At 40.8% G+C, this 51,171-nt stretch overlaps 1 protein-coding gene and 1 long non-coding RNA gene across 2 annotated transcripts; both read right to left on the reverse strand.

Annotated features, from left to right (window-relative positions):
* Positions 1–3,527: 3,527 nt before the first annotated feature.
* Positions 3,528–6,309, reverse strand: LOC110896279. Its single transcript, XR_002567801.2, has 3 exons — positions 6,181–6,309; positions 5,225–5,315; positions 3,528–3,898 (listed from the first exon to the last, which is right to left on the reverse strand). It is a non-coding gene; the product is annotated as an uncharacterized LOC110896279 (long non-coding RNA).
* A 12,974-nt stretch (positions 6,310–19,283) lies between these two features.
* Positions 19,284–20,942, reverse strand: LOC110896231. Its single transcript, XM_035981041.1, has 3 exons — positions 20,707–20,942; positions 20,010–20,625; positions 19,284–19,925 (listed from the first exon to the last, which is right to left on the reverse strand). The coding sequence occupies exons 1-3, from the start codon at positions 20,940–20,942 to the stop codon at positions 19,284–19,286; spliced, it is 1,494 nt and encodes a 497-aa protein (XP_035836934.1).
* Between the last annotated feature and the right edge of the window lie 30,229 nt (positions 20,943–51,171).

Genomic DNA, 51,171 nt, shown 5'->3' on the forward strand with positions numbered 1-51,171 from the left:
ATATGGTAGCTCAATGTATACATGATGTCATTAATTGGTTAATTGATAATGTCTTGTTCAAGTGGGTTCTCAATTCGAATAACTACACCATCCATTCTGTCACTAGTGAGCCCCTATAAGGGGACTAGGGGTGGAATCACTAGTGATGGATTCCATCACTCCCACTATCCAATCAACTAATGCCATGTCATCAATCCAATTTCCATCACTAGTGATAGAAATGGACTAGGGGTGGAATCACTAGTGATGGGGATTCCAATATACAAGTATTAATGCACAATGTACAAGTCATACCCTATAAAACTCAAAAGTTTAACGCGTGCTGGGTTTAACGCGTTTAAAATTCCACGCGTTATGAAAAGAGAGGCGGCGGTGTTGCGTTGTGGTTTAACGCGTTAAACTTGCTGATCACGGGGGTGCCCCGAGTCCTCTAAGTTAACGTTTAATTATGGTTATTCAGTATAGTTAGATTATTTTATTATACATATATATCAAAAAAATAAACTTTTATACAAGTTATATTCTCCAAAAGATCATTTTGTCAACACCCTTAAAATCCTATAAGTTAACGTTTAATTATGGTTATTCAGTATAGTTAGATTATTTTATTATACATATATATCAAAAAAATAAATTTTTATACAAGTTATATTCTCCAAAAGATCATTTTGTCAACACCCTTAAAATAAATCTATCCATCAGTTGTGGTTTAATGGTTGAAAAGACTTGAGTTTTCCTTAGAGACCCAAGTTCAATCTCCACTAGTGCCATATTTGATAGATAAAGGCAATGAAGGCTAGTTCTCCCAGACCCTAGGTTAAGAGTTCGAGCTCGAGCCACCCCGGGTTTTAGTCCACCATGTGTTACACCAAAGAGATTCTCTCTTGTGGCGGCGCAAGCCCCTGCCACTGGCAGTGGGTGGTATGGTTTCCCGGGGAACGCCGTTAACCAAACTCTGACGCCAGCGTGGACCCGATTAAGACAACATAGTCTGGCCAGAGTAGGGTTAGGGCCCTCCGTTTAGGAGGGTGTGAGATCTCTCTCACAACAAGTTAAAGATTCTCACCGTTCAAAAAATAATAATAATAAATCCTTAAAATAAATCTTTAAATTGTATACTAACACTCTAATAACATCAACTTTGAATGTTGCTAAAGCTAAAACCAATTTCTAAGTTGCCCAATACCGCTTGGGTGACCAATGTTTGAAAGTTTTAAGTCGACCTTGTGCACTAAGATGACAACACATATGTAGATTTGTCAAATTTGGTTCTTCATCAAACTTCATAATCAACAAACTTCCACTTGGATTTCATAAACAAGGCATTTGTTATTCAAGACTCATAGGTTCTAGTAAATCTCTAAATATTATTCTCCCTGGTTGGATATTTTAATGTAATCAGGATTGATTTGATGACCAAAGTGAATTGTAATCACATCAAGCAAGTTAGGAGGTCCGAGAGTAAACGTTTGTTTGAGTTGTTATAGTTCTAAGTGTTCGGGTGAAATCCCTAATCAATGGAGGTTCCAAGGGGCAACGCCCCTTGGAGCAGGGTCTAAGGGGTGGCAACCCCTGGCGGGGTCCTAGGGCAGTTACCAGGAGTTTTATCCCTAATTCGAAATTGTTCTTGGTCACATGGATTCTGGTTCATGAACTTTTACACAAAATCGCATACTGGTTCTTGTTCTCAATCTGAGTTGTATTCGATTGAATTTTTCGGAAAAATCACCGAAATACTTTGATCTAAAAGTGACTCTGAAATAATTCGACCTGAAAGTGACTACACACCTCTCAAATCATCCGTTCCAAAACGCTATTTCCCCAACATCTCTTTGGGTCAACGCATAGTTTTCTAAAATTACTTGACGAAGCTATGCAAAACTGGAACTTCTTGGTTGTACGTTAGTAAACATGTATGCATATTTCTTTATACCAATGAATTTTTAAGGACAACGTATCGTCATTTGTCAATTATGTGATGGAATGATATCTTACCCTTAAGTATTTTGGCCTGTTGTGAAACACACATTCTTTGAAAGATGAATTGCACTCTCAAATTGGTTCCTTTTTTTTTTTGGTAAAAGGTTACCCCGATGATTTTATATCATATCAACAAAAAAAATACAAGTAGAAGGGTAAAACCACCCTCTAGTTCTCTCTAATGGCATACCACTAAAGAGTAAACAAGATTACAACCATAGAAAACTGCCAACAAACAAGTAAAACAAAGAAAACAAAGATGGCAGGTTCTTGCAAGGCCGTCTCAGAGAGCTCGAGGGCTCTTAGAGACCTTATGCGAATGGAAAAAAAAAAGAGCCCTTGTATTTTTAAGTAATTACGTGTTGATTTCAATAACAAACAATAAGAATTAATATAAGTAAAACAAGTAAAACTAATAAAAAAGGAATCAAATAAAAAAATTACAAATGAATATGAATAAAGAAGAGAAAAATGTCTGGATAGTCCCTGTGGTTTCCTCTATTGTCACCTATAGTCCCTACACTTCTAAAAACTAACCTCCATCCTCTTCAGGGACTATCCGAGAACGAATGTGCAAAAGTTGGGGATTACAGTTGTAATTTTAGAAGTGTAGGGACTATAGGTGAAAAAGGAGCAAACCACAGGGACAATCCGGGCATTTTTCTCAATAAAGAAAAAAAAAAAGAGAAAATAGAATGTTGTCAGTCTCGAACCAAGGACCAGTAAATTGACAAAAAAGCGCAAAGTCATTATAGCCACAACAATATTAATGTTTCATCTGAGACTTACTACTACTACTATGTTATGTTAGCTCTCACTACAGAGGGTGTCCACCATTGTATTAGTGGGCGTGAGAAAGTGCAAAGTGGGGCCCATGTGCGAATAAACCAATCACAAATTTTCTTGTTTAAATTAAAATAAAATTAATGATCAAGCAATCATGAGATGGGTTTTATGGGTTTTATCCCGTTGCATGGTAGTTAAGGGCGAGAGCTTATAGCTCCCATGTCTTGGTGGCGTTGATGCACCATACTAAAGCCCCTAAGAACTTCAATCCACTATCACACCATACCATGTAGTCTTACTAGGAGGTCTAAGGTTTAGGTTCAATACCTGGGCATAAAGTAATTTTTTAAGATATCTGAAATAATATAGGAGTAGTGTAGATTTAAAGTTGTAACACTTCGCTATTCCAAAACCTGGTATTACTTTTTTCGTATTTTCATTTAAAATAAACTCTAAACTTTAAATAACTAAGAGAAGAAAAGAATAATTTTTTTTTTGAAAGGCAAATTTCATTAAGCACCAAAGGTCGGGTAATCTCCAAGGCAGAGAACCCCACAAAACCAAACGATTACATTACATTAAAAAAGAAAGACTTCCAACCCTTCCAATCCACTACACCAAATCTACCCCTATTACATAACCACAAATACGTCAACGATTTGACATTTGCCACAATGTCTATGTTACGCCCTAACACGTTTAACCTTAAAAATGACGCAGCGGAAAAAGAGCTTTAAAATTTCTTTCCTTATTAACGACATTACTTTCACGAAGGTTCCAAATTCTAAAAATGTTAAACGTTCTATAAAAGAATTCACAACATTCATACTAAAATTTAGATTTCTAGACATTAAATTCTTCAACTATGTGACCGATCTATCCGTACAATCCTTGCTCTTGACTCGATCTACGTCCGCTTCACTTTCCTTAGCAGCAGAAGAAGTCCGTGTAGTACCTGTGGGCATCACATACAACTTAGCCATTAGTCGATGACAACATCATATAACATTAATCCCAAATAATTAAAGATTGAATAACGTTCGATAATGTAACTTGATCCATTCGAATAACCCTTCTCCTTCTCTTGTTCCGGATTCGGCTTAATTTTCATAAGAATCCGATGTACTCATTCCTGCATTACATACCGACCTCAAACGCATAATTAGTAACGTTAAAATTCTAACATATCAATTCATGCATACATACGTACTTACATACAAACATACATACACATCTGCATACATACCTACCTTCCTACATCTCTACATACATACGTACATGCATCCTTCTTACATCTCTACATACGCACATATACACATACATATCTTCACATATACATAAATACATGAATACATATGTACACACACTCTTACGTACATAATACGTGGTTGAAAACCGGTACTCGTAATCATGTGACTTTATGTGCTTATATGAGTTTTAAATCTTGAATGGCCTACTCTTATTTAGATTTGTATTTATGCGGGTTTAACGAAGTTAAGGAGCTTTTCGGGAGCTTTACGGGTCACCGAGTTGAAAACCGGAGCACCAGGATGCGTTACGGGTCAACCGGGAATGCAAGACGCGAATAAACGGAGATCTCACAACGAGAGCCCGTCGCCGACGGGTCCTAAGCCGTCGGCGACGGCTTCTGAATAAGCCCGTAAGCACATAAGGCCGTAACCAGGAACATAAGGCGTCGGCCCGTTTGCATTTTTGGGAGCCCGTCGGCGACGGGCATATACCCGTCGGCGACGCCCTCTAGAAAGTTCATTTCTCTGCAGCTCCGTTTCGTCGTCCGTACGCACTAAAACGCGCATAACTTTTGAACCGTTTACCCCTTTAACCTCCCGTTTCTTCCTACATGCTTGTAAATTGGTCCTCTACCTTATGAACTCAAAATCCCACATCCGAATTAAGGAAATTCTTAACTTATACGCTATCGGCTTATTATTCATTTACGGTTATTCGACCCGTTCATGAGTTCATCAAACAACATTTCCATTTTTGCCCAAAACTTACATGACCATTATAGCATATTACTTTCTACACTATCCGGAGTTTCGTACCCGGGTTTACGCGCCCGATACCCGTTGTGTGTTAATTCATTCATTTTAAACGATTATACTAAATTAATCTTCGCTAGCCCAAGTTCCATTCATGAAATCGTTTACCCATTAGTCATAAATCATAATCAAGTCCTTCGACTACTTATCCACACTCCCGCTTATCGTTAGTGTACTTTTGTGTAATTCCACCCGTTTACCCGGTTATCATACCGTAGCCTTTTCTTCCTCTCCCTTCCGTCATATCATCAACACTACATTTGACCTATTACATCTACTTAACGAAAATCATTGGTTTCATACAACACATCCTTATTGGTCCCCAATTAACGTACTTAACTAACTAGCACATAACTTTACATAAACAACTAAGAAGCAATTAATGAATCACTTACCTTAAGCGTTAGTGTTCATGCTTGCTTCCTCACCTCCGCTTGACCCGTTAGCTTTCCATACTTGAGTCCATGTCAATTTGGGATTCCTATCCTTTCAAGTCATTATGCCCATATCATAGTTAGTCCGCATGTTCATTCATATCACATCCATTTCCAACTTTTAACTACATAGACTCTTAATAGTCGAACTTTATCATAGATAAACATGAACTAACAACCACATTGTTCAACATTCACTTAATCAAAGTTATTATCTTACATACGTTCACGACATAACTCCAACATTATCGTTTACCAATAAGCTATTCATTTCACACTCATACGCATTCACTTTTAATTATCATAAATCTAGCGCATCAAATACATGGCGAGCATCACACCATTGAAGCATAAGGTACAAGTTCCTAATGCATAATTTTACCAAACCATACATTTAATCCGAATTCTCATATGGACACCATCGTAAGCACACTTAACATATTATTTTGCTAACGACTATAAACACTTTCTATACATACTTACCCACAACTTTCATATAATTTCACAATTTGTTCTCTTAGGCATTTCATCGAACACTTGGCGGGTTTCGCATTTGTAACACATTATGTACAAGCTTTTAAAGCGTGATTCCTACTAATTCTTCACATAGCTTATTAACAATCAATCAAGTTCATAACAATATTTCATACTAACTATGAACATATGGTTGTGACATCAATTATTCATAACAAGATCATCAACAACAACCAAATTAACATGTAGAAACCTCAAAATTTCTAACCATTCCTTGACATGCAAGTGGGTTTTGCCTAATCCATGTTCATATTCAAAATTAAACATATCTTGATGTCTACACAGCCATAGCAACCATCATTCATACTAGATTTAGCATTACATTCACGAATTACACTAAACCCACTAAATCAAACATCACCAATATGCAAAATTCGACTTACTTGGTGTCAAGAGCGCTTGAGTGATCATAAATCTTGGTTCATGCATTCAATTAACCCTCAAATCCTTTTTCAATTTGATGATTTTATGTGGGTTAGGGTTTACACCCCTTCCCCTTTTCTCCTGCTCGATCACACGCACACCTTGTGTGGGTGTGTGTGTGATTTTTGTTTTAATAAATTAAACTTCCAAGTTTGGCACTCTAAGTCCCTCAAGTTTAACTTACTATCATAAATGCCACAAGTTTCACCATTTAGCTTATCTAATAGGCATTTAACTAGGTTTATTAACTTAGTTATTGTATCTCATTTTATTAAACATGGCAACCTGCTAACGAATTTAATAATTCGAATTTTGGGGTGTTACAGTCTACCACAGTCATGTTCGTCTGATTGAAAACCTTTTCATTCCTAGCTTTCCATATCCGCCAGCAAACCACCATGAAGATGCCGTATAAGATTTCTTTCTTACTGTTCGACCATCCCGAATTTGTTACGACCTCAACAATATCTTTGACCGTGAATAAGAAGATAGGTGGTAAATGAACCCTATTCGCTATCCCATTCCAAACTCCGTTCGCTACCCTACAAACAGTAAAAATATGGTCCACGCTTTCTTCAACCTCATTACAAAACTCACAAAGGCAATCCCCATGAATGATATTTCTTCTCCGCAACGCCACTTTAGTAGGAATTCTATCTAACAGAACCCTCCACATAAAAACATTACACTTTATCGGAACCCACTTACACCAAACAAAGTCAATATCACTTTGAGGATCAACCGGTCGATCACCTTGCAGCCATTTTTTAGCCTCCTGGACCGTAAACTCAGTCGGCCCAGCAACATCCCAAACCCATTTATCTCTATTGTCTACCAATCGCTGATCTGCAATAAGCCAATGACAAGTTAGCAGTTCGCTGACTTCTTGATCTGAAGAGGGATAACTTTTCCAGCTCCACCTGATCGCTCCAGCCAAATTATTAGACCCAATTTTATCCGCAACCACGCACCACTTATCTTGCTCTAGCCGAAACAAAGCAGGAAACATCATTTTTAACGGGACTCGAGTAACCCACGGATCTAACCAAAACTTTATATCCGAACCATTCCCGAGTTGATCCCTTATCAAATTTGACCCGTACATATCACCAAAAGAAAAGAATAAATAGATTTGTTATTTCCCCTTATTTTCACATGTCATACTCACACAAACAAACTGAAATACAACTAGGGGAATTGTTTTCAAAATAAGATTTATTCCATATATTTAACCGACTTAATTATATAAATAAAAAGACGAAAAAAGAGAATTTGACATACCAAGTTATCATGAGACTCAATTATTTTTGTGTGACATAATGTCGGACGTTGAAAACACATATTCTAAATAATATATTCTAATGTGGCTTAGTGGAATTAGTTGTTAAAAAAGTAATCTAACACTCGAGGAAATTGCTAGAGCCGGCGGGAAGGAGACAAGTCCAACAAATTCACTATTTGAGGGCACTATTTGAGTGGAAAATCTATTAAAGTAAGTAAATAAATAAATTACAAAAGTCGTCTTTTTTTTAGTTTTTTCTTCATGTATCACCCTTTAACTTATACTCACAATCCTATTTTAAGGTTTAGTCACAAATTTAGTATTCGATCGACCAAACCATTCAATTTTGAACCTTCTCTCGAATCTTAATTAATTTTTAAATTTAAAAAATCTAAAAAGGTTGGTTGTTTTTTATATACAAAAAGAATTAAAATTAGAATTATCTACTTGTTGGTTTGTAGTATACAAATATATGATCTGATTGCTGAAGAAGACAATAAACACATGCATTTTTAGTAAAATAGTCTCAAGTTCAAGGTCAATCGATGAAATATGGTGGTGTCTTTTAACATGACCTGGTTCATAACAATTATAGTTGTATTTCCATCCCTTCTTACTTCATTCAACTTCAGACATTGAGCTTTAACATGGCCCGGTTCATAACAATTATAGCACAACCTTTTGGGGCTAGGGCATCTGTAAAACGGGTGTCCCACTTGACCACAATTATAACATGCCTTCAGTCCTGACAGACATTCCCCCGTTTGATGTTTTCCACAAGTCTTTCGTCTTTCAACGGGAAACCCCACTCTTCGAACCTTCTTTCTTGCTATGATCATTAAACTTTGGTTTCTAGGAAGGGTTTGGATTTGAACTTCTTTCCAGTGTCCTTTTCTCCCCACGTTCTTGACGCTTCAATTCAATTTCCCTATCTCGTGCCTAATTAATCAATTCAAGCAAAACTTCACACTTCGAGAGGGTGATAAACTCCCGAAATTCAGCTCGTAACATATCATGGTATCGATAGACCTTCATTCTTTCTGTCTTAGCTAAAATCTGACAGAATTTCATCTTGTCAAGGAAGATGCTAGTGATTTCATCAATCGTGTCTCCCTTCTGTCTAAGGCGTAAGTAGTCTTCTTGAATTGTATCTATAGCTGATTGTGGACAATGATACTTCAAAAGGGGCTTCTTAAGTTTCTTCCATGTTAGTGTCTTGATCTTATCTTCACCTAACTCCTTACTATAGGCATCCCACCAGTCTTTAGCACAGAGCCTTAATTGACCCGTAGCAAAAATGACCTCATCCTCCTTTTCGCAACGACTTCGAATAAACACGCCTTCCATATTAGAAATCCACCCTTGACATTCTATGGGATCAATCTCTCCATCGTATGGTAGTGGGTTGCATGCCATGAAGTCCTTGTATGCAATGTTTTAAAAACCGGTTTTTAAATCATATAAGGATGGGCTAAAAATGGTTCAACCGGTAGAACCGAATTATAACAGATGGTTCAACCAGGTGAACTAGTTAACTCTAAAATTTCATAGAGATACATACATACATACATACATACATACATACATACATACATACATACATACATACATACATACATACATACATACATACATACATACATACATACATACATACATACATACATACATACATACATACATACATACATACATACATACATACATACATACATACATACATACATACATACATACATACATACATACATACATACATACATACATACATACATACATACATGAATTATAATGACAAACTCACCGGTTTTAATTTTTTCACGCTGACATAAATTATAATATAACTATTATAATGTACTCTTTCGCTTTCAAGTTTCAAAATACAATATTTCACAGAACATTACTTTATCCATATAGACATACATACATACATACATATGGAGGGAGAGATATATATACATCAAGTTGCTTCAAGTCTGTCACTTTTTGACCCACTTGTGGATCTATTTACACCCAATTTTTTTTATTGAAATAAGTAAACTGAAATTCCCCCGTTTGATGTTTTCCACAAGTCTTTCGTCTTTCAACGGGGAATCCCACTCTTCGAACCTTCTTTCTTGCTATGATCATTAAACTTTGGTTTCTAGGAAGGGTTTGGGTTTAAACTTCTTTCCAGTGTCCTTTTCTCCCCACGTTCTTCTTGACGCTTCAATTCAATTTCCCTATCTCATGCCTAATTAATCAATTCAAGCAAAACTTCACACTTCGAGAGGGTGATAAACTCCCGAAATTCAGCTCGTAACATATCATGGTATCGATAGACCTTCATTCTTTCTGTCTTAGCTAAAATCTGACAGAATTTCATCTTGTCAAGGAAGATGCTAGTGATTTCATCAATCGTGTCTCCCTTCTGTCTAAGACGTAAGTAGTCTTCTTGAATTGTATCTATAGCTGATTGTGGACAATGATACTTCAAAAGGGGGTTCTTAAATTTCTTCCATGTTAGTGTCTTGATCTTATCTTCACCTAACTCCTTACTATAGGCATCCCACCAGTCTTTAGCACAGAGCCTTAATTGACCCGTAGCAAAAATGACCTCATCCTCCTTTTCGCAACGACTTCGAATAAACACACCTTCCATATTAGAAATCCACCCTTGACATTCTATGGGATCAATCTCTCCATCGTATGGTAGTGGGTTGCATGCCATGAAGTCCTTGTATGCAATGTTTTAAAAACCGGTTTTTAAATCATATACGGATGGGCTAAAAATGGTTCAACCGGTAGAACCGAATTATGACGGATGGTTCAACCAGGTGAACTAGTTAACTCTAAAATTTCATAGAGATACATACATACATACATACATACATACATACATACATACATACATACATACATACATACATACATACATACATACATACATACATACATACATACATACATACATACATACATACATACATACATACATACATACATACATACATACATACATACATACATACATACATACATACATACATACATACATACATACATACATACATACATACATACATACATACATACATACATACATACATACATACATACATACATACATACATACATACATACATACATACATACATACATACATGAATTATAATGACAAACTCACCGGTTTTAATTTTTTCACACTGACATAAATTATAATATAACTATTATAATGTACTCTTTCGCTTTCAAGTTTCAAAATACAATATTTCACAGAACATTACTTTATCCATATAGACATACATACATACATATGGAGGGAGATATATATATACATCAAGTTGCTTCAAGTCTGTCACTTTTTGACCCACTTGTGGATCTATTTACACCCAAATTTTTTTTTATTGAAATAAGTAAACTGCCGACGAAGATGGAACTGGATGCATGATGAAGATGGAGTTGAATATTGTGATGAAGTGATGAGCCGTAAGTGATGATGGTTTTGAATGTTGATTGATGGTATATGTATGTGATGGAACTCCGGAATACTAAAAACCCAAATTAAAATAACCATGGGCCAGTATCGGTATTACGGTTTACACTGGTATACCAGATTTTACCACCAGTATGAATCTTATGCCGTTTCACTTATTTACCAGGAGGTTTTGTACCGGATTTGCATCCGGCACAGTATAACCGGCTAGTATTTACCGGTTTTTAAAACATTGCTTGTACGTGCGGCGTACATCCTTCCTTGACCAAGATTGTACTTCTTCAATTAACTCCTTCAATTAGTCAAGCTTGCTCGTCATCATAGTTTCTACTATCCCAATTAACATTATTTTCGACTGCTTGTACTATGTGGGGAATATTGGCTTGTAGGGCCTTCCCCATTTCTTCTGCAACTATCTTGCACAACTCTTCTTGGCGTACTTATTCACTTGCATTAGTATCCCCTTCGTCCGCCATCTAATCTAATCTGAAATAAACCTACATTAACATCACGTCCTGCAAGTTTTATATACATCTTGCAATTACCGTTCAACTTTTTACATTCCATTCTCACAATTTATTGCATTCCATTCATTTCATACATAAATACATAAAGAGATACAAAACCTTTAAAGGATTACAAATTCATGCATTATTCGTTACCATTCATGTTTATGTAATACTTGCGAACGCGTGTTCGTTTTATGTTTATAATGGCTTCATGGGTTTTGGAATGATATCATTAGGGGGTACACGGGGTTGGGACATGCATGGGATAACCCAGATACAAACATCAAAGAAAAACATGAAAAACTAGCTGTTGTAACCAATTCAAATAAAAGAAGCCTCAAACGGCCGTCTCCAGATTTAACACGGCCGATTCAACCTGATATAACCAATTATGATAAAAGAAGCTTCAAATGGCAGTTCAAATTCAACACGAATTGAGATAACATTATCCAGTAGTATGATGTTAATAGTGTATAAAGAGTGGTAATATGTCTGAAAGGGAGTGTTATAAAACATTGAATACCCATTTGCCCCTTTTGCGTAAATCACACAGCTTTCCTCTTGAATCTGAAGATTTTCCGGTAAAAAATAAAAAAAATCTTGGAGTTGTTAGACTTTTATTTATGTAGGCATTATACCTCCACTTAATATTCAGTTTTAAGATAATTAAACATCAAATTCAACATTGTTTCGGTTTCAACTTGTATGTATAATATATTATGTGGATGGATGAAGATTGATAGATGAATTATATGGTTTCAACTTGTATGTACTATGTGGATGGATGAAGAATGATAGATGAATCATACATTTTCCTCTTTATTTTCTCTCTTGTTTATTTCAGTTTTATTGGTATTTGTGTTTGCAATTGATTCTTTGTATACACAGTACAAGTTAAGTGAAAATGTGTAATTTGTGTTTGCAATTGATTCTTTGTGTATACAAAATAAAAGTTAATTGAAAGTGTAATTTTTGTTTGTAATTGATTCTTTGTATATAAAATAAAAGTTAAATGAAAATATGTAAAATGATCTTAAGGGTAACACGTGTGATAAGTAATTTTTTAATGATTATTGGGATGTGTTGCAACTAGAATGTAATCTTCTATAAGACCATGTGTAGTCGTTAGCCAAATAATGCCCCCATTCTGGGACGTTTTTTGTCATATGAAAGTCTAGTTAGGATGGAGGCATTATTGGACGTTATTGCAAAAATACTGTAGTGGGAATAATGCCCAATAACGCCCATGCAATCATTACACAATTATTTTTTTTTTAAATTTAAAACTAAAAATACTTCACTAATTTAAAAAAAAATTACACTACTAGAAATAAAAAAAAACATAATAAAAAAACGGAAATAAAAAAAATAAAGTTAAAAAAAAAAGATGATGATATAGAGTCCGTATTTTTCCCGAATTTTTTGGCGATGCATTTGCGCAAGGATTAACGCATCGTCTTGAAGGTGGTCGATCGGTTTGGACAAAAACTCAATGTCCTTTTCCATTTGCCTCGCCTCTTGCATCTCGTTAAATTTTTTGGTTTCGGCGACGCATTCTTTCATAGTCTCCAAACGTTGGTGGCCGAGGTCTCGAATGTCTTGGAGACGACGGTTCATCTTCTCGAAATCTTCCTTTAAATCGAGATCAGAAGACGACTCCACCGGTTTTTTCCCGGTTCGCTTATCTTTTCTTCTACTGGGCGGTCGGGCCAACTCTTCTTCAAATTGCTCGTCAACGTCCACAACAACATTTAGATCGACATTGCGGGCATCGAAAGTCGGTGTTTCAGGGTCAACGGAGGATGATGTTTTTGACCGGTTAGCTCGATGTCTACTACTCGACGTCATGGTCACTACGCCCGCCCACTTTGGACTTTTTCGTAGTAGTTCCCAACACTTATAGTACGGGAAAACGTTTTTCGTTCTCTCGTACTCTTCCATAGCCCTCCTTAAAACCCCAACGTTACCTTCTCCGCTCGGGCGATTATCGTAGTTACGTTGATACACTTCTTGGAATGAGTGACACTTGTTGTTGATGTCGGTCCATTTGCTAGAAATGGAATCTTTGTCATTATTGTTCGCCCTTACCCCACGTGTTATAAAAGAGTGCATGAATCCTATTCCAAAAATCGAGGCCCGTTTGAAAGTTTGTTACAAATTGAAATATAAAGTTGTACGTCAAAAATAAAATAAAATAGACGTGTACGAAAAAATAAGTAAAAAAAATATAAAAGTTACCAATATCGGAGTCCTCCGAAACATCGACCCACGCCCGAACCAACATGTATTCCTCCTCCTTCGCCCAACTAACGTAAGAATGCTTCCGTGAGGTTGCATTTCCGGCACGATATCCACATCGGTTTCGGCTTATTGTTGTGAAGGTTGCGAGCCGCCGGCTTGACCAAAGCTGAAAGTCGGTTGCACGAATGGAGTAGCGACACTCAAGAAAGCCGCGTACGATAACATGTTCGGGTCCATGTCTTGAAGGTTAAAGGGTTGTTGCGGTTGGGTTGTGTTCGGGTTCCCGGGTCTTGAGGGGACACCAAATGGGGGTCGGAATGGGTTCATATTTTTATAAATTGTAGAAGTAGTAGAGAGAAAGTTTGATGGTGTGTGAGTTTTTTTTATAAAAAAAGTGTATGAACAAGTGGGTATTTTATAGTGTGTTTATATTGGATTTAAAAAAAATAAAACAAAATAAAGAAAGTGACCGTTGCCAACGGTCAACTCGTTACCCCAAGCAAATTTTAGGCGTATTTTAAAAACGCCGGTGGCCCATTTTTCTCGAATACCGCCCAATAACGTCCAAGGGGGCGGAGGCCGGGCGTTTTCCGGCGTGTTTGATGAAAATTAAAAAAAAAAAACGCCCCATTACAAGCGTTCTAAAAAAATTCTTTTAGCAATTTTCTATGATAAAAATCCTTCTGCTTAAAGCCGCCACTATTGTATGCATAATTGCATATTATATTCCGTTTTTGGTTCCCTTCATCAGTTAGGAGTTAAAAATTTCGTAACTAAATTAGTTTTATATATGGTTGTTGTTGTTGATGCAACAAATAATAGATCAAGGATAGTAGCTGAACTGGTTAGGCAAAAGGGTTGAAGGGTTCAACTTTGCTTAACGCAGGTCGTGGGGTCCGCCCACGTTTGCCAGATGTGGAGAGAAGTTCACTAGTTTAATTTTGTTGTTTGCTCGAGATCCTCCACTGAAATGTGTTCAGTTTCGAATGTGTGAGCAAAGGGAATGTGTGTGTTGAATGTGAAAGAAAGTGACTTGCATGAAGCAAACTCTCAAGAACAATGACCAGAGATTCGCCAGGAATCAGAGCTGATCTCGGAATGTCTTTTACACTTAATGAAGTGTCACATTTATCGGGAAAGCCATTGCTCAAACAGAAAGCTATTTGACTAGTGAACATGTTTGTAGTGGGGTTTTGCCCTTTTTGGGGTTGAAGCCTTTTGACCTGCGGATAAAAGGCTGCACTCTGTGGACTCGTGTTGCTTTTGCGGCTGGAGAGTTTGGTGAAGCAATCAGAGATGTGACTTCCTACTGTTCACGTACTGTTTTATCTAAACTCCCGGATTTCCAACATTTGAACCTTTCAACCTTTTAAGCTTTGATGTGTTCAAGTCATTTTATTTGGTCTTGGGCTACCCCCGTCATCAGCCCCCTAAGTCAGAGGTTTTTGGGAGTGAGCTCAAAGACTTCTGACTTTTACACCTTTGTTTTTATTGCTTAAGGGCTTGAAGGCTTGGAGTCAGTTGAGAATTTTTTGAATTTTAAAAACTGACAAATGATTTGATTGATGTGTGGCAGTTTATAGGTAGGCGGTTTTTGCAGAGGATAGGTTAATAACTGTTATGCAATCATAATTTCTATTTGGGTTTTATTTTCATTTATCATTCAAGGCAAACAAGTAACCTTTCATTTTCTCTCAAGTTTCCTCCACATTTCCTTTCCATTTTTCAGGTTAGTTCCGGTTTCCTTTTTTTTTGCTTTACTTATTCTTTATTTTGATCATGGGTGCCCGGAAGTATCTTTCCGTTAGTTTTTCACGCCTCACTCAAGAGGAAATGGAGAACTTTTGTATTGATTGGGTCATTGGCCTTAAATTCAATCCGGTTGCACCGGCTTGTGATAAATCGGTTGATCAATGTCCCCCTGGTTCGATTGCTCTGTATTGCCGACATTTTGAGTTTTCCAACCTTCGTCATCCTTTTTCGCTCTTTGTATTGAATGTTTTGGAGTTTACCGTGTTTCCTTTGGCCAAATTCATCCGAAAGGCATGGCTAGGGTTTTACACTTCGAGGTTTTGTGTCGTGCCCTTGGTTATGATCCTTCATTGTTGCTTTTTCATCGGTTCTTCCGTTTGGCAAAAAACGGTGACTGGTTCACCTTTGAAACATCCAAGGTTGATACTTGTCTCATTTCTTCTATGGTTACCACACTTGGTACTTGGAAAGATCGTTTTTTCTGGGTCTCTGATTCTATTATCCCCTTCAAAATGGTGTGGAGGCACCCGGATGCTGTTCTCAATGAACCAGAAACTTCCGAATCCGATTTAAATGATGCTTTTCTTAAAGCCATCCGAGAGTCCCCTTCAAGGGTTCGTCCCTTCCCTAAACATTTTCTAGTTCTGTTAGGGGTTAGTAAATTGTGGCAAAAGGCCAATCGGGATCCGGTTCTTATGAGGAATGGCCAGGGTATGCTTTTTCCTTATTCTGTCTTTTGGGAACATCTTTATTTGGCAACTTATTTGTTTTTTGTTTTTGAAACATTTTGCAGTCATGTCTGCTTTGGACTTTATCAAGAGTGATAATACATCTGACGTTGCTTTTACGGATGCCCAAGCCGCTGAAGGAGATGATTCTGTTGCTAGGGGTATAGAACAAAGGTTTGAGGATGCTGAGTATGTTAGTGTCTCCAATGTTAAGGGTTTTTCTAAGCCTGCTGCTCCCAAGGCTTCAACCCGTCGATCTACTCGCCTCTTGTTGAAGGGTGCTCCTCAATCCACTTCTTCTGAACCGGTGGTATTGAGTGATGACATTGAGGTTTCTGAAGATCAAGGTGTTGATGTGGATGTTGAGAAGGAAAAGAAATTGGTGGTTCATGGCAAGAAGAAGACTCCGGCCAAGAAGGTTATGGCTACTCCTGTTCATGTTTCTTCGAGCAGGGACGTTGAAGGGTTGAATGAGGATGAGGTTTATGTGCCTGATTGGTCTGTGAAGGTTGATGATAGTTTTAAGGATGCTGCTGTTTGTGAAGATGTGTAGAGCCATATTGCTCCTCCTTCAGTTCAGAGTACCATTGCTGAGATGGATAATGACATGATGCTGTCTCGTATGATTTTAAGTACTTGCAACCTTGCTGCCATGCTTCCTCAAGGAGTTGCTCGTTTTCGTAAGAGGATGCATGAGTATGAAGAATTTTCTAAAAACAAGGAGAAAATGAAATCTTCGATGGCTGCAATGAAGAAAGCGATTAGTGGGTTTGCTGAGAAGGAAGAAGCCTGGGTCAAAAAGGTTGGTGAATTGACTAGAAGGCATGAAATTGAGATAGGTGTTCTTAAGAAAAGCTTCGAAGCTGATCGGTTGAAGCTAAAGGCTGATAGGGAAGCTTTGTCTGTTCAACAGAAAGCTTTTGATGAAGAGAAGGAAGGCCTGAAGGCTTTGGTTGCTCAAGTCACCAGTGATAACCAATGGCTAATTGAGCAAGGTTTCCAGCAAGTTGTTACTTACCTTCTTCATTCCAAGGAGTTCAATTCCGCTCTTGGTGAAGTTTACACTAAACTGCTCAACTTGGGGAAACATCAAGGTCTCATTGCTGGTTACAAGCTTCATGAGTCTGGCCATTCTTTAGAAAAGTCTCCCTTATATCGTCCTGAAGCTTCTGAGGTTTTCAAGGGTTCTGTTGAACATATGGAGAGGCTGACCTACCCGTATGTTAATCAAGTTTCTACTTGTTTTGGTAAGCCTCTTACTGTCTTGCAGGAGCTAAAGCCGAATGGTCTTATTGAAAAAGTTTGTGATGAAGTCCTTGGTTCCCTTTCAAGAAAGCGATCTTATTCGGGAGATAGTGATGATACCCTTTCAGGAGGACCTGCTGCTTCAAAGGATGCAAGCTTGGAAGCTTCAGCAGTGGGTGGTGATGGTGGCTTGAAAGCTAAGAAGTCAAAGAAAGCAAAGAAGGTTAAGAGTGATGGTTCTAGGGCTTCCAAGCCTCATGCTGATGCGTGATGGACATTTGTAGCTTTCTTAGCACCCTTGAAAACAATTTGTGGTTTGTAATGTTAACTTAAACAATTTTAGGTTTCACAGGAACCCTTAAGGTTCTTGTTATGTGGTTGTGGTTAGGCTTGTATGGCCATTTGAACAATTTCTAAGCTTACAAGTCGTTAGGGTTTGTTTTAACTTTGTTTGGATGTTTGGAAATCTTTAAGGCTTCCTTTATTATGCTACTAAGCTTAACTATTTTCTTTGTTTTATGTTTTTTATGTTTGTGCCTTTTTTGTTAAGGCAGCTTGGTTGACTTCAAGCCTTCAAGGCTTCTGGCTGTCATGCATGTAGGTTGAAGCCTTTGAGGCTTCTGGTTGTCATGCATGTAAGTTGAAGCCTTTGAGGCTTCTGGTTGTCATGCATGTAGGTTGAAGCCTTCAAGGATCCTTTTTACTACTTTGGTTTCGTGACTTGGTTTGTATCTTTGAGTTTTGTAACCTTTTTGTTCATGTTGTTGTATTGTTCCTTAGATTATTTCTTTTCCTTGTAGCTTTGTCTTTGTTGGGTTTGTGTTGTCTTTATGTTTTTCATACCTTAAAGGGTTCAGTGCTGCAGTCACTTAGCCTTGGTATTTTTAACAAGAAGACATAGCACCTATCCTATTCGTTACTTTTTTATTTTCATTTGATTTCGTAAGCCTATTTGTTGATTATTTTTCTAAGGCTTGAGGAACATTTGGTGTAGGCTGTTCAAACCCGTCTATGAGACAACTTTGTTTTCAATAATGAGTCTCATGGAGTTGTATTGATTTAGGAACTCACCCCTTATATAAGTCCATTCAACCCTTGAACCTATTGAGCGATGTGGCCTGGGAGCCCATCCCCTTACATGGCCCTTGCCATGGAGTTTTTTGCTAGGTTCTCAATCTGATTTTAGGATAGAAAGACAAATTTGATAAAACAACTTCATTCATTCAAGAGACATCATGTTTACAAAAGGTGATCATAACTCTTGAAATACAACTTTGTAAAATACAAACCAATCTTTCTTAATTAGACATGGAACCTTTTCAAGGTTTTTCCATTCCAGTGTCTTGGAAGCTTTTTACCCTCTGAGTCTGCTAGCTTGTAAGATCCACCCTTATGTGCTTCAAGGATGGTATACGGGCCTTCCCATTTGGGGCCGAGCTTTACTTGGTTCTTTTTTACTAGCTTCATTGTTTCTAAGCACCAGGTTCCCTTGCTTGAAACGTTCATTCTTGACTCTTTTGTTATAGTAAGCTTCCGTTCGTTGCTTGTACTTGGCTTCTTAAATTGCAGCTTGGTCTCGTGCTTCCTCTAGGAGTTGTAAGTTCAACATGGTCTCTTTTTGGTTTGTTTCGGGATCCATGTTGACAGTTCGTTGTGTTAAAACTCCTACTTTAGCTGGAATCACGGCTTCAGACCCAAATACCAAGCTATAGGGTGTTCTTTTGTGGCTTGTTTTTTCGGTTGTTCTTATGGCCCATAGAACGCTTGGCAATTCTTCAAGCCAATTGCTTTCATATCTTCCCAATCTGGATTTGATTACTTCAACTATGCTTCAATTCATCCTCTCAACTTGACCGTTTGACTTTGGATATGCCACTGAGTAAAAAACCTGAGCAATTCTGAATTCTTTGCACCAAACGTTGAAAGGCTTCTCAGCAAATTGCTTTCCATTGTCGGTGACAAGTACTCCCGGTAATCTATAACGGCAAATGATGTTTTCCCAAACGAAGTCAATGACCTGTTTGCCCGTGATTTTTGCAAGTGGTTTAACCTCAGACCACTTGATGAAGTAGTCTATGGCTACCAAAAAGAATTTTACTCCGCCTTTGGCTGGTGGGAATGGACCAACAATGTTCATCCCCCATTTATAAAATGGCCATGCTGAGGTTATCGGGACAAGATCACGCTTGGGACTCTTCGGGACTGGTGCATAAATTTGGCAGGCATCACACTTCCTTAGTTGCTCAGTGGTATCTCGGTGCATTAAGGGCCAAAAGTACCCGAGGTTCATTAGTTTGGCAACCACCAATCTAGCTCCAAAATGAGCTCCGCATATACCTTCATGAACCTCGTTGACCAAATACTGGCTTTGCTCGGGACCAACACATCTTAGCAAGGGTGGAAGGTAACCCTTCTTGTAGAGGATTTCACCTTGCAATATGTACTGCCTTGCCTTGATCTTAACCCTTTCAGCCTCTATTTGATCAATAGGCAATTCACCATTTTTAAGGAATTTCTTGATTGGAGTCGTTCAATTTGGATCTTTTTCGGTGATTACGTCTTGAACTTCCAACTTATCAATGGACGGAGCTTTTAATACTTCTACCAATACCTTTTTGGTAAGGTGGGAAAAAGTGAGAGACGCGAGTTTACTAAAGGCATCCTCTTTTTTGTTTTGAGACCTGGGAATTTGCTTGATGGTACATGTTTGGAAGGTGTTCATCAATTCTTTGGATTTTTCTTTGTACCTCTTCATGTTGGGCTCCTTTGCAATGTAGCTATCATTCACTTGGCTTGATACCAGCAACGAGTCTGTGAACACTTCAAGCTTCTGGACCTTCATTTCTTTAGCCAGTCTTAAGCCGGCTATCAGTGCTTCGTATTCAGCTTCGTTATTGGTGGTCTGAAAATCAAAGCGAAGAGCATACGTGAATTCTAACCCTTCTGGGTTGATTAGAATGAGCCCAGCCCCTGACCCTTCAATGCTCGAAGCCCCATCGATAAAAAGCTTCCAGGCTTCAAGGTCTGAGTGTTCAGTGGTAGCTGTGTTTACTTCAGTGATCGTTTGCTTTGGGACTTCTACAATGAAATCAGCCAAGACTTGGGCTTTGATGGCTTTTCTTGGGACATAGGTGATGTTATGTTCACCTAGTTCCACTGCCCACTTAGCTAATCTTCCCGAGTTTTCCGGTTTTTCAAGCACACTCTTAATAGGTTGGTCAGTGACCACTTGTATAGGGTGTGCTTGGAAATACCTTCGAAGCCTTCTAGCCTTTTGAACTAGGGCTAGAACAAGTTTTTCCAGGGGAGGATATTTGATTTCAGCCAATTTTAGAGTTTTGCTAAAGAAATAAACGGGTACCTGAACTTTGTCTCGTTCGATGGTGAGGACCGCACTTATTGCTTTTTCAGCAACTGAAAGGTAAACCAAGGTCAATTCTCCCGTTTCTGGAGCTGCAATGTCAGGTAGGGAAGCTAGGTGTTGTTTCATCTGGTTGAAGGCTTATTCAGCCTCCTCAGTCCATTTGAAGTCCTTCTTGTCGGAGCAACCATTGAGCGTTTTGAAAAAAGGTAAAGATCTTTCAGCCAATTTTGAGGTAAAACGCTTCAAGGATGCAAGCTTCCCGTTTAAGCTTTCAACCTCCGTTTTGCTTCGTGGTGGTTTGGTTTTAAGAACAGCTTTCACCTTGTTTGGATTATCCTTAATGCTTTGTTTTCCCACAATATGCCATAGGAACTTACCTTACTCAAACCCAAATAAGCATTTCTCAGGGTTAAGTTTCATGTTGACCTTCCTTAGGTTCTTGAAGGTTTCTTGGATATCATCGGGAATTTGATATTCCGTTTTGCTTTTGATCACCAAGTCGTCGACATATGCCTCCATGTTTCTGCCAATTTAACTTGCAAAGGCCTTGTCAACTAGGCATTGGTAGGTTGCTCCAGTGTTTTTGAGGCCAAAAGGCATCTTTTGGTAACAAAAGATCCCTTTGTCTGTGTGGAAGGCGGTCTTCTCTTCATCTTCTTCCTTCATGAGGATTTGATGGTAACCCTTGTAAGCATCAAGAAAACACTTGAACGGGTAACCGGTGAGGGAGTCGACCTTGAGATCAATTTCTGGCAACGGGTAACAATATTTGGGACAAGCCTTGTTAAGATCTTTGAAGTCTATGCACATTCTCCAAGAGTTGTACGGCTTTCGAACCATGACCGGGTTTGCAACCCAGGATTGATACTTGACTTCTCGGAGAATGCCGGCTAACACAAGCTTTTCAACCTCTTGGCATGCAGCCAAGCTTCTTTCGGGTGCTAAACTTCGTTTTTTGGACAATAGGCTTGAAGGGTTGCGATTCCCCTCTAGGTAGGAAATTTGGCAGTGCCATATCCAACAGACACAGCCATGTAAAATGCACACTGCCCCGGCCTTCCAATGATCACATCATAATTTGACGGTATGTTGATGACTACAAAAGTGAGAGGTTGGACTCTCTTCTTCTGACCTTCGCTGAAACAGACATTAAGGGTCAGCTGCCCTAAAGGCTTGAAAAGTATGTCAGCAATACCTTTTATCGAGGTCCCGGAGGGTTGAAGCCTTGAACGCTCTTCATTGCTCAAACGGTTGAAGAACTTCTCAAACATGATTTCGGTGGCAGCCCCAATGTCTATGTATGCTCGGCTAGTTTGTAACGTTCCCACAGTAGCCTCAACCACAAGAGGGTTTGAAAGAGGGTATTTTTCTGTTAGAGGAAAACAAACACACTGAAGCTCCCAAGCTTCCAACCGTTGCCTTTTGTGTGGAACCTTTCCATCAAAATCCACCATGTTGACTTCCTTGCCCTTTCCTTCGGCCATTTTGTCCCTTACTCCCTTCACCAAGTGAGTAAGTTCCCCGGACTTAACGGCTTATTCAATCCTTTTCTTAAGCTGGAAGCAATCATTGGTGTGGTGCCTCTTTTCTTCATGAAATTCACAGTATTGGGTGGAATTCTCGTTCTTCCTGCTTTTGGGGAGAGGTCTAGGAGGCCGAAAGTTTTGCTTAAGTTCTTCTGTTGCAAGGATTTCTTGAGTGGTCTTGGTAAGGGGTGTGAAACTTATGCCTTTCTCCCTGTTGGAAGGGTTCCGGCCTTCAGACCTTCGTTGCTCTAAACCCTTTTGGCGTCTGTCATAAGAGTTAAAGTTTCCCCTTTTTCTAGCTGGGCTGTTGCCTCGCCAGCTCGATCCCCTTTTCTTTTGTTATTTAATGTCTACTGCCTCCTCTCCCTGAATGTGGGCTTCAGCCCTTTCGAGAGCTTCTTCCAAGGTCTTGGGCAGAGATTTGTTGAAATCTCTTGTGAGATATTTGGATGTAATGGCGTTCATAAAAACCGGCCACTCTCATCTTTTCGTCTGCCCCTACATATGTTAGAGCTTCCTTCTTGTATCTTTCTATAAATTCTCGAAGGCTTTCATCATCCCTTTGTTTTATCTGAAAGATTACTGTATCATCTTTAACGTATCGTTTCTGCTGAGAGAAATTGGCCAGAAACCCCTTGCTGAGGTCATCAAAGCTTCGAACGCTTCGAGCAGGTAAATCATTGAACCAGATTCTGGCTAATTCGACAAGGGTTTGCATGAACATTAAACAACATTCAGAATTTGACCATTTCTCGATTCTAGCAACACCAGTAAAGATCTGAAGATGGTCTTCAGGATCTTCAGTCCCATCATATGTCTTGATGTGGGACGGCATTTTAATCTTCGTCTGAAAATCATAATCGGCTATTTGTTGTGAGAAGCATGAGAGGTTACTCGGCTGTAAGGTATAGCCAAATCTTCTTCAACCCTTGCACCCGTGTTGTTTTTGTTATTGTTGTTCCCTTGAGTGGCCAGCACCTGATTAATAAAGTGCTGCCACGGGAAGCTGGCCATCATTTGGGGCATAAGGTTGAAGCCTTGAAGGCTTCCGGGTGCCACTGGGCAACTAACTCCCATAGGAGTGCTCATAATGGCACTTCGCGCCAAAGGGAGTGCGGACAAAGCTTGTTCCCATGAAGTTGTTGTTGAGGGTGGAAGACTTGTCACTGGAGACTGTAGCAGCTGGTCAAGGGTCAGCTCATGGCCCAAAGGGGCACCGTTTGTAGCTGGTTGGGACGAAAAGAGAGGAAATGTTGTAGGATTCGACCTTGCAGACAGATACGAGTTAGGGTTTGGAGAAGGATTACTGGGACTAGCCTCATCCCTAGACACTAAAGGTTGTGTGTTTGCAAAAGGAGGGATGGGGGGTCCAGGAGATAGTGTTGGCTCCGGCTCGTCATAGTCTAAACGAATCCTCACTCCCTTGTCCCTCTCCCTACTCACATATTGGTTGAGGAGAGAACTCAACTCAAGGAAATTGTTGGCGACCCCCTCAGGGGTAAGTTCAACATGCGATGGGGTGCCTAAGACACCGACATTAGGGGAAGGGACCCCTGATCTGGATGGAGTTGGAGTATTGAAAGTGAGAAACTCGGGAGTGTTCCCCGGTGTCGAGAAAGACGTTGGTATAGCCACATGGGCGTGGCCAGTGCTTGGGGTGGAGCTATTTGGAGCCTGATTCACCTCCCTCGGAGATCCACTTTCTGACATGGTAATTTCGATAGAATGGAGCTACACTACTAGGTCTTTTTGAAGAAAAATAGTGGTGTAGCCCCACGGTGGGCGCCAACTTGTTGATGCAACAAATAATAGACCAAGGATAGTAGCTGGGCTGGTTAGGCAAAAAGGTTGAAGGGTTCAACTTTGCCTAACGCAGGTCGTGGGCTCCCCCCACGTTTGCCAGACGTGGAGAAAGGTTCACTAGTTTAATTTTGTTGTTTGCTCGAGATCCTCCACTGAAATGTGTTCAGTTTCGGATGTGGGAGCAAAGGAAATGTGTGTGTTGAATGTGAAAGAAAGTGACTTGCATGAAGCAAACTCTCAAGAATAATGACCAGAGATTCGCCAGGAATCAGAACTCATCTCGGAATGTCTTTTACACTTAATGAAGTGTCACATTTATAGGGAAAGCCATTGCTCAAAGAGGAATCTATTTGACTAGTGAACATGCTTGCAGTTGGGGTTTTGCCCTTTTTGGGGTTGAAGCCTTTTGACCTGTGGATAAAAGGCTGCATTATGTGGACTCGTGTTGCTTTTGTGGCTGCACAGTTTTGTGAAGCAATCAGAGATGTGACTTCCTACTGTTCACGTACTGTTTTATCTAAACTCCCGGATTTCCAACATTTAAACCTTTCAACCTTTTAAGCTTTGATGTGTTCAAGTCATTTTATTTGGTCTTGGGCTACCCCGTCATCAGTTGTGATGGATAAAAGAGAAAAAAAACTACCATTATTAGTTTTTACATTTCACCTGTGTTTTTAAACGTTCATAATTTATATAAACAATATTATTATTTTGTAATTAAATGAGTATTATATATGGTTGTAATGGATAAAGGAGAGAAAAAAAAAACTACCATTATTGGTTTTTACATTTCACCATGTTTTTAAACGTTCATAATTTATATTAACTTTATTAATATTTAGATTTTTAATGTTATATCTTTAAATTAAGAATTTTTTTCCTATTTAATTCAAGTATAGGATTGATAGATTTTCTTAGCAAAAAAACATTTAAAAAACATTTTGAATTAAGCACGTACAACAATAAATCAAAATATTTACAGGGTGTGTACATGATGTTTCATTTATACGATACGTTTAACTTTAGCACTCACCCAATACATGATGTGTCAATCATATCTGCCTTTCGTTAGACACATTTACATCTTCCTTTTATACACGTGACATCGTATATTTGTTTATGCCTCTTAGGCTGCTCGGTATGGTTCCTGTCTCCAACCCGACGCCGCCACGTCACCACCGTCCTCCCACGCCGCCCCCCCCTCCGTCCCGTCCTCCCCGTCCAAGTTGTGCCGTTTGCGACGGACCAAACAGGTGGGCCTCCCCCCGGCGACGCCAGTCCTCCCACGCCGCCCCCTCCGTCTTCATCCCGTCGCCGGCTTCCCTCCGTCTGCATACCGTGTAGCCTTATTGTATCTCATGATTTTAAGAATTATATTATATTATATTATATTATATTATATTATATTATATTATATTATATTATATTATATTATATTATATTATATTATATTATATTATATTATATTATATTATATTATATATATATTGTTAACGAACAACCATAAATAGTAATTTTATTTTTAAAATAATATATAGCTTTTTAAATTATTTATTATTTTAATATTATAATACATGATTATTATATTTTCATTTCACTCTTTTTACATATATTTTTTTTTCTTTTCTTAAACCATATTTCCTCTATCATTTATTTTCTATTTTTAATAATTATTTTTTTTTCATTTTTAAATCATATTTCCTGTTTAGTTAATTTGATATTTTTAATAACTTATATTCGTTATTTTTTTTCTCTTTACATTTCCGTATAAGTTTTGTTAAAAATAAAGATGTATTCAAAATAGAGTATTTATTTGTTATCATAAAACAATACGATAATGAACTGAATCGATTCTGACGGTTAGGCTTTCTAAAAAACATGCTTCTTTTTCAAATAACATTTGTTTTACCTCATCATTTGCTCCGTTTCATGGCAACGCACGACGTCAACAAATCTAGTTTATATTATAATATAACAAAACTTATATTATTTATGTATATCAAGTCAACATTATTTATCAAGTCAAGAGACAGGTGTGTCAACTATCTTTGTCTACTTTGAAATTGATCAAATTATGGTAGACTCTCTCTTTTGTGTTGGTGTATCAGCTTCTCCATTCTTATGAATAGTTTTGTTATTTGTGAGATTTACTGGGTACAATTGATAAAGGGGTTATTGAATTTAGAGGTGTACAAATCGTTTTGTTTTCAAAAATCGGTTTCGGTTATTAACCGAATCAGTTTTTTTCACCCAAAATGAAAACCGGTTTTTTTATAACCGGTTTCGGTTACTAACCGGTTTTTCAAGTCCAAAACAATAACCTGTGTAACCGGTTGGGACCGGTTTTTGCCAAAAAAAAACCGGTTTTTACCCATTTTTTTAAAACCGGTTTCGGTTATTAACCGGTTTTTCAGCTCAAGATTAATAACCGGTCACAAACCGGCGGTTCGGTTATAAAACCGAACCGGTTATAAAAAAACCGGTTAAAAAAAACCGATTTCGGTTCTAAAACCGGTTATTTTGTACACCTCTAATTGGATTTTGATAATTCTAAGTTTCACCAGTTGGCAGATAATAATCACAACTTTAAAAATTCCCTCCAATAATCCCAACTTGTAAAAGTTTGGCCGCCATTGATCCTTTTCTAACATAGGTGCACTTAAATCAATTAAGGAGTCTCTAGGTGTAATTGAATCTATTGAGCAGACCAAATTCTTATATGTTTGAAAAGGATCAATGGCGGCAAACTTTTACAAGTTGGGATTATTGAAGGAATTTTTAAAGTTAGGATTATTATCGGCCAACTGGTGAAACTTAGGATTATTAAAATCCAATAACCCATTGATAAGCAATGAAATTAATAACAAATCGATAATCTATAGAAGTAATATTGCACCAAACTACCAAGAAATCGATAATCTATAGAAGTAATATTGCACCAAACTACCAACTACAGTTTCTAGAAACGATAAAATAAACACACCCGATTGTTTGGGTCGGTTTAACTGGCCAATTTTACCAGTTTGACGGTTAACCGTTTGTTCCAACTTTTTCTTCTCAAAATCGTTAGTTTGTATTAAAAAATTAGAGTAATAAAATTGTTTCATGATTATAGAACATATCCGTATTCAAAACGAAAAAAAAATCCAGATAATTAATGTTAAATGACCGGTTTTAACAAAACCCTTTGGATCTCAAATCGGCCAACCAAGAAAACATAATCGTTTAGACCTCAAACCAAGAAAATAGATTCTTTTAAATCTCAAACTAACCAAATTTTTTCCACTTAAAAAGGATTTTATAGGTTTCTAACCATTTTAAACTTCAACAACAATAGAGAACAAAAAGCTATGGTTTACATTTGTTTATAGTAGGCTATGTGTTGTGGTGAAATAAAAAAATATTAGAGGTGGTTTCATCTTGTGTTATGAGATGAAAAATGTGGTAGAGCGAGTAATAAAAAATAAAAAAAAAATAAATGGTTTGGCAGAGCTAAATAATTGGATTTTATATTAATTAATGATTAATAAGAAGTTAAACGAAACTTGACCACACATCTTTGACTTTGAGGCTATGACAGGGCTGTCCAACTATTTGGAGTATGAAAAGGCCCATTCTATACACACTTCCCCTTCTTCCTGATTACACCCCACTTGTGAGAGGAAAACTGTCGGTCCCACGCAGGCCCCACCTGTAAATATGTGAGAGGAGGGGGGTGAAAAAAGTAAATAGGGGGGGTGTAGAAAGTAGCACCCTATACCCTATGAAAACACTACCGTGTTTATCCTTTATAGCAATTTGTTTCTTTCATTCCATTAAACATTGCTCCACGGTAGAGTTAGAGTAGCGTTGTCACTACCTTTATACTATTAACTTCTTTTAAAAAAAATATTTACTACCTATTTGCAACCATTGTTTATTGAGTAAATTACGTTTTTTACCCATATGGTTATATCATTTTTACTATATTAGTTTAAAATAAGATTTTTTAACAGATGTGCCCTCATTGTCTCTATAACTAACTAGTTTGCCCCCTGAGTCTAACCAAACCCCAAACTCCGGTTAGTTATTATTCACATGACAGGCACATGATGGCTAATATTGTAATTCTCCTCCCCTTTTATGATTGTTAATACATTTAATGCACAAATCATCTTTCTTCATTGGCAAGCTATCATCCCTCGAATTCTCACTCCTAAAAAACATAACGATGTCGTCTTCAACCTGCCAACTACACCGCAATAATAATCTTCTAGAGTCAACACGACAAATTCCCTGCCCTAATTGTCGTCCTGAAGTCCGCCAGAGTCGGCGAATGCTGGCACAAGCACAAAAGCTTCCTCCCCAGTCGTACGCCTCTTCCGCTCCGCCTACTCTAAATCCTACGTCAACCTCGCCATCTTCGATCTTTCCTCCGGCCACCACGAAACTAAACGGTTAATGCACTTGTTCTGCGTCGTGCCACGTCAGTAGCTTATTCACCTGATGAAACAATGGTTAACCGGGCAGGGTTAACACACTGGTCTCGTCAAGAAGGGTTAATCCCTTCCTCTCGAGGATCGCTGGCTGGATCACCGGTGGTTGATCTCCTGCACAAGGAAACAAGCCGTGACTCGTAACAAGGAGGATGGGGTGGGGGGGTGCTCCTTGTTACCACTCTCCGGCGTGAGAATCAGTAGTTTGCTTGGGAAGCAAAGTAAGATAGTAGTAGTAGTGAGAGAGTTGTGAAGAGATACCTCAAACCTGGTTTGGGGTTGGTATTTATAGCCGAGGAGTGAAGGAGGAGGATGATGGATGGACTGACGACGTGCTGCACCTTTGCAGGTGTGTCAGGCTTGTCGGTTGTGGAGGTTACGCCACGTCAGTCCATTGCTTACGTAGCTCTGACAGGTAACTGCCATTGGTGCCACTTGCACTGTGGTGTCAGTCCCACTTGTTGAGTGCATAGGATGCGGTGCAAGCCGCATCGCTGCATGCGGTAACGTCTGAGGTTACCGCGTCTCCTACTTGTGACCAAGAAATACGCGAGATGCGGTGCTGGCCGCATCGTCGTCCGCAGAGACTATTTGCCTGCATCCCTTGTCGTGACGAAAATGCCCATATGGTGCGGTGCCAGCCGCACCGTTATGTTCATCTTCCTCTATGCCTAAGGTAAGGCTTCCTTGTATTGATAGAAGTGTTCACTGGACGCGGTGCGAGGCCGCATCGCTGTGAATACTTCCGTTTTCATACACCAGATGTGATGCTATGTCGCATCACTCTACCGTTCTCATGTTCCATGTAAGTCCTCCTTCGTTACTAGATAGATTGGATTCAACCCTTGTGCCGACGCGTTCTCGCATGGGCACAAGTAGGTTGTTAGCTGGTGGGGGTTTTGATAAGGGTAATGGTCACTCGCGGTCGATGCTGACGCGAGATCTGGGACTATACCCCTTCAAGTCCCCCCAGTCTAGTGTTGCTGCCACATACAAGTTGTATGTGGGAGGAGTACTGGACTATGGTGTTTGGAAGGTAGTTTGGAGTCTGGAGAAGATCCTAGACCATGTGGATGGTCTTTTCTGTATGTAATTCAAGCTGGAGGTCTGGAAGGGTCATCTGACGCCTCTTCCGTATCGGTGAAGGAATTTCGTCGGATGCGAAATTCTCAGCCGTTTTATGTCACCAGGTGGGTTGCCACCTGTTGTTGTGCCGAAGGTCTCTTGGAGACTTTGTTAGTAATACTGCACAAACTTCGAACCAACCTCTGAGATGGTGGTTTGAAGGTATGCACAGGCTTTCAACCTCTGAGAGGTGGTCTTGTCTTCAAACCAATTGTTGAAGTGGTGCATGAAGAAGAAAAGAAACTTTGGATCAATCTCTGAGATCGGGATCAAAAGTAGTTGATGCTTGTAAGTGCTTTGCTCAAGCTCTATGTTCAGCATCTAGTCATGAGATGACGATCCCTTTTTTGTTGGGTTTTCGTGTTCGTCGTCATAGCTCTCTAGTAACCGCACGTCCTTTGCGGTTACCTCATTGCGTCATTGTTGGCCATGTTTGGTCGAACAATGTAGATTTGTACTATGGGTAAATAAACATGGTCATAGGCAAGGGTATGCCCACCATTGTTTATTCTATGCGGCCCATAGGCGGGCAAACAAAGTCATAAGCAGACTTGTTACCGCTGTTCGGACGCTTGCTGTTCGACAAGGGCTTGTTTAGAGCGCTTATCTGCGTTCTTTCTGGAGCCACTTACCTTCGCGCTCCAATACCGAGTTTGCCTTGAAGTAGCTTCGCTTGGTGATGTGGAGTGAGCTTGGTTCTTCCGTAGCAACCAGTCTGCGGAAGCTATGGTTATGTCCGTAGCTACTCGTGAGTGTCTGCAGTTTTGCATTCCCATATTCGCTCGAAGCGGGTGTGTTGCTCGGATGTAGCTCTTGAAAGTTCAGGAGTCAGGGTTGCTGATGTGCGCGCACGTACATTCCCTTCCTTCTTTATGTTAAAGAAGGTGTTCATGTACCCTCTGCGGTTGTGAACCGGACAGGAGGGATTTGAAGCTTGAAGAGAATGAAGGCGATGCGGTTTACCTGTGTCCGAGATGCGGTTCAGTCCAAAGAACAACGCTGGTTCTGAGCATCTGACACACCTGAACGGGCTCGTGTGTGTCATGTCCGCATATTCTACGTGTGCTCGTGGGTAGTGCGGATAGGTATTATACCCCCTTATAGTATAGAGATATATATTTTTACCTATTTTTAGGGGTATGTTAAAAAACGACATGCGGTATGGGTTATGGTGCGGTATACCAGAGAAACCGCATGCCGCTTATTGTTGGATAATGTAGTCGCTTTTTCTTGCCTACGTGGCTGATCTCTCGTGTGAGTTGGTGGAAGTTGGTGAGATCTTTCTGGCATGTGCTGAAATGAAAGGACATTTGCACTGCCCGAGGCATTAAATGCACTGTAGCAAGGAGTGTAAACGTCTCCTATGTCAGGCGCGTGGGCGGTCACGCGCGCGTGGTAACCGTCAGCGAAAACGGCGCTTGACACGTGGTGTCGCGCAATTCGCTCTTTTTGAACGTGATGATTCGTTTTCTCCCTCCGCATTAATTGCGATGGGTATATAAGGGGAAACCGTTCGTGGTTTCCCCTCACTTGTTCGAAATTTCAAAAAATTTGCCCGTGAGAGAAAAGAAGTTACTTGTCTTCTCCGATCATTTGTTTGAAGTTTCCTGTCACACCCCAACCAATGGCGGAAACATCGGGATGAGACGAAGTGTGAAGATTGCTAGAGACATCATAACGCTATTTGTGACAATATTTAAAAATTCCAAATTTCATTTCATTTCATAACTTCAAATAGTCAAAATTACAAGAAATTCAAATACAACAAGTTTAACATAACAACATGATAACATAACAAAATTTGATACAACATATTAAACCCTAACGTCTATATGTGTATCTAGGCATCAACGCTACTTCTTTTCTTAGCATCGTCCTCATCAACCTGTAACATGTTTAAAATAATTCAATGCAAAAGCAAAGGCGAGTATACAAGTTTGGTACATACATAGCATAAGATAAAAGTGTGAACAATTCCTCATAGCAAGCATGCGATTCAAGATAAACATTAAATATGGCATGTGTCTAACATATCAAACCAAGAAAACGCAACTTGCTCATGACATAACCAAAGTTTCAGTAGAGGCGGGTCGTCAATCCTATAGCGCTACATATGTCAAGGTTTGGCTCGTACGAAGTTAATGATAAGTTCAACACATAAGAATCACCCAAATTTAAAGTATCAAGCCATCACATATACAAGCATTGTTATAGGAATGTTCGTGTGTTTAGACAAAAGTTCATGTGTAAGTTTCAATAGGTAAACATGTTACACCCCAAAAGTGGTAAAAGTAAAAGGGGAAAAGTACGAGTATACTCACAAAGTTTGCATATGTTTTCCGATTATCCAATTGTTGACGAGTTGATGAGGTTAGAAGGTTGAATGTGTAGGGTTAAAGTTCATGTATGCTTAGAGTCGAGATTCGGTATTTAAAAACAACATAAAAGTAAGATATGAGAATAGCATGTGAAAGTAATCATCTTCAACCCATAACACTTGTATGACACTTGGTAACCACAAGGGTTATGATAATATTTTCATGAGTTGAACACCCATAAGAATCACAACAAGGTTTAGGTCTTAGGTGATGTTCTACTACTTTAACATATAAACATGAGTTCAACATTAAAGGTTCGAATGAGTGTATATATATATCTAGGTTAAGTACTACATATTATTTAGTCCAATAATTCAAGTAGGAGGTAGAAGATTAGAATCTTCATTTAGGCACCTCGTGTTATCATAGATGTCATGTATGGGGTAGGAAGGACATGCTTCCATTTAGGAACCCCTTGAATGTTCACCACTTCACTTGGTGTAACAACAACCAAGGAGGGTCACGAACTAGGATTTGCACAATAACATAAACAACCTAACTATTGAGAAATCATCAAATCATGTGAGGATTGTATGTAGGACAACCCAAGTTGTTCCATAATCACTCATGTATCAAAGGCTATGTTTGACATGATTTGTGGGTTGAAACCCTAAACAAAACACCAAGTTTATGAGGTTTAATCCTCTGATTTTAAATGTCTCAACCTTGTTTTTAAGCTTAACCAACCATGGGATAAGTTGTAAGCATTAGGACATAGGTATGAGATGTGTTGAACACAAGTTACATAGGTTTAAACAAGTTTTTGATGAACATAAAAACAAACAGAAAGTTTATGGACGATTTCGGGGCATTTCCAGGTCTGATTTCTCCAAGGAGAAGTTTAGGAATCGAACCCCATGATTATACAAGCAAGTAGGAAAAAGAATCGAGTGAATCGGATAAGAATTGAGTGAGTTATGCTCATTTTCGTGAAGGGGTGTCAATCTACTCGAACCCTTGCTTTCAGCTACGGTTTGGTGGATGTTTTATGAGTTTTTAGGGTTGCAAAAGTGGTAGGGAGGCTGGTTATAAGTGGTATTTATAGGGGGAAGGATTAGGGTTTCAATGGGTTGGGCTTTGGAAGTGTTTAGAAGGGGTTACACCTTGAAACTAGCCCACAAAACCCAACTATATGGGCTGAATTTTGCTGAATTGGGGCTGCCATATTTCTTTATTTTTTTATTTTTTTAAAACATTATAATGAGTAATTTTGTTAGTTAAGTTGTGTAATAATGTGCAACAATGTTTCCCCTAACTTGTAACAAGGTGAAATATGAAATAAAACATGATTTAACTAGGTAAAGAGTGTAATGTACAAGTTTTATTTACGAAGCAAGTTCCGTATTTTACAACGATTATGATGAAAGAATGGTTATAAGAACACAAGATTTCCAAAGATAGAATTTCATGTAAGGTTTCTAAATGTAGGAAGTTTGAAAACGCAGGGCGTTACAGTTCCGGTGAGGTTTTTAGTGTTTCTACTCACGTTCTTGCATTTCTTCGACATTTTCTGATGGCTGAACCATCAAATCCACACAATGTGGAGGGTGAAAACCCAGAGCCTTCCTCGCCGGTGGCGGCAGAGGAGGAGGAGGGAGGAAACGCCGGTGGTGGTTGCCCGGTGTTAAAGTGGACCAAGAAGAGCTTTGATCGCCTGATTCTTGATGTCCAAATGCCCCCTGAATATGGGGCCTGTTACCCATCGGAGGGTGACACTGGTGCCGATGCTCCAGCCGGTTACGTGACCATGTGGGCAGATTTTTTTGGTGACTGTAATCTCCGGTTACCTTTGACTGTTTTTGTTGTCGAGGTTTTGGAGTGGTACAAGGTCCACATTTCTCAACTGAGTCTGTTTGGTATGATCCGGATTCGAAATTTTGAAAACGCAGGGCGTTACAGTCTCCCCTCCTTTAGGAAATTTCGTCCCGAAATTTATTCAAGAGGAAGGCTTGAAAGAGTTTTTGGCATAAAGGTGATCATTAAGAATTGAAACTTGGGAAGTTTGAAAGTTTTGAAAAGTACCAAATTTTGGAGAACATCAAGGTAGATTTGCAAGGGGAAGTTTTTAAGGATAGTATAAAAAAAATCATACTTTCGTAAATCCTGTTTATTGAGAGGAACGAAAAGGTTTGTTACTTTAAATAAAGCAATAGAGGTATACTAAGTATAGTTTCACAAGAATCAAGAATAGGGAGGCTATTTTATAGGTAACGAGGTAAGTTAGGACTCAAATGTTTAAACAAGCTGGATTGCGAACGAGTTTTGTATAAAATAATACGGGTATAGAATGAACGAATGACACTTAAAGAGTACAAGTATGTGAATAGCATAAGTGTTGGATAGATGAACGTAGTGTGTTAAGGATGAAGTCTCGTCATGAATAATCGGATATAATGCGTTTGTGAGTTGCGTGAAGTTGTATTAGGTCCAAAAGGTCTGCAACACACTGAATTTCTCATGGCATGTTTTACGAAAGTTTGGTAACATGGTGAAAACACTTATATATAGGAAGTACCAGCGGCGTATCCACCATGTTTTAACCACATTATGTCCGTTTCGTTACTCGGGGTCATGTTACGTTCCGTGTCTTACCATACACAGTAGTACACTCTATGGTTCTCATACGCCTATCACTATAATCCCGTGTGCACCCGCGATTATACTGATCGTCGCATGATCCACATAGCTTGTACTAGTTATGTACGAATCAAGGTATACATGAATTTGAAAATAAGAATGTGTACGTAGAAGAATGTCGTATGTAAGTATGTTTATGTTTAAGCATGTATGGGACCCACGTAAGCGAATCCCTCGGATTACGCTCGCGTATAGGTACGAATGTACGAATCATGAGTAAGGATGAAAGTATGAGCATAAGTTCAAGTATGAATACGCATGTATGTATGAGCATAAACATAAAATGTGTAAGTTGTATGTGTACAAGTAGAAGCGTAAAACGTATAAGTAGTATGTGTATGAGTACAAGCATAAAACGTATGAACATAGGTGTAGGTATGAAAAATAAATATTGCGTATATGGTGTACGTTGAGACATTGCGGAGAAAAAAAAAGTTAAGTATGTAGATACGAACGATATAAATGATGTTATCGCGAGATATCGTCTAAAATGTGTATGATGATGTGCATGTATAGTTGTTTAAACAAAACGTTGAGTTTGTCGAATCAAAATTAGATTGAGCTTGGTTTGAAAGGTAGAATATAGTTTGTATATGTAAAGGAACATAAAGTACTCTTTGGTCATGCTTAACGTATTTTGTAATGATTGAAATGCTACTTTTGTTTAAAAAAAAAAGAAGAAGTTCACGTATGTTGAAAATTGTCGGTCCCCATGAAGTCTTCTAGCCCACGTGTTTTGAAATTTGGATGACGAGTTAAGCGTTGTAGAGAAGGTTTTTTTTTTTTTTTTTTTTTTTTTTTTTTTTTAAATAACGGGTTTGTTTCATTTGCATCAAAACATGAAATTTTGAACTTTAAAAGTTCTTGTGAAAACGTCGACCCTTAGAAAAGAAATTTAGTAAAAGAACTTAGTGATTGTTTAAAAATAATTTTAACAAAGGATTTATTGATGTTGGAAAGAGTATTTGGTAAAACGATCATATAACATCTATGAGGTCTTATAAGTAATTGAGAAAGGTTAGTTTGATTTCGATTAAGAGTGGAAGTCTCTAGTATGATGATATAATGTGAACGTGTTTCAGTTAATAAATCAGATGTGAAGTTCATGGGCAAGAGATTCATTAGACCGATTAAATTGATAGGTAGCATTTCGTAAGGTTTGGAAATTCGTGTAGTAAAACGGTAAAGACATGATTAAGAATCTCGTGTATATGATTTGAGTGAAAATGGATGGTAGAATAAGAAGTACGTTTGATAAACAATGTATTTTGAAATCGGTATAAGTAGGTATTTTGAATAATGATAAATGATTTAGGTATAAAACATGATCGGGTTTGCATAATAAAATATTTTGAAAGAGAAGTTTTGGGTAACGGTCACCTAAGTAAGGGAATCACCCCTAACTCGTTGGTGAGGTCGTTTTAAGGGAAGAGGGGTGGAGTCAATCGTCAAGGTAAGGAAGTCACTCCAATCTCGATGATACCTCTCCACTAGTTGTTACAAGGAATATGAATTTAAATTATATGAAAATCATGCATATATAAATGTATCGAAAAGGTTCGATATGTTGTGCGTGTGAAAAGAGAAATCAAAGGTAAACTCGTGGTTGAAAGATTGCATCGTATAAAATGAACAATAGAAACACATGTTTGACCAAAGTTTGGAGTGTTCCAAACGGAACTTTGACTAACCAAAGTGGTCGAAAAGTCTTTTGAATTTGAGGAGCATGCTTTGGCCTAATAGGTAAAATACTCTCGCCGACAAGTCGGTTAACGGTATTTACCCTTCCGGTTACTACATGTCCCAAATCAATCGAAATTTCGAGACTTGGCGGGATTTATGAAAAAATCAAGGAGTGGAACTAGTCGACAAGGTGCGGGTTTCACCCCTATCTTGACGATTTCGTATCCTAAGTGTGGTTGGTACTCGTCGGGTCAAAATTTAAATTTCGACATGTTGACGAGGGTCCACTAGAATTTGTAATTTGAGATTTGCCATTTAGATGTGGATTTCACTCCTAGCTCAATGGCGATATCTCGTGTAAAAGGAAGAATAGATAGGTTGAGAGTCGTTCACTAAATTGTGGGTTTCACGCCTATTTTGGTGAATTCGTCTCATTTGTACAATATGAGTGTTGTCGGATTTAGAATAATCAAGTAAAATGCATGAGGGAAGTGTGTGTTGAAGGAAATACACAAGCAAGTATAAACACATAAGAAAGCATATCAAGAATGGTACTTAAATAATGAAATGATAAAACAAGTGTTAACACATAATAGAACAAGCTTTAATGCGTACGAATAACATGTCAAATATTACACATGAGTAACATACATGTTTAAAAGAACATAAATAAGTAACAAATAAGGTATCATGTAGTAGTCCAAGCAAAGCATACGAATAAGGCTCTAAAACTATAGACTAGGTGAAAGCATTCCTACTTTTTCTAATTCCCTATAGTTATGGCTCTGATACCAATCTGTCACACCCCAACCAATGGCGGAAACATCGGGATGAGACGAAGTGTGAAGATTGCTAGAGACATCATAACGCTATTTGTGACAATATTTAGAAATTCCAAATTTCATTTCATTTCATAACTTCAAATAGTCAAAATTACAAGAAATTCAAATACAACAAGTTTAACATAACAACATGATAACATAACAAAATTTGATACAACATATTAAACCCTAACGTCTATATGTGTATCTAGGCATCAACGCTACTTCTTTTCTTAGCATCGTCCTCATCAACCTGTAACATGTTTAAAATAATTCAATGCAAAAGCAAAGGCGAGTATACAAGTTTGGTACATACATAGCATAAGATAAAAGTGTGAACAATTCCTCATAGCAAGCATGCGATTCAAGATAAACATTAAATATGGCATGTGTCTAACATATCAAACCAAGAAAACGCAACTTGCTCATGACATAACCAAAGTTTCAGTAGAGGCGGGTCGTCAATCCTATAGCGCTACATATGTCAAGGTTTGGCTCGTACGAAGTTAATGATAAGTTCAACACATAAGAATCACCCAAATTTAAAGTATCAAGCCATCACATATACAAGCATTGTTATAGGAATGTTCGTGTGTTTAGACAAAAGTTCATGTGTAAGTTTCAATAGGTAAACATGTTACACCCCAAAAGTGGTAAAAGTAAAAGGGGAAAAGTACGAGTATACTCACAAAGTTTGCATATGTTTTCCGATTATCCAATTGTTGACGAGTTGATGAGGTTAGAAGGTTGAATGTGTAGGGTTAAAGTTCATGTATGCTTAGAGTCGAGATTCGGTATTTAAAAACAACATAAAAGTAAGATATGAGAATAGCATGTGAAAGTAATCATCTTCAACCCATAACACTTGTATGACACTTGGTAACCACAAGGGTTATGATAATATTTTCATGAGTTGAACACCCATAAGAATCACAACAAGGTTTAGGTCTTAGGTGATGTTCTACTACTTTAACATATAAACATGAGTTCAACATTAAAGGTTCGAATGAGTGTATATATATATCTAGGTTAAGTACTACATATTATTTAGTCCAATAATTCAAGTAGGAGGTAGAAGATTAGAATCTTCATTTAGGCACCTCGTGTTATCATAGATGTCATGTATGGGGTAGGAAGGACATGCTTCCATTTAGGAACCCCTTGAATGTTCACCACTTCACTTGGTGTAACAACAACCAAGGAGGGTCACGAACTAGGATTTGCACAATAACATAAACAACCTAACTATTGAGAAATCATCAAATCATGTGAGGATTGTATGTAGGACAACCCAAGTTGTTCCATAATCACTCATGTATCAAAGGCTATGTTTGACATGATTTGTGGGTTGAAACCCTAAACAAAACACCAAGTTTATGAGGTTTAATCCTCTGATTTTAAATGTCTCAACCTTGTTTTTAAGCTTAACCAACCATGGGATAAGTTGTAAGCATTAGGACATAGGTATGAGATGTGTTGAACACAAGTTACATAGGTTTAAACAAGTTTTTGATGAACATAAAAACAAACAGAAAGTTTATGGACGATTTCGGGGCATTTCCAGGTCTGATTTCTCCAAGGAGAAGTTTAGGAATCGAACCCCATGATTATACAAGCAAGTAGGAAAAAGAATCGAGTGAATCGGATAAGAATTGAGTGAGTTATGCTCATTTTCGTGAAGGGGTGTCAATCTACTCGAACCCTTGCTTTCAGCTACGGTTTGGTGGATGTTTTATGAGTTTTTAGGGTTGCAAAAGTGGTAGGGAGGCTGGTTATAAGTGGTATTTATAGGGGGAAGGATTAGGGTTTCAATGGGTTGGGCTTTGGAAGTGTTTAGAAGGGGTTACACCTTGAAACTAGCCCACAAAACCCAACTATATGGGCTGAATTTTGCTGAATTGGGGCTGCCATATTTCTTTATTTTTTTATTTTTTTAAAACATTATAATGAGTAATTTTGTTAGTTAAGTTGTGTAATAATGTGCAACAATGTTTCCCCTAACTTGTAACAAGGTGAAATATGAAATAAAACATGATTTAACTAGGTAAAGAGTGTAATGTACAAGTTTTATTTACGAAGCAAGTTCCGTATTTTACAACGATTATGATGAAAGAATGGTTATAAGAACACAAGATTTCCAAAGATAGAATTTCATGTAAGGTTTCTAAATGTAGGAAGTTTGAAAACGCAGGGCGTTACAGTTCCGGTGAGGTTTTTAGTGTTTCTACTCACGTTCTTGCATTTCTTCGACATTTTCTGATGGCTGAACCATCAAATCCACACAATGTGGAGGGTGAAAACCCAGAGCCTTCCTCGCCGGTGGCGGCAGAGGAGGAGGAGGGAGGAAACGCCGGTGGTGGTTGCCCGGTGTTAAAGTGGACCAAGAAGAGCTTTGATCGCCTGATTCTTGATGTCCAAATGCCCCCTGAATATGGGGCCTGTTACCCATCGGAGGGTGACACTGGTGCCGATGCTCCAGCCGGTTACGTGACCATGTGGGCAGATTTTTTTGGTGACTGTAATCTCCGGTTACCTTTGACTATTTTTGTTGTCGAGGTTTTGGAGTGGTACAAGGTCCACATTTCTCAACTGAGTCTGTTTGGTATGATCCGGATTCGAAATTTTGAATTCACCTTTCGTGCTCTTGGCATAGAGCCTACCGTTGGAGATTTCCGACGGTTTTATCAAATGACGGTGTCCTTGGGGTTCTTTTCTTTCCGTCAACTTGAGGGTAGTCCCAAGCTGATGACTCCTCCCAAGGGGATGACGATGTGGAAAAAGAAGTTCTTTTACATCAAGGCTGCTGCCATTGTTGCAAAGATGACGTTTCGGAATGTGACCGAGACGATCATAGCAGAGACCATTGCGGTCCCAAGTTTGAAAACGGTGGAGTGGTTTCCGCAGTTGCGGACCATTGAGTCTGTGAAGTTGACCAACACACAATTGTGGGTGTTGCGCATGATGTTGACACGGAGGAACAAGAAGTCGAAGCCCGTGGTGCGGGAGAAAAGTGGTGGTACGTACTTTTCATTTGTTTAACTTTCTTATCCTTTTATGCGTTACTGACTTGTGCGTGTGTTATCAGAGGACGCTCCCGTATGGAGGATGTTTGCCCCGGATTTCCAGGGTCAGGTGGAAATAGTTGTTTGTGCGGATGGCGAGGAGGAGTTTAATGTTATCATTCGAGATAACTTTCGGGTGCCTACTGAGGCCGCATTGGCAGTTGAGTTGCCGCGGGGCAAAGGTATATTTTGGAGTCTTTTTTACTTGTGATAACAAGAATGGTTTCACTGACTCGCCTTTTGGATGTTTTCCATGCAGGTGATCTTGGGGCCTTAGGGGACCCTGACGCGAAAGGTGTGCCTAAGAGGCAAACTGTGAAAGGCGTGCGCTTTCGCCAAAAGAAAATATCGGAGGTCACTGTTGTGCCTCATTTGGTACCGCAGGCGGCAGGTATCTCTCACTCTTCTTTCCGTAGATACTTGGATTATGTGATAGTATCTGATACCCTTGAGGGTTTGGGTACAGCTGCGGGCTCGCAGTCTGGTGCTGGGAAGAGGCAAGTAGAAGAGACGGCTGCTGGTGCCGGTGGACCGAAACGTCGGAGGTTGCAGTCTAAGAGGACTGGTCCGACATCGAAGAAACCTGCGGTTACTGTTGGTAAGTGTTGTTTAGCTTGTCTCAAGTGTTATGTACAACCTGTGTTTTGATAGCTATTTGACTTTGTTTTGCAGAGCTTCAAGATAAAGATTTCTCTATCTTTGATGCTCCGGAGTCACCCACGCATGATGCGGGTGTGGTTGTGACTGAGGAACCTTCGACACCTCCTGTCAAGGTGGTGCCTGAGTCACCCGTGCGGAAGGAGGGTACCGCAGAGAAGGTTGCGACCCAGATATTTGATACCGTTAACTCGTCCAACAATCTGATCTCTCCCAATGAGGGAGATAATTTGAGTGTGCGGTTTTCTGATTCTGGGAGGCAACAGTCTGATGCAGAACCGCAAAAAACTGATGTTGAAGTGCGGCAGCATGATGCTGAGCCGCAGAAGTCTCCTGCTGGTGAGAAGGGTACCGATTCGTCTGCCGGTGGTGCGGGTTATGATGGGCCTCCAATTCAGCCTGGGGAGTCTGAATTGGAGTATTACTACCGCACTTATACCCAGGGTCGAAGTACTGTGTATCACCGACCCCCTTGGACTGTTATGCAGGGGGATGATATTTCCAACGACCCCTCTGCGTGCAAAGAGATTCTAGGTGGTTTGGGCACCCCTTTTGAAGTAGAACGTGCCCGTGCCGCCCCCCGTGAGTTGCGTATCAATCAACTCTCCACCTTGCTAGTGGGAAGTTTCATAGTGGCTAACGCCATTTTGGAAGACTACAAGGTGATGGGCCGCATAGAGGATGAAGCTGCTCGTATGCGGGCCGAAGCGGAAGAGTTGATAAAGGATGCTCGTGCGGGTGCGGAGCAGCTTGAGCAGGATAGAGCTGCTTTTGAGAAGCAGAAGCAGACCTCGGAGTGGGCTGCCACTGCTCAGCTGAAACAGGTTCGTTCTCTTTCTAAACTCCTTTCTGATGAACGCAAGAGTTGGAACGAAAAGTTGTCCAACGAGCGCAAGAAGTGGAATGAATCTTGGGCTAAGCAGAATGACAATTTGTTCCGTGCTCGGCAGGAGTTGACGAATGCCACGGCAGCGAATGTCGCCTTGGGCAAAGAGAAAGCTGCAGCTGAGGCAATTGCGGTTAAGGCGCAGCAGGCAGAGGCCCTGGCTGTTAAGGCGCTGGAAGAGGCAAAGGAAACGGGGGCCCGTACTGCGAAGGCCCTTGATGAGGCCAAAGAGAGGGAAAACCGCACTTCGAAGGCTCTGGAAGAGGCGAACGCGGAGCGTACCCGCTCGGGTAAGGTTGTTGCCAGCCTTCAGGTATGTTTCGTTACCTCTGTTGTATATTTCCTTCATTTTTTTGAAAATGTTTATCGAGTAAACTGTTTTCTGTTTTTTGACAGGCTGAGGTTCAGGCCCGGGATGTCGCGGTTAAAGACCTTACTGCCCGCGTGTCGGTTGCGGAAGAGCAGGCTGATGCCGCTGTTGAGGCCAAGGATGCCTTGGCGTCCTCTTTGGACCAGCTGAAGGCTGACCGTGAGTGGTTGCGGACTCATGGTATCGCGCGTGTAAGTATCCGTTGCCTTTATATTTGCTTGGATTAGCATCCCAGACTTATGATCCTTTTATTGCAGATTGTTGAGGCTATCATGGATGCCCCTGAGACCGCAGCTGGTTTGGACCTGGTTAAGGAACGTGCCCGCGATGCTGGTTTTAAAGCTGGTTATAACCGCTGCATTGGTCATGTGAATGTAATGTCAACGGGCGGTTATACTGATGAGCGATCTGGGTTCCATGGTGTGGACACCGAGTCGCTTCTTAAAGCGGCCGAAGCCTCCTTTTATGATACGTCCCTTGCCTGTGTAGAGGAACTGGACAATTGTTTAGAGGCTGCGGACTATGTTGATCGCCTGCGGATGCTTTATCCTGATGCGGAAGAGGAAGATCCCGCTGGTGGTGCCGAAGGAGGTGCGGGAACCAGCGGTACAAAATAGGGTTTAGGTTGGCTCTCCTTTTTGTTTTCCTCTTGTATAGAATAGGAACTTTATGTAAATCCATTAAGCATCACGTGGGTGCTTGAATTTTTTGAATATAAAGTTTTTTGTTCAATTTGTACAAGTGATTTTAATTCTTGCATGTTTGAACGTATGTATGTGGAACTTTACCCATTTGTGAATGGGGTCAAGTATATTCCATACCTTTGTCATATGAGTACGCGTCAATTCTGTTATTTACCCCGTTAGGGTTTTAGAATTGTGGAAGCTTTGCAAAAGCTTATATGTTCGGACCTCTACCCATTTGTGAATGGGGTCAAGTATACTCCATACCTTTGTCGTATGAGTACGCGTCAATTCCATTGTTTACCCCGTTAGGGTTTAGGAATTGTGTTAAGTGTTAACAAAACTTGTTTATCCGTCCGGATAAATATGCAAGTCTTTTTGCCTTTTGCTGGCCTATTACAATATTTGTGTGTGGTTACCACTTTGTATGGGTATCGCGAATGAAGATTTTGCCAATCTGTTTTTAGGATACCGCAAAGTGGAACACGCATTTGTAATAGTAGTAACAAACAATAATGTATAAAATTGCTTATTTATTTATTTGCAAATGGCCTGCGGCCCGATAGGTTACATAGAGAAATGTAAGAACATGGCTTACATATAACAGCGTCGAAGCTGTTGTGCATTCCATGTTCGTGCGATAGGTTCGCCTTCTAGCGTTTGTAATTTGTACGCGCCTTTCCCTAAGACCTCTTTGATGAGGTAGGGTCCTTCCCACTTGGGGGCAAGTTTGCCTGGGCGCTCGGCATTAGATGCCTCATTGTCGCGTAGGACGTAGTCTCCTGGGTTGAAAGTACAAACGCGGACGCGCGTGTTGTAGTACTTTTCAAGTTTGGATTTATATTTGGCCTCGTTGATGGCGGCGTTTTCGCGCCTTTCTTCCAAGAGGTCCAAATCGATCTTGCGTTCCGTGTTGTTGTCTAGTTTTTCAATAGCCAACATTCTAGGAGATGGGAGACCTACTTCCGCGGGGATCACCGCTTCTGAACCGTAGACTAGGCTGAAGGGTGTCTCCCCGTTGCTTGTTTTTGGGCATGTACGGTGAGCCCATAAGATACTTGGGAGTTCATCGACCCAGCCACGCCTGGCCGTTCCCAACCGTGCCTTGATCCCTTCGACTAGGCTTTTATTGATACTCTCAACTTGGCCGTTCCCTTGCGGGTGTGCGACTGATGAGAATATGTGCTCAATATATAGTTCTTCTAGCCATTTTTGAAATTCGTCGGCAGCGAAGTTGGTGCCGTTATCGGTGACAATGCACATTGGTAAACCGAAACGGCAGATGATGTGTTCCCAAATGAACTTTCTTGTTATCATAGCAGTGGTTGAGGCGAGCGGTTTTGCTTCTACCCATTTTGTGAAGTAATCGACCGCTACTATAATAAATTTGACCGCACCCGGAGCGTCAGGGAAGGGTCCCACAATGTCAATTGCCCATTTCTGAAAGGGCCATGCGGTTGTGACAGGGACTAAGTTGTTCTTTGGCCGCAAGGTTTTTGGAGCATGACGTTGACAGTCAATGCATTTGCGCAACTCTTTGACGGCGTCCAGGTGCATGCCGGGCCAGTAATACCCGGCATTCATGATTTTGGCCACTACCATGCGCGGTCCAGCATGTATGCCACATATGCCCTCGTGTATCTCTCGGATGAGGTATGTGGCATCCTGCGGGTTGACGCATCGCAGGAGTGGCCCGAGGTATGACTTTCGATATAAGATACCGTCTCCCATTTGATAGTGGCACGCTTTGTGTTGCAACTTGCGTGCCTCTGACTTGATTTCGGGAGTCACACCTGATTGTAGATATGCGATAATAGGTGTCATCCATGATGTTGTACCGTATTGAATGACATTGACTTGGCGTAGGGGTACCGAGGGATTTTGCAGAATTTCGATGCGTATCTCCTTTGCCAAGTGTTGGAAGCTGGTAGATGCAAGTTTTGATAATGCATCTGCGGACTTGTTTTCGCTTCGATTAATATGGCGGATATTGAACGAAGCGAATTTGGATATTAGTTGCAGGGCTTGCTCGAGGTAGAGGATCATGATATCCCCTTTTGCGGCATAGTCGCCGCGTATTTGGCCCGCAACTAACAAAGAGTCGACGTGTGCTTCCAGATGTTGCACGCCGATTTTGACTGCTAAACGTAGCCCCGCTAACAGGGCCTCATATTCTGTCTCGTTGTTTGTGCTTTTGAAATCGAGGCGGATTGCATATGTAAGCTCTTGGCCGTCAGGGCTGACGAGTCGCAGACCTGCGCCCGCACCTTCCTCGTTGGAGGCACCATCGGTAAATAGTGCCCATGTTTCTGAGGAGGATGGCGTTGGTGCAGGAGTTTGTGATTTTTCGCATTCTTGGATGCGATTCACCGGTACTTCGGCGGCGAAATCAGCTAAGATCTGGCCTTTAATCGCGGGGCGCGGTTTATAGTGTATCGTGTGCGCGCCTAGCTCGATTGCCCATTTTGCTAATCTCCCAGAGATGTCAGGTTTGGATAGGATCGGGCCGATCCTGTAATTGGTTAGCACTGTGATGACGTGGTTTACGAAGTAGCGTCGTAACCGTCTTGAAGCGTGCACTAATGCTAGCACCAACTTCTCCATTATTGAGTATCTCGTCTCTGGGTCGTTGAGCATCTTGCTGATGTAATAGATGAGTGTTTGAACCCCCTCTCGCTCCACTATCAATACCGCACCCACCGCGTTGTCCGCGGCGGATAGGTATAATATGAGTGGCTCATCCTTGCGTGGTGCGGTTAGAGTTGGGAGTTGTATCAAACACTCCTTCATTTCCCGGAAGGCCTGCTCAGCCTCTGCGGTCCACTGGAATTGTTCTTTCTTTGAACAGCTCCGCAGGGTCTTGATGAAAGGATAAGACTTAGCTGCATGGTTGGCTAAGAATCTGTTGAGTGCCGCTAGCCTGCCGGCTAGCCGTTGCATATCTTTCATCGATGAAGGCGATGGCATGCGCTCGATCGCCTGGACTTTCTCCGGGTTTACCTTGAATCCATCTTTAGTCACGATGAACCCAAGGAATTTGCCTTCTTCCATTCCAAATGAGCATTTCCCTGGATTGAGCTTTATGTTAACGCTGCGCAGAGTTTGGAATGTTCTTTCAATATCTGTGAGCATGGTATCCTCTTCCATGCTCATGACGACCAGGTCGTCCATGTAGATTTCGACACTTTTGCTTATTTGCCCGTGGAAAGTGTCGTTCATCAACTTTTGATAGGTTGAGCCTGCGTTGCGCAACCCAAACGACATCTTTGTATAACAGTAATTTCCGGTGGGAGTCCGGAATGCCGTTTTGTCTTCATCCTCGATTGCCATTTGTACTTGGTGGTACCCTTTGTAGCAATCGAGGAAACACTTCCACCTGAATGGTGCGAGATTATCGACTTTTTCGTCGATTTCTGGAAGCGCGTAACAATCCTTGGGGCAGGCTTTGTTAAGGTCTTTGTAATCGACGCACATGCGCCAGCCCCCGGACGGTTTTTCTACCATGACTGGGTTGGATAACCAAGTCTGGTATTTAACTTCCCGCAGGATGCCTGCGGAGAGCAGTTCTTCGATCTGCTCTTGCATCGCCTGATTTTTAGCGGACCCAAGGTGGCGTTGGCCTTGGATCACTGGCTTAATACCTGGCAAGGTATTCAAGTGATGTTGCGCGATATCACGTGGGACCCCGGTCATGTCCGCGGGTGTCCATGCGAAGATGTCTTGGTTCCTGAAGAGAAGCTGCTTCAGGTGCGCTTTGGTGGTCGGGGATAAGGCGTGACCCAATGTGACCTTTTGTTCTGGGTATCTCGCGTTGAGAACCCATTTTTCTGGTTGGTCGTTGGGAGTGGGCCTTGCGACCTTGGTCGGACGTACTTCGTCCGACATCATGACGTCCCTGCGGGCATAGATTATTGCGACCCCCGATTCGGTTGGGAAACCAACCGCAGAGTGGGGGACGGATGTAATCATATTGAAATCTCCTTGGGATTCTCTCCCGAGGAGTACGTCATATCTAGAGGTGTGAGGTAAAACCATGAAGTTCACCTCTTCTGTCCTTGTGCGATTTCCGTTGTAAAGACGCACAGGAAAAGTAATTTGGCCCAGGGGAAAGACAGTTTCCCCTGCGAACCCAGCCAATGGGTAATCTACTGCTTACAACCGATCTTTGTCCTCCTGGTCGAACTGGTTGAAGCATTGTTCGTAGATTATATCAGAAGTACTGCCCGGGTCAATAAATAGACGCTCGGTGCAGTAGTGTGCCAGTTGGCCTGAAATAACGACGGCGCGCCTATCGCGCGGCCCGCCTCGGACTTTTGGAAAGACGACTTGCTCGTCTTTCCAGTCATTGTCCGGCCTTTTCGCCGCTTTGCGCGGCCTGCCTTTGCCTCCGTGGATCATGTGGGTGGAAGCCACGTACATGGTTCTCTTCCCGGAGGAGGTACCTTCGCCATGAGGGGTGATGCGCTTGGTGGGTTTTTGCCCACCTAGCAAAAGGTGTTGCAGTTTCCCCTCCTTTAAGGCCCGCTCGATCTCCAGCCGGAGACTGATGCAGTTGTTGGTGGTGTGGCCCGAGTCCTTGTGGTACTCACAGTAGAGTGTGAGGTCCTGATTTTTCTTGGACTTCATTGGTTGGGCCGGTCGCAAGAACTGTGGGTCCGCAAGAAGGACCTCACTTGGCGACATGGTGATCTCGGTCCAGTTGCGATCCCGAGAATCTTTTTTTGACGCCCGATTGTCTCGGGCGGGGTTGTGGTTCCTTGGGTCGAACGTGTTGGTTCGTGGGAAATATGGTTTGGAAATGTTGTCACGATTTCCCGCGTCCCTGTTGCGTTTATTATTACGCTTGGACCCTTGGTGGGAGGTTTCGGCTTGGGGCTGTGCCTTCGCCAGATGCGGTTCAAGAGACCGCTGCGTCTGGGCGTATGTCTTGACCGCGGTCATGACATCTTCCCATTTTTTAGGCAAGCCTTCCTTGCCTGAGATGGTCATGACCATCTGCTTGTCCCGGACGGCCTTGATGAAGTGGTTCCGTGCCATTTGGTCTGCCACGTCACCTATCTCCAGGCACTCTTTGTTGTAACGGACGACGAATGCTTCGATAGATTCGTCGTCCCTTCGCCAGATATTCATGACGTCCATCGAATCGCGTTCGTGGCGTCGTTGTTGGCCGAAATGGGCGAGGAACTTGGTACGCAAGTCCTCGAATGACTCCAGTGATCCCACTGGCAAAGAATCGAACCATGCCCTGGCCAGGCCCGTGAGGGTTTGGGGGAAAAAAATACACCACGTGGGTTCATACCACTGGCCGTTGCACCCTGCGCCCATGAAGACGTTCATGTGGTCGTCCGGGTCAGTCGAACCACTGTATTTCCCGATGCCGAACGGGAATTTTGTAGTTGTGACCCGGGCGTGGGCAATCCGCGGGGCGAACTTGGAATTTTCGGCCGCTGCCTTTGGCCTGTATGGTTCATTAGCAGGGCGCTTGGCCGTCCTGAGGTGTGTGTTGCGGGGGTGACTGGGAGGAACATAGTTGCGCCCTCCCGGTCTGCTGCTGGTGTCGTGCGAATCCCCGCGGTAGGTACAGTCGTCAGGGTCGGTATGACCGTACCCTTCGGTGTATGGTTGTGGGCCCAGCCTGCTCTGAATACCTGGGCCGTGTCGGGAGGTAGACCGCCGCCTGTCCTCGCCATAAGGACCAAGGCGGGTATGCACTGGTCCTCTGGTGTGGGACCCATACGAGGAATCGTCCTCGTGGAGTGTGCGGACCGAACAGTAAGACGATCCGCGGTCTTCACGTCGGCTTCTTGAAGCCGGACGTGAATGTACCCTGCCGTCGTATTGTAAAATACGGTCAGCAGGAGTGTGCGGTGCTGGGGTAGGCCCAGCTTGTATATGCGCTTCCGCACAAACGTGGTTGTATGTTGTTGTCAGCAGGGCTGCCTGCTGATCATACCAGGTATGAACGTCCATGCCTGGTGGGATCGCAGGTGCGAACTGTGATAAGTCATGCCCAAACGTAAAGGAGGGACCCCTTTGTGTGGACGTGCCAATGTGTCCGGGTTGGGAGGTCGAGGGATTGACCCCTATCGGATGTGGGATTGGGGGATTTTGGTTATCCGCAGTGTTGTTTTGGTGATCAGTCATGATCTTGAGAGAGGAAAAGGATAGATGAAAAAATGCTAAGAGTAGCGGTGGGCGCCAATGATGAAACAATGGTTAACCGGGCAGGGTTAACACACTGGTCTCGTCAAGAAGGGTTAATCCCTTCCTCTCGAGGATAGCTGGCTGGATCACCGATGGTTGATCTCCTGCACAAGGAAACAAGCCGTGACTCGTAACAAGGAGGATGGGGTGGGGGGTGCTCCTTGTTACCACTCTCCGGCGTGAGAATCAGTAGTTTGCTTGGGAAGCAAAGTAAGATAGTAGTAGTAGTGAGAGAGTTGTGAAGAGATACCTCAAACCTGGTTTGGGGTTGGTATTTATAGCCGAGGAGTGAAGGAGGAGGATGATGGATGGACTGATGACGTGCTGCACCTTTGCAGGTGTGTCAGGCTTGTCGGTTGTGGAGGTTACGCCACGTCAGTCCATTGCTTACGTAGCTCTGACAGGTAATTGCCATTGGTGCCACTTGCACTGTGGTGTCAGTCCCACTTGTTGAGTGCATAGGATGCGGTGCAAGCCGCATCGCTGCATGCGGTAACGTCTGAGGTTACCGCGTCTCCTACTTGTGACCAAGAAATACGCGAGATGCGGTGCTGGCCGCATCGTCGTCCGCAGAGACTATTTGCCTGCATCCCTTGTCGTAACGAAAATGCCCATATGGTGCGGTGCCAGCCGCACCGTTATGTTCATCTTCCTCTATGCCTAAGGTAAGGCTTCCTTGTATTGATAGAAGTGTTCATTGGACGCGGTGCGAGGCCGCATCGCTCTGAATACTTTCGTTTTCATACACCAGATGTGATGCTATGTCGCATCACTCTACCGTTCTCATGTTCCATGTAAGTCCTCCTTCGTTACTAGATAGATTGGATTCAACCCTTGTGCCGACGCGTTCTCGCATGGGCACAAGTAGGTTGTTAGCTGGTGGGGGTTTTGATAAGGGTAATGGTCACTCGCGGTCGATGCTGACGCGAGATCTGGGACCATACCCCTTCATCACCGTAACCTGCAGTATCATTATTCTGAATCGGAGCTTGTGCATCTCGTTATTAATTCTAGAAGTTCATTGAAAAATCATTAATAAATGCATATCTGATTGTAAGCAGTAGTGAGATGTGAGGTGAGATGTGAGGCTGGTGGTCAAACTGCTCATTTTTTCTCACGCACCCACCACAGGGTTAGCACCATTGTTCTCAAGCTTGATCGTCGTCGTTAATCTCGTGGTTTGCTGAATGGAATTCCAATCACAGATTTGGGGGTTTTCTTGGAGAAGATGATGGGAATTTAGGGGTTCTGTGGTGTAAATGAGTATCAACTTGTCTTTAATATGTGTCAGTAAAAGGGGGAGGGGAAATTACCATATTAGCCATCATGTGCCTGTCATGTGAGTAATAATTAACCAGAGTTTGGGGTTTGGTTAGACTCAGGGGCCAAAATAGTTAGTTATAGAGACCATAGGGGCACATATGTTAAAAAATCTTATTTTAGGCTAATATAGTAAAAGTGATATAATCACAGGGCCAAAAACGTAATTTACTCATTGTTTATTTCAAAAATATATATATTTTTTAAATTGCTACAAATTTACGACCGTTTTTGTTACAAGTTTTTTTAACATTATGCTACTTAGAGCATTCACATTCTATCCATCAAAATATGTGAGCGGGTGTTTTTATATTATAAAGGGTATAAAAAGTGGTTGTGAGTGGAGGAGAGAGAAAATGTTACTGTTTATCTGTATATTTGAGGGGACACTGTTCACCCACTATAATTTTTTAATATATATTGAAAGTGGTTGTGAGTGAAGGAGAGAGAAAAATGTAATGATAATATTATTTAATTGAAAAGGAGAGAGAAAAAGTATTTGTTTTTAGTGAAAATCTATTGATATAGGAGTTGTTTTTTAGTAGAATGTATGTATAATTTGATGGATTAGATGTGAATGCTCTTAGTTATTTGTGCTTGATCCGTCATCATTTATTTATTTTAAAAAAATAATATTTGTGACCACTATAATCAGTCGCTTATTTATGTCGCTACTCGCTAGTATCTTGTAGTAGTAGATTATTCATTTTTATTATTTCTAAGAT

This window comes from Helianthus annuus, chromosome 12 (assembly GCF_002127325.2).
Source record: "Helianthus annuus cultivar XRQ/B chromosome 12, HanXRQr2.0-SUNRISE, whole genome shotgun sequence".
Lineage (NCBI taxonomy): Eukaryota > Viridiplantae > Streptophyta > Magnoliopsida > Asterales > Asteraceae > Helianthus > Helianthus annuus.

What these genes read in the sequence shown, in the direction of transcription:
- LOC110896231 (XM_035981041.1), bottom strand. Translation starts at nt 20,942, where the DNA reads ATGAAACAACACCTAGCTTCCCTACCTGACATTGCAGCTCCAGAAACG. An exon ending in AAGGCTAGAAGGCTTCGAAG is followed by an intron (nt 20,626 to 20,706) that starts GTATTTCCAAGC and finishes AAACTCGGGAAG; the next exon opens with ATTAGCTAAGTGGGCAGTGG. An exon ending in ATAAGTTGGAAGTTCAAGAC is followed by an intron (nt 19,926 to 20,009) that starts GTAATCACCGAA and finishes GATCAAATAGAG; the next exon opens with GCTGAAAGGGTTAAGATCAA.